The sequence below is a fragment of the Oncorhynchus mykiss genome, chromosome 3 (genome assembly GCF_013265735.2).
Source record: "Oncorhynchus mykiss isolate Arlee chromosome 3, USDA_OmykA_1.1, whole genome shotgun sequence".
In the NCBI taxonomy this organism is placed as follows: Eukaryota; Metazoa; Chordata; class Actinopteri; order Salmoniformes; family Salmonidae; genus Oncorhynchus; species Oncorhynchus mykiss.
This window is the reverse complement of record NC_048567.1, coordinates 18,550,210-18,611,157: the sequence shown is the minus strand read 5'-3', so window position 1 is coordinate 18,611,157 and position 60,948 is coordinate 18,550,210. Positions and strand designations below refer to the sequence as shown.

Here is a 60,948-nt window from a genome sequence, read left to right as displayed (position 1 = left end):
TATTGCCCATGATTTAGGCTGGTCCCAGAGCTGTATGTGCGTTTTCATGACGATTACAGTCAGAGGAGTTGGCTAAAGCACACACAGATCTGAAAACAGGCAAATGAGGATTGTATCCTCGACTCAAAATATTTATTTGTTCTGCCCATGATCACTGTTCGTTGTTGGATTGCCTTTACAAACAACATCCTTTCTGATTAGGGTGCACTGAGAGATGTATGAAGTGTTGCTATGCGCGGAAGGATCCCAAAGATTTAAAGCACTTGCCTGTAATCTAACAGATGACCGAAGAGCAGAAGTCATATCACCAAGTTACTCGTACGTTATAGTTTAGTGTGTATAGAAAACTGTCATTATCCTGAATTATTACAACAGGACTGTGTTGAGTTGACATTTCTTTATTTTTAAGGTTGAGTTATATGACTTGTACATTTGATCTTATATCTGTGTTGTTTCGAATAAAGGAAAAAGTGGTGGTCTTGTTTTTTGAATTAAGTCAATGTAAGCAGACTGGGTGCAGTTATTGGCAAGCTGTTCCCCAGACGGGAGATGTCCTCTGAGGAATCCGTCACATTTAACCGTCTGCTGCTGCAGCATAAAAATACATAAGTTATATTTATTTGTCTATTAAAAACACATTTAATTGATGGACAGATCTTGTTTTATTTTGGATCCATAAGTATGCTGTGTGTTGTATTTACTGTGCATCTCATTTTAATGTTATACACTTGATCAGTTCTAGGTCAGGGGCTACGGTTCTGTTTTTCAAAAGGGCTTTGAGACAAATCCACTATAGTATAATTGTGTTACGTTACATCACTGCTGGTTAGGCCTATGAGATGAAAAGTCAAGGACTAAAAGGCCTCGTTTTTTCTTCGACTGGCACTAATTCTGTCTTCCTTACCTCATAAACCTGAATAATGGAAATTCTCTATGAAATGTGGAAACTATTTGGCCATCGACTTTAAAAGCGGTTAGGGCCATAACGTTGTAACATTGTAAGACAGGTAGTCTATTTCCAGGATGATTGACATACAGTAAGCCTATATACAGTACAATACTTCCATTAAGGCTTTCTTTGTGTTCTCCCCCTGTAAATACTATACTAGAGTTACAGTAAGCCTATATACAGTACAATACTTCCATTAAGGCTTTCTTTGTGTTCTCCCCTTGTAAATACTATACTAGAGTTACAGTAAGCCTATATACAGTACAATACTTCCATTAAGGCTGTCTTTGGGTTCTCCCCTTGTAAATACTATATTAGAGTTACAGTAAGCCTATATACAGTACAATACTTCCATTAAGGCTTTCTTTGGGTTCTTCCCCTGTAAATACTATATTAGAGTTACAGTAAGCCTATATACAGTACAATACTTCCATTAAGGCTTTCTTTGGGTTCTCCCCTTGTAAATACTATATTAGAGTTACAGTAAGCCTATATACAGTACAATACTTCCATTAAGGCTTTCTTTGGGTTCTCCCCTTGTAAATACTATATTAGAGTTACAGTAAGCCTATATACAGTACAATACTTCCATTAAGGCTTTCTTTGTGTTCTACCCTTGTAAATACTATATTAGAGTTACAGTAAGCCTATATGCAGTACAATACTTCCATTAAGGCTTTCTTTGTGTTCTCCCCCTGAGAGCCTGTGTAATTATCACATATAGTATGCCTGGCCTACTGTACCTCCAGTAATGCCTGTGTAATTATCACATATAGTATGCCTGGCCTACTGTACCTCCAGTAATGCCTGTGTAATTATCACATATAGTATGCCTGGCCTACTGTACCTCCAGTAATGCCTGTGTAATTATCACATATAGTATGCCTGGCCTACTGTACTCCAGTAATGCCTGTGTCTTTCCCCAGAGAGCCTGTGTAAAGGCAAGCCCCTGGATTTTGTGTTCATCATCGACAGCTCCCGCAGCGTGCGTCCCAGCGACTACGAAAAGGTCAAGATCTTCATCACCAACATCGAGGCCTTCCTGGACGTGGGGCCGGAGGCGACGCGCGTCGGGCTGCTGCAGTACGGCAGCGTGGTGCAGAACGAGTTCTCCCTCAACACCTACAGCAGCAAGGTAGTCTAGGCCCAAGGGAACAAGTTAACCCATAACAACTATCCCAGCAAGGTAGCCTGAGGAACAAGTTCTTTGTCTCTCTCTCTGTCTCTCTCTTTCTCTGTGTCTCTCTTTCTCGGTGTCTCTCTTTCTCTGTGTCTCTCTCTCTCTCTCTCTGTCTCTCTCTGTGTCTCTCTGTGTCTCTCTCTCTCTCTCTCTCTCTCTCTCTCTCTCATCTCCGTCTTCCAGTCCAATCTGTGTGGAGGTGTTTTCTCTCTGTTCATCTCTCAATACTCTCATGTGCTTTAATCATTATATTGATGGAGATTCTAAGGATGTATTATTTGTATGTATGTGTGTATATGTATGCTCTGTGATGGACCATCAGTGTGATCACCTCTGTGTGAGCACCCCAGCCTCCTACATGTGCCGGTGCAGAAGGGGTTACACCCTTAACTCTGATGGCAAGACCTGCCGCAGTGAGTGAACAGCAGCAGAAGCATAGGGGAAGGTTTAGGGTTCTAGTTAGGGTTAGGGTTCTGGTTAGGGTTAGGGTTAGGGTTCTGGTTAGGGTTCTGGTTAGGGTTAGGGTCAGGGTTAGGGTTAGGGTCAGCTACAGCAGTAGTATTCAATCCTGTCTTTGCCTATTTTGTGGTCATCCTGGTTCTGTAGTGGAAGACCCATGTGATGTGGTGGACCATGGCTGTGCCCACATCTGTGCCAACATGCCAGGGGTACTCGGCTACGAGTGTCGCTGCCGGCTTGGGTATGAACTCAACGAGGACGAGAGCACGTGCCGAAGTGAGATTCTAAGTTTTTCTTCTTTCGTTCTTTCTTTCTTTCTTTTTTGTGGTTATGACTAAAGTTAACATAGAACAAAAATAATGAATTTACCCTGAAAACAAGTAATTTATCTGCTTGTGAAGGTTAACCTGAATTCCAGATTTTCATATGTCCTTTCATTGCTCAAATCTGATGGTCTATTATACTGAAAACAATACTTCGTTTTTGGTTACATTTCAATCCATGGACTGGCTCAGTGATGCAACTATGCTTGACTATTGTAGTGTTCACAATCAGTTCTTTAAGCAGTTGAAGGGTGGAGGTGGAAGTCCAAGTCCACCCACATTTGGACGTGCCCCTAGTTCTCTAGTGGAACTTCAGACTTCAGAGTAGCATAGGGGAGATCTCCAAGAGGAAGTGTGCTTTTTGAATCATCTCACTGGCTGCTGAAATATGGGGGAGTGTGTCCATGGTATCAGAATACTAAGAAATCATAACAGACAGCCAGGGTTCCATCTGGTTTGATCTGTAGAAAGGGTTCTACATGGAACCAAAAGGGTTCTCCTATGGGGACAGCCGAACAAACCTTTTTGGCTCTAGATAGCACCTTTTTTCTAAGAGTGTATGTTCCGATGCAAATTGCACAATAAACATTTCAATTCAATTCAGAAAGCACACCTCTCGAGTGTATTACAATCCTCACACATTTGGAATATTGATTTCAGAGCCCAATGTGTTAATCATAATCTGTAAGTGCTTAAAAAAATAGGTAGAAACAACTGGTATCACAGGAAATAAAGAACATTTCAAATTAAAGGCACCTATTCTCTTTTTGACATCCTGAGAATAATGTATGAATTCAAGCCCATCTATGTGTGTCTCTACCTCCCCCCCCCCCCAGTGACCTGGGGAACCATGGCTGTCAGCATGACTGTGTCAGCTCTCCTGAGTCCTACGTCTGTAGATGCACGAGGGGCTATGTTCTCAACCGCGATGGCAAGACCTGCAGCAGTAAGTTCATCACTCCTCTGGTTGTATGAACTGTGTTACTGTGCTATTAACAACACTGTACTTAACTTCCCCCCCCCTCCTGAGATGGAAGTGCCAGTACACCTCTGAAAATGGTTTAAAATATATTTAATCTAACAAATAAAGCAATCAGAAACTGTTAATTCAAAATATCAGTCACTGGAGGACTCAGCAACAGAGTGCTGTGCTCACTGCGTGGGCAGTGTTGAGGAAAACATTTGTAATGTATTTATCTGTTGAATGTAGTGAATATGTGAGTCACTGTTATATTTCTATATAACAGTGTAGAAGTGTTACTTCCCTGAAAGAATATTAGCATGCGTTGTCCCTTTCTCTCTCCTGCCTTGTTTCTATCTCTGTACCCGATGTGACTAACACCTCTCAGAGATTGACCACTGTGCTCTTGGCGACCACAGGTGTGAACATGAGTGTGTGAACACTGAAAAATCATTTTTCTGTTTTTCTGTATCTCAGTCTCACCTAATACGCAGAAATATCATTTGTATTCAACATTTTACTTAGATTTCAACATACTAGCAAGTCTTGCTTATTGATTCATTTGTGTGTAGATGTCGAGAAGGCTACAAACTCAGACATGCTTCCATGTCTTACTATCAGCTGTGTGGTAACAGATCTTTTGGACATTGCACAGTAATAAGAGGATCTTCTCTATGCATCATGCTGTTTTGGCCCAATGGATTCACATCCCTTTGAATTGAAATGTTAGAATGAATGTGTTACGTATTAATGCTTATGTGACTGAGGTGAAGTTGGACTGCCTTCAAATATACACCTAACTTCCTCTTTTGTAATGGGTCTGACTGTGACTGAGTGTTTTTCCATCCTGGTTATATGTTACATAAATTGTGAGTTGTGATTATGAGGTCATGGTTAATCCTGATGCTCCCTCTAGTCCAGGGTGTTCTTTTCCTGGATTAAGAGGAATATTCCATACCGTTTGACAGTGACAGGCACATGTCATGAAGGAAGTAAGAGTAGTCCTCGATAGGTAGATAGATGGATATTCATGCACATTATTACCCAATGTTGCATTAAAATGACTATGTATTTGGTACCATGAAGCCTGGAGTAGAGTAGAGAACACACATTTACATTATTAATGAGAATGATCCTTATTACTATTTGAATTTGACCTGCACCAGGGGTGCAACTTTCACTGGGGACGGGGGACTTGTCCCCCCGCACATTCTGAAATTGCATTTTTGTCCCCCCCAGTTTTATCATTGGAATGTGATACAAAACGATGCAACGGTGTGCTTTAGGACCATGTGGACGCCTCTAAGCGGTCAGTAGGCTGTTTGGAGTGTTTATCTGACTGGATAAAAATAATAATATGTCCCCCCACTCTAAAACCAAAGTTGCGCCCCTGACCTGCACACAGGTAGGTCTTCATAATGTTGGGCCATTATTGTAAAATGAGCCAGTTATTAGCCTATCAGCGACATTGTTTAAGTAATGTAGGCTAGTACATTCTTCTGCTGTCTTGCCATGGTATAGTTGATTTGGGGTGTCGTGGCGACTCAACACTATTTGTCTCTAATACGGCAGTGTTCAGATGGAGTGATGGATCTGGTATTTGTAATTGATGGTTCTAAGAGCCTGGGGCCGGCCAACTTTGACCTTGCAAGCAGTTTGTGAACAGCATTGTGTACTCTCTGGACGTGTCCGGCACGGGCACCCACGTGGGGCTGCTGCAGTACTCCAGTAAGGTCCGCACAGAGTTCATCCTGGGTCAGTATACCTCAGGCCGGGACATCAACAGGGCCTGTGTCGCGGATGCAGTACATGGGCAGAGGATCCATGACGGGCGCTGCCCTGCGTCACATGTTTGAGTACAGCTTCTCTGCCAAGGAGGGGGCCAGGCCCGACATGCCACGGATCAGCATCGTGTTCACCGACGGACGATCCCAGGATGATGTGTCGAAATGGGCCACTAAGGCAAAGGATGCCGGTACGGTTTCTTACATCGTGTTTGCTGAACTTGTTCTGATTGCAGAGCCATTTAAAGAGCCTTTAATAGAGTACCATCTTCTCTTAAAGGAGTCATTCATCCACTTCCTTCTGAACTGCTTCCCCGCCCCCAGGTATCACGATATATGCACTTGGTGTTGGTAAAGCCATCGAAGAGGAGCTCAGGGAAATTGCTTCCGAGCCAGATGATAAGCATTTGTACTATGCTGAAGATTTTAGCAACATGGGAGAAATTACAGACAAATTGAAGTCACGGATATGTAAAGGTACCCAATGAATAAAACACACTCTAAAATAACTTTCTTATTAAAGATCCATCACAGCTACACATTATTCATTATTTCTCACACTTTTCCTGCAGTGCACAAATCGTCTCATCTTGAATAAATTATCAAATCTATAAATACAAATACTAAATCAAAAAATGCCCCTGACCCCATCTAAAGTCTTAAAACTAATCCGATTGTTTATGGTGGTGCTTATAGACTTCCATATAATTTTTTATACTTAAGCAATAATCCCTGAAGGGGTGTGGTATATGGCCAATATACCACGGCTAAGGGCGGTTCCTATGCACTCCGCATTGCGTCGTGCATAAGAACAGCCCTTAGCCGTGATATAACGACCATATACCACAAACCCCCGAGGTGACTTATTGCTATTATAAACTGGTTACCAATGTAATTAGAGGATTACATACAAATGTTTTGTTGTACCCGTGGTATACCTCTGATATACCACGGCTGTCAGCCAATCGGCATTCAGGGCTCGAACCACCCAGTTTAAAATGTGTGTTAGATCGATTTTCTCTCATGCACTGCATTTCAGTAAATATTTATTGAGGAGCCGGTAAGTACTTTATGTTCAGGGGAAAAATGCTGTACATCTCTGCCACCTGCAGGTGATTTTATGAAGTACAACAGCAACCATACAATTGGAGGCCTATCATTGTACAGTATATTGTGCGGCTCTGGGAATTAATAATTGTATTGCACTTGATCTGTGTCAGTCTGTTCCTAAAATACAATCCATACGGTGTCTGTCTGTGAACAGAGAAACCCTCCCCTCAAGATATGTGTAAGTGTGAGAACATGATGCTCTTCCAGAGGCAGGTCAGCGAACAGTTTAGGAGACTGACCCAGAATAATATCCTTTACAGCTCTGTGGTGGTGTGCATACTTTAGATAAGAGCTTTAATATTGCCATGACATTGAATGCTTTACAAATGGTACCCTATTTACTGTATGGTGTGCTACTTTTGACCAGAGTCCTATCAGCCCTGGTCAAAAGTAGTGCACTATAAAGGAAATAGTCTGCCATTTAGGATGCAATCATTATGTTTAAAAATGTGTTTAGTTAAAAATCAATAACTTCCTTAATGTCTTACTTGATGTTGTGTCAAAAAGGATGGAGACCCTTGAGAATCAGCTTGGACACAAATGAAGGAAGGACAAAGACATTGCTTTCATCTGTTCGTCCTCAACGGATTCTTCTCAACTGGCCTGCGGTGCAAGGGCTTCACTAAACTTCAAGGGATAACTTTAAGCTATTTCAACATGCTACACTGAAACATTATATGGTATATTTTCTACTGTAACTGCTATTTATATTCTGAACAAAACTACGCATTTATGCATGTGGCTGTGGACTGGAGTGAAGCCAAAAATACTGTATATCTTTGCTACATTCAGGTATCAAAATGTACTTATTTTTAAAAGTAAAATGTTATTTGGCAGATAACTGATCCAAATATAACTCATATAAGATACAGTACAACATTTTATGACAAATCAAAGTAAAATGTAAACTTTGTATTTCAAGCAAAATGCTTTCTATTGCTGTTGATGTGAATAAAATCCCTGTTGATCTTGCTTGTATTGTACTTTGTGGAACACCACAATATGTCACAATGTTTTCAAAGATTGGAAGATCAGATCATCTGTTAGATTTGGATTGAACCTGACAAGGTTTTTGTATAAAACAGAAACACACATAGTGGTCTTACTGCTACAATTTTCAATGCATGTGAATCCTGAATAATCTAACAATGAAACATTGTTTGCCTTGCTGCATAGATCTAGGTTAGAGTCAGCCGCTCCTTTTCCCTCCCTGATAGATCAAGCTTCACTATGTTGTGAACCCGGCTGTCAGGTCTCTGGATAACACACCGCTAGGGGCATGTCCCAAATGGCACCATATTCCCTAGATAGTGGGCCCTGGTCAAGGGTAGTGCACTAAATAGGGAATAGAGTGCTATTTTGGATACACACCGCCAGGCCTTTTGTCTTCCTCTCCGTCCCTTTACAAAGGCCATGTGTTTCCTGGCCAAACACCAGGCTTTGGTGTTGCTTACAGATACGTGATCAGAATATCAAACCAGGGTGTGAGATGAATTCAGAGGGTTGGAACCTGTTGAAGTAGGTACGCTACACTGCACCAAGTGGACCTGTGCAGGGCAGGAGCATGATATTAGCAAGTGGTGAGGTACACAACATGTTCCACCTGCTCGTCCAAAATCATGGGCATTAATATGGTGTTGGTCCCCCCTTTGCTGCTGTAACAGCCTCCACTCCTCTGGGAAGGCTTTCACTAGATGTTGGAACATTGCTGCAGGACTTACTTCCGTTCAGCCACAAGAGCATTAGTGAGGTTGGGCGAATTGCCTTGGCTCACAGTCAGCATTCCAATTCCTCCCACAGGTGTTTGATGGAGTTGAGGTCAGGGCTCTGTGCAGGCCAGTCAAGTTCTTTCACACCGATCTCGACAAACCATTTCTGTATGGACTTTAGTTTGTCATACTGAAACAGGAAGTAGGCCTTTGTGTCGCTGCTCAGCCATAGAAACCCATTTAATGAAGCTCCCAACAGTTAGTGCTGACATTGCGTCCAGCGGTAGTTTAGAACTCGTTAGTGAGTGCTGCAACCTAGGACAGAATTTTTACACACTTCAGGTGTCCTGTTTCGTGAGCTTGTGTGGCCTACCACTTTGTGGCTGAGCCGTTGTTGCTCCTATATGTTTCCACTTCACAATAACAGCACTTACTGTTTACCGAGGCAGCTCTAGCAGGGTAGACATTTGACCAACTGACAGTTGGACAGTTGGCACCCTATGACAGTCCCACATTGAAAGTCACTAAGCTCTTCAGTAAGGCAATTCTAATGACAATGTTTGTCTATGGAGAACACATGGCTGTGTGCTCGATTTTAGACACCTGTCAGCAGGTGTCCAGATACTTGTATATATAGTGTAGAGTTGTCACATGAGAAATATCAGGAAAAAATGCATTGTGACCAGATTTGATTCAAGAGAGCTTATTTCTTGCATGTCGCTAGTCGTGTTGGTATGTGACCAGCTTGTCTTTTGCTTCCATTCAACAAAAACAATACTTCCCATATCAACCTTTTGGGTTGATGAATACACACATTTTATTTAAAATTACAAACCATGTAACAAAAGATTACAAAGCAAAAATAGTTACATAAAGGTTCTTAATGACAGTAAAATTGAGCTGACCAGATGACAATTGACAGTAAGCTGGTAAGAAATAAACACATTTAAAACTTCAAATGGTTTTGCTGGAGACAGCCAGCAAACCACTTAGCAACCGTTGCTCTTTTCTTACCATCATAGTAATCACACAATAGAATTTACAACCAGAGGGAAAAACAGTTAATCAAACTAAAATCTAAAACACCAGTCCTCCTCCTCACCAGTAGTGTTTAAGAAACCAACCCCTCTCTTAAAACACATGCACACATTATGAAACAGACTAGCATTTCAGATGAATAATCAGCAACTTAAATTAAAATGTTGTCTGACTTTGATCAGAGAGGTCATGGAGCATGGTGTTAATCATTTTGGAGCAGCCTAGAGCGCAACACACCAAGCTGCCGCAGAGAGAAAAACAACCACTGATCCGATCAAAACAACTGTTGACTAGCTGGTAAATTCAGCTAAATGCATTTTTAATTTAACCTTTATTTAACTAGGCAAGTCAGTTAAGAATTTGTTCTTATTGTCAATGACTGCCCAGGAACAGTGGGCAGTGAACCTGCCTTGTTCAGGGGCAGAACGACAGATTTGTACCTTGGCAGCTCTGGGATTCGATCTTGCAACCTTCCGGTTACTGTTCCAATGCTCTAACCACTAGGCTACCTGCCACCCCATGTCTCTTAAAATAAGAAGTCTCCTACTTTCAACACGGCTGCATCACAAACATACTGTCTGGAGACAAGGGACCGTTCAAACAACTTACATGAAACAACTCAACGCTCAATTAACAAGTTGTATGGGGAAAGACTTTGCTCCCAAGGCCCACCAGTAAATGTAGATTATCACTAATTTTCAGGGGGGTAATTTTCATCTTTAAAGTCTAATATAATGAGCATCTCCTTGCCTTGAGACAGTTATATGCAGGGTTGGTTTGAGTCGGTTTCAGAGTCCTATATTAACTGAGAATGTTAGCTACAGTGCAGAGGTTCAAGATGAGTTGAGCTCACACTTCAGTACACTGGCCGTCAGGCCTTCGCGACCTCACACTACTGCTGCTGGAGGCCTCAGCCCCAGGGGGGGACCTGTCCTCTGGGCTCTCCCCCAAACGCAGTCTCTGCTCCCGGGGATCCACTGCCTCCCCATCCCCCTCGTCGTCGCTCCAGTCCCCAGAACCATCCACAGAGGTGTTAGGACCAGATGACATGGAGGGTGTAGCAGTGGCCTCTTCTTCCCCCTCCTCTCCCTCCCCAACCTCAGCCCTCTCCGGCGCATCTGTGGGACTGATGTGGAGCAGGGCCAGGGTGTCCTCCAGGGAGGGGCTGGTCGGGCTGCCAGGCTGGCCCCCCAGAGAGGTGGGAGGCCTGGCAGGAGCAGACAGGACTGTGGAGGTAGCTGGAGATGCTGCAGCCTGCTGCACTGCGGCTGCTGAAGTATCAGCCCCGTCTGCAGAGTTCCCTCTCCCTGGCGCAGCGGAACCCTGCGCACCAACCTCGGTGTCCAGACGGAGGCCCGCCACCCCTTTCTTGGGGATGTCCACAACGTCCCGTTTTATCTTGCGGCGGCGGCCGTGCTCATTGCGCCGGTACTGCACCATGTTCTCCAGGTCGGCCACGTACAGGAACCCGGCTATCAGCATCTCAGCCGTCTTCTTGCCCTTGGAGAAAGCGTCCTCCAGCTCACGACTGGTCCTTTCGTCATACTGCCACCAGCCATTCCTCCCCTCATAGTACCAGGCATTGTCCCCTGTGGCACCCCACCCTCCGGTCTTAAGCTCTTCGGGGGACAGCAGAGTGGGGTGCTCTAGGAAGTCCTCGGGAACCTCCTGTCTACAGAGAGCACAGCGCTTGCTCTGCCAGGACGCCCCTTTCACACACAGGAAGCAGAAGACATGGCGGCAGGGTAGCTGGACAGGGTGAACACAGCTCTGCAGGCAAATGGCACATTCTGGGACAGGCAGGGCAGGTGATGAGCCACTGGAAACAGAGCAGGCAGAGTCACCACTCCCCTTCTTACTGGATGGGAGCGAGCTCAAAGTGTGGTCAACCTCACCACAGCTAGCCATCCTTAGGAAGTACTTTGGGGGGGGCAAAGAGACAGAAAATGATGTTAATGTGAACTACGAGCATCATAGTTGTCAAATTAAATCAACCAATACACTGAACAAGTTAAAGCAGTTTATTTAGCTACACACAGGACAGGCAGAGATTCTGTAGTAGCTACTTACTGTAATATCTGCTAATGTTGCCGCTGTAGCATTAGGCTTATTGGTGGTTGTTCAAATGTCTCACTGCCAAAAGGAAACCAAGGTTATAGCACAGACTTTTTTTAATCAATAGATGAAGTTACGATTCTGGGAAAATAAACAATATATGGGAATGACAATAAGTCAATTGTTTTCAGATAATTGAAAAACTATTTATATTTGATTATTTTAAACTAAATGAAAAATCGGTCACCATGAAATGACCGATACACTAGCTAGTTAACCTGTTTGGGCTAGGAGGCAGCATTTTCAAGTTTGGATGAAAAGTGTGTCCAGAGTAAACTGCCTGCTACCCAGTCCCAGTTGCTAATATATGCATATTATTAGTAGATTTGGATAAAAAAAACTCAGAAGTTTCTAAAACTGTTTGAATGATGTGAGTGCTGTTATACTCAGACATGGTAGGAAAAAACCTGAGGAAAATCCAACCAGGAAGTGGGAAATCTAAGGTTTGTAGTTTTTCAACTCTTGGCCTATTGAATACACAGTGTCTATGGGTCATATTGCACTTCCTAAGGCTTCCACTAGATGTCATTAGTCTTTAGAACTTTGTTTGATGCTTCTACTGTGAAGTGGGGGTGAATGAGAGGGGATTGAGTCAGAGGTCTGCCAGAGACGAGCTGGTGACACGTGTTCATGTGAAAGGTAGCTTGCGTTCCATTGCATTTCTGAAGACAAAGGAATTCTCCGGTTGGAACACTATTGAAGATTTGTTAAAAACATCCTAAAGATGGATTCTATACTTCGTTTTACATGTTTCTACGGACTGTAACGGAACTTTTTGACTTTGTCTGCTCCTAGTAATCGCGTGTCATGCATTTGGAATACCGGGCTAAACGTGCTAACAAAAAGGAGATATTTGGACATATATTAACTATCGAACAAATCAAACATTTGTGGAACTGGGATTCCTGGGAGTGCATTCTGATGAAGATCAAAGGTAAGTGAATATTTATAATGCTATTTCTGACTTCTTGTTGTTCTTGTTGACTTCAACACGGCGGATGTCTTTTTGGGTTGTGTTGGTCTCTGAGCGCCGTACTCAGATTATTGCATGGTTTGCTTTTTCCATAAAGTTTTTTTTTAATCTGACACAGCGGTTGCATTAAGTAGAAGTATATCTTTACTTCTGTGAATAACTTGTATCTTTTATCAATGTTTATTATGAGTATTTCTGTAAATTGATGTGGCTCTGTGCAAATTCACGGGATGTTTTGGAGGCAAAGCCAAATGTAAACTGAGGTTTTCGGATATAAATATGAACTTGATTGAACAAAACATACATGTATTGTGTAACATGTTGTCCCAGGAGTGTCATCTGATAAAGAATATCAAAGGTTAGTGATTAATTTTCTCTCTATTTCTGCTTTTTGTGACTCCTCTCTTTGGTTGGGTAATAGCTGTTTCTGTGACTAGTTGCCGACCTAACAATGATATGTTCTGCTTTCGCCGAAAAGCCTTTTTGAAATCGGACTACCGAGAATTTTATCTTTAAAATGGTGTCTAATATTTGTATGTTTGAGAAATTTTAATTATGACATTTCTGTTGATTGAATTTGCGCCCTGCAATTTCATTGGCTGTTGGCGAGCTAGCGGAACCCTGTTCCTAGACAGGTTAACAATTACATTTTGGCCCTTATATGGCAGTTGGCAACCAACTTGAGGTGCATTACTGCAACCGACTGAAGTTTGGACTTAAGTTCATCTTCAATTCACCCAAATAGGACCAATTATACTATTTTAGCGTCTGGTCACGCAGGTGCACCCAAGCAGTGTGGGTGCAATGATTGAATAACGTGTACATGTATTTTGCAAAGCTCGCGTACACAACTGGTTTGATCAGCATGTAAGTTCTATTTTATCGCCTGGCTACGCAGAAACTCATTGACCTGTGCAAGCAGTGTGGATGCAATGATTTATTAACAGATGCTTTTGTTACCATTTTTCCTCCCCAATTTCGTGGTAAGCAATTGGTAGTTATAATCTCTTCTCGTCGCTGAAACTCCCGTACGAACTTGTGAAAGTCGAGAGCCGTGCATCCTCCGAAACACAACCCAACCAAGCCACACTGATTCCTTGAAACTGTACACCTGGCGACCATGTCACCGTGCACTGCTCCCAGCTCACCACAAGAGTCACTAGTGTGCAATGGGACAAGTACATCGCTGCCTCTAACGACGCTGGGCACATTGTTCACCGCCCCATGGGTCTCCGGTCGCAGCCTGCTGCGACAGAGCCTGGACTTAAACCCAGAATCTCTAGTGGCACAGCTAACACTGCTTTAGACCACTGCACCACTCAAGAGGCCCTTAACATGCATGTCTGAATTTATTTTGCACGCAAGCGATGTGAGCAGTATGGTCAGTATGTGAGCTAGCTAACTGACAGGACCTGTATCGCGATACTCGTAAGTATCGTGGCAAGGAAACAAAACATTAAGCAGATTTAACTTATTTTGGAAAACAGCCCTAATGTTACAAACAAAACATGTCATCCAGTGTCACTTATTACCCATTGTCATATTTTTTTTCCCAAGTTATAGCTAACTATTTTACATACAGCAGGTCATTAAAAGGACCAAAGAGTCGAGTCTGCTTCGTTAAAATTTGCGTCATGGAAAAAAATATCGTGATACAGTCCTACCAAAAACGGAAGACAGCAAACGTAAGCGAGAACAGCAGTTTTTTTCCCCTTCTTCCTTCGAGGATAAACCACATTTAGCCATTTAACGTTATCTAACTAACGTTGGCTAATCTCCGAGCTAGCAAACTCGACAGCATTCTCATTTTACATAACATTATCGTAGCGAACTACGGCCACAATATTTTGATATTTTCGGTGACGGTGTTATTCGCATTGAAAAGGCGACAAACTGACGTTAGTTAGTCTGCTAACTTTGATTTGAACTAACGTTACCCACCCCCAGGAGGATAAAAACAACGAGACATGTATCCAAGTATCTAGGACTGACAACGTAGCTAGCTGACGTTAGCTTGCCGTCTCGGTCGACAAAGAAAGCCAGAGCTCGTCACGTCTCTTAGCCGAGACTGTAAATTCGCATGTTAGATTTATCGGTCATTGTGCGCCTCTTGTATTGTTAAATATTACATTGACCTTAAATCATACACATTTATCTAAATTAGCTGCATAGCGAGAAATGTTAAGTTAAACTCACCCGTCTGTTTTCCTCCTTCACAAAAAGCAGCGTAGTAAGTCTAGCGCATTTAGCCTGTTAACGTGATGACTACCTTAATTGTACGTAATCACGCACAGCACACGCACATTACAATTTTCTCGAATCAGCGGAGAAGTGCAATATGAAGTAATTGCAGACCGCAATTCGGGGCGTTTCTTAGGGTGGGCATTCCTTGATATTAGAAAACGCCCATTTGTGTATACCATTGGTCAGTCCATAGATGTTTAGTTTTTTTTAACCTTTATTTAACTAGGCAAGCCAGTTAAGAACACATTCTTATTTACAATGACACCCTACACCAGCCAAAATGGTGGTCACACCAGATACTTTCTCTCCCAAGATGGCATAGCAGTTCAGACGTATTTTTGTCCTCGTCCTGTCGTGTCCCGTGTATATATATATATATATATATATATATATATATATATATATATATATATATATATATATATATATATATATATATATATATATATTTACAACTTTTTTTTCACATACATTTTTAATTTTCCAAAAACTCATCTTCAGAACACTCTCCTGCAATCCGTTTCACCAATTTATATTTATATAAAAAAGTATTATTTACCTCAGATCTGTGATCCTCCGAGAGGCTAGCCAGAAATTAGCCAGAAGCTAGCCGGAAGCTAGCCAGAAGCTGGTCCAGAAGCTACTCTGAAGCTGCTTCAGGGGCTAGTTCAGAAGCTAGTTAGCTTATTTACTGGCTAATCGTTGGTACTCAGCTGACCACGGTTTGTGGTCATCGGCTGTCCTTTGGCTCGAGAATCTATCGCCAGTTTTGTACGGCGCGGTGCAGCGCAGCGCGGCTCGGAGCGGAACATATTGGACCAATTTTTCTCTCCATGTCCCTGGATTTCGGCCGCTGGCTCTGGACGTCCATGCCTGGATCTCGCAGCTAGCTAGCTGCTATCCGTGTGACTATCGGCTTTCGTCGATTCCGGAGCTAACATCAATTGTTCCGGAGCTAGCCAGCTGAAGAGTTCCATCAATCACTCCTGGGCTGCAGTCACCTATCCGGACCCGTTTTGCTGCCTACGCGGAGCCCCACCGGGCCTTCACGGCTAGACTGCCGACGTTGTCTACCCGAGGGAACTGTCCGGCTGGCTCCTCCGGCGCAACGTTGCCTGGGCGCTCATCTGCGGCCTGCTAGCCGTTGGCTATCTTATCGGCTGCTATCTGAATAGACAATCGGACAATTTTTATTTTTTTTATTTATTGATTTATTTTTCTTCTTGGGCCTCTATAACTATATCTATTGTTTTTATTTTTGTTGTTGTTGTGTGATTTGGATTCATCCCCTCTACCACACGGAAACCCACTAATCTACTGACGGAACGCAAGAGTTGGCTAATAACAGACCTCCATCTTATGCTAGCTTGCTCCTATGCTAGCTTGCTACCGATTTAGCTGTCTAAATCGCCGTGACCCCCAACCAACCTTTCCACTCACTGGACCCTTTTGATCACTTGACTGAGCATGCCTCTCCTTCATGTCAATATGCCTTGTCCATTGCTGTTCTGGTTAGTGTTTATTGGCTTATTTCACTGTAGAGCCTCTAGTCCTGCTCATTATACCTTATCCAACCTATTAGTTCCACCACCCACACATGCAATGACATCTCCTGGTTTCAATGATGTTTCTAGAGACAATATCTCTCTCTTCATCACTCAATAGCTAGGTTTACCTCCACTGTATTCACATCCTACCTTACCTTTGTCTGTACATTATACCTTGATGCTATTGTATTGCCCCCAGAAACCTCCTTTTACTCTCTGTTCCAGACGTTCTAAACGACCAATTCTTATTGCTTTTAGCCGCACCCTTATTCTACTACTACTCTGTTCATCTGGCGATGTAGAGGTGAATCCAGGCCCTGCAGTGCCTAGCTCCACTCCTATTCCCCAGGCGCTCTCTTTTGACGACTTCTGTAACCGTAATAGCCTTGGTTTCATGCATGTTAACATTAGAAGCCTCCTCCCTAAGTTTGTTCTATTCACTGCTTTAGCACACTCTGCCAACCCGGATGTTCTAGCTGTGTCTGAATCCTGGCTTAGGAAGACCACCAAAAATTCAGACATTTTAATTCCAAACTACAACATTTTCAGACAAGATAGAACTGCCAAAGGGGGCGGTGTTGCAATCTACTGCAAAGATAGCCTGCAGAGTTCTGTCCTACTATCCAGGTCTGTACCCAAACAATTTGAACTTCTACTTTTAAAAATCCACCTCTCTAAAAACAAGTCTCTCACCGTTGCCGCCTGCTATAGACCACCCTCTGCCCCCAGCTGTGCTCTGGACACCATATGTGAACTGATTGCCCCCCATCTATCTTCAGAGCTTGTGCTGCTAGGCGACCTAAATTGGAACATGCTTAACACCCCAGCCATCCTACAATCTAAACTTGATGCCCTCAACCTCACACAAATTATCAATGAACCTACCAGGTACCTCCCCAAAGCCTTAAACACGGGCACCCTCATAGATATCATCCTAACCAACTTGCCCTCTAAATACACCTCTGCTGTTTTCAACCAAGATCTCAGCGATCACTGCCTCATTGCCTGCATCCGTAATGGGTCAGCGGTCAAACGACCTCCACTCATCACTGTAAAACGCTCCCTGAAACACTTCAGCGAGCAGGCCTTTCTAATCGACCTGGCCGGGGTATCCTGGAAGGATATTGATCTCATCCCGTCAGTAGAGGATGCCTGGATATTTTTTTTAAATGCCTTCCTAACCATCTTAAATAAACATGCCCCATTCAAGAAATTTAGAACCAGGAATAGATATAGCCGGTTGGTTCTCCCCAGACCTGACTGCCCTTAACCAACAAAAAAACATCCTATGGCGTTCTGCATTAGCATCGAACAGCCCCCGTGATATGCAGCTGTTCAGGGAAGCTAGAAACCATTATACACAGGCAGTTAGAAAAGCCAAGGCTAGCTTTTTCAAGCAGAAATTTGCTTCCTGCAACACTAACTCAAAAAAGTTCTGGGACACTGTAAAGTCCATGGAGAATAAGAACCCCTCCTCCCAGCTGCCCACTGCACTGAAGATAGGAAACACTGTCACCACTGATAAATCCACCATAATTGAGAATTTCAATAAGCATTTTTCTACGGCTGGCCATGCTTTCCACCTGGCTACTCCTACCCCGGTCAACAGCACTGCACCCCCCACAACAACTCGCCCAAGCCTTCCCCATTTCTCCTTCTCCCAAATCCATTCAGCTGATGTTGTGAATGAGCTGCAAAATCTGGACCCCTACAAATCAGCCGGGCTAGACAATCTGGACCCTTTCTTTCTAAAATTATCTGCCAAAATTGTTGCCACCCCTATTACTAGCCTGTTCAACCTCTCTTTCGTGTCGTCTGAGATTCCCAAAGATTGGAAAGCAGCTGCGGTCATCCCCCTCTTCAAAGAGGGTGACACTCTTGACCCAAACTGCTACAGACCTATATCTATCCTACCATGCCTTTCTAAGGTCTTCGAAAGCCAAGTCAACAAACAGATTACCGACCATTTCGAATCTCACCATACCTTCTCTGCTATGCAATCTGGTTTCAGAGCTGGTCATGGGTGCACCTCAGCCACGCTCAAGGTCCTAAATGATATCTTAACCGCCATCGATAAGAAACATTACTGTGCAGCCGTATTCATTGATCTGGCCAAGGCTTTCGACTCTGTCAATCACCACATCCTCATTGGCAGACTCAACAGCCTTGGTTTCTCAAATGATTGCCTCGCCTGGTTCACCAACTACTTCTCTGATAGAGTTCAGTGTGTCAAATCGGAGGGTCTGCTGTCAGGACCTCTGGCAGTCTCTATGGGGGTGCCACAGGGTTCAATTCTTGGACCGACTCTCTTCTCTGTATACATCAATGAGGTCGCTCTTGCTGCTGGTGAGTCTCTGATCCACCTCTATGCAGACGACACCATTCTGTATACTTCTGGCCCTTCTTTGGATACTGTGTTAACAACCCTCCAGGCAAGCTTCAATGCCATACAACTCTCCTTCCGTGGCCTCCAATTGATCTTAAATACAAGTAAAACTAAATTCATGCTCTTCAACCGATCGCTACCTGTACCTACCCGCCTGTCCAACATTACTACTCTGGACGGCTCCGACTTAGAATACGTGGACAACTACAAATACTTAGGTGTCTGGTTAGACTGTAAACTCTCCTTCCAGACCCATATCAAACATCTCCAATCCAAAGTTAAATCTAGAATTGGCTTCCTATTTCGCAACAAAGCATCCTTCACTCATGCTGCCAAACATACCTTTGTAAAACTGACCATCCTACCAATCCTCGACTTTGGCGATGTCATTTACAAAATAGCCTCCAATACCCTACTCAACAAATTGGATGCAGTCTATCACAGTGCAATACGTTTTGTCACCAAAGCCCCATATACTACCCACCATTGCGACCTGTACGCTCTCGTTGGCTGGCCCTCGCTTCATACTCGTCGCCAAACCCACTGGCTCCATGTCATCTACAAGACCCTGCTAGGTAAAGTCCCCCCTTATCTCAGCTCGCTGGTCACCATTGCATCTCCCACCTGTAGCACACGCTCCAGCAGGTATATCTCTCTAGTCACCCCCAAAACCAATTATTTCTTTGGCCGCCTCTCCTTCCAGTTCTCTGCTGCCAATGACTGGAACGAACTACAAAAATCTCTGAAACTGGAAACACTTATCTCCCTCACTAGCTTTAAGCACCAACTGTCAGAGCAGCTCACAGATTACTGCACCTGTACATAGCCCACCTCTAATTTAGCCCAAACAACTACCTCTTTCCCTACTGTATTTTATTTATTTATTTATTTTGCTCTTTTGCACCCCCATTATTTTTATTTCTACTTTGCACATTCTCCCATTGCAAATCTACCATTCCAGTGTTTTACTTGCTATATTATATCTACTTTGCCACCATGGCCTTTTTGCCTTTACCTCCCTTATCTCACCTCATTTGCTCACATCGTATATAGACTTGTTTATACTGTATTATTGACTGTATGTTTGTTTTACTCCATGTGTAACTCTGTGTCGTTGTATGTGTCGAACTGCTTTGCTTTATCTTGGCCAGGTCGCAATTGTAAATGAGAACTTGTTCTCAACTTGCCTACCTGGTTAAATAAAGGTGAAATAAAATAAAAATAAATAAATACGGGCTGTTTTTCTGATCCACACCCCAATTTTACATTTTTTGTTAAAGTTATGTGATCAGATCTGTATTTCCAGTGAAAACAATGGTCTGTCTACGGGCCACTAAAGATGCACATCAACACCGCGTGTGATGCCTGGATGAGGAACAATCCTGGGAAGACAATGTCAATTTATGACATTCCAGGCCTCCCGGGTGGTGCAGTGGTTAAGGGCGCTGCGCCAGCTGTGCCACCAGAGACTCTGGGTTCGCGCCCAGGCTCTGTCGTAACCATCGCGACGCACAATTGGCATAGCGTCGTTAGGGAGGGTTTGGCCAGTAGGGATATTGTCTCATCGCACACCAGTGACTCCTGTGGCGGGCCGGGCACAGTGCTCGCTAACCAAGATTACCAGGTGCACGGTGTTTCCTCCGACACATTGGTGCGGCTGGCTTCCGGGTTGGATGCGCGCTGTGTGCGGCTTGGTTGGGTTGTGTATCGGAGAGTTGTAGCGATGAGACAAGATAGTAGCTACTAACAATTGTTGTAATTGCCTACTCTCTGGCTGCAAGCCCCTTGAACATTCAGGCTGGCCGGGGTACAACCTTTCAGATCGCCCCATTCACAACCCAACATTCCAGCCAGGCCCCAGCACCATTCCAGCCCTGCCAGGCCCCAGCACCCTGCCTATTGCGAGCTCAGAGCCCAGTTCTTATGCCACACCATTCCACTATTGCTGATAGCGGACTAACAACTCCTGAGCAGATCCAGCTATATCAAAAAGCTGGCCCCTGAAAACCAGCTTGCAAAGGAAGCAGGTACTAGAAATGCAAAAGAATAGGCACAATCTAGAAAAAGGCTGTTTCTGAAGAAAGGGAAGCAGGACCTGAACAAGGCAGCTAAAAAAAGAAAAATGGTAGAAGAGTCATCATCAGATGAAGATTCTGCCTCGTTTGTGTGGAGCCATTTCCAAACAGCCTTCCAAAGGAGACTTGGGTGAAGTGTGTGAGATGCAACAAATGGGCCCATGATGTTTGCACCTCAGGCCAGGCAATTTATGTTTTGCCAGAACTGTGACTCTGAAGATGAGTCTGATTAGTCAGATACGGATGTACTCGTATAGACTGTCACAAAACTGTGCATTAGTGTGTTCAAACACCTCGTCTGATTTGTTAAGACTTGTGGCAGACCTTTACACAGATCAGACACGGACAGAGTAGGATTAGCTCAGTTTCAAAGGTGTTTATTCTAATAATAGTTCAAAAGAAAAGAATAGGTCTCCCCCAAGAGACCCTCTCGGGGATACCGTCTTCTTGGCTCCTGGTCTTGCTGTATCCTTTGGGGATCAAAAACTGAACTCACTCCTGTTACCTCCGCAACCGTCCCCAACTATACGAGAGTCATTTCTTCCCCCACTCTCTCCCTGTGTGCTGCCCATCTGGCAGCTTTATGGGACTTGCACAGCAGGTGAGCAATCAGTCCCAATTTGTCAAACAATTAATTATTTGTGTTCTTATTTGTTGATAATCCAATGTGACAACTTACCCGACGTAATGTGACAATTTACCTGCTTATGGGGTAAATTGTCACAAGTGCACACTCTCTATTTAACGGTCTACAACTCCATACTGAAATAAGATAAGAAGATGTAATGAATACAACATAAGTGCCCAAGACTTACTTCTTTCATTTGGTATGACATTTATACCATTGTGATGTATTGTTCCCAGTAAATGTTAGACAGCGTGACAAGTGTGACAACATACCTCACTCTCCCCTACATTAGACATTAACATGCACAATGCAATCATGTATGTCAACATGTGTCCAATATGTTATTGACACAGACGTGGTGGCAGAGCAGGAAGATTGGTATGCTGTGAACCAAGAGGTTGTGATTTTGCACAATGTAATCAGGTGTCAAATATGTAAGTTGAAAACATTGGATGTTAAAAGCACTGTGTGTGTAACTGTTTCTACAGCCTTTTTCTGTTGGTAAAATAATACTTTTCTAGTTTAATTAACATATGAGACAAAATTGAGAAAACACATTTTAAGACCCACTGAATTTTTGCCTACCTTTCCTCATGTTGAAAAACTAAAAATGAAAAGTTGAGTAAACCAAAAAAAAGTCTGTGGAACCAGTTACTTAATTATTCATATTTAGTTACAGTGTACCCAGCCCTTGAGTTCTCAATTGAATGTATGGACAACAGCTGGATCAACGACTACAATCCCAACACTCGGTTTTAATGTTAAGAAACGTTATTAATCCTTCTAGCAATACGGTTTTATAAACCTTTGGAACTTAACTTTCATGTAAGCGAGAAAGATTATTTCAATGGTATTATTATTAAATAAAAAAAGATACACTTACAGTGAGCAGTTTTGCAAAGTTGCACCTGGATGTTTTCACACACCACCTCGGATAGCACACTTCCTCTCATCTTGCGCTCTCATTTCTATTGGTCCATTCTATTGGTCTATTTCATTCCACATTTCCGACTGGATCGCATGTATTTCTCAAAATACAACTGGGTGCAACTGTCCTAAACTGCGTACAGTAAGTGTACCTTTTGGATGTAATAGAATATTTCTCGATTATATGAAAGTTAAATTCCAAATGTTACCGAAAGTGTATTTGCATTTAGACAGCATTTGGCCAGCGTTGGGCCATTCCCCTCACAAGGCTAAACGGGACATACTAATGGCTCAATGTTATGTAATGGAATTGGAGTCATGAATAAGGGCAAGTAAGGTTGTGGTGGGTTTGATTCAGCATGTCACTGACAGTTCTTTGACTATCTATGACCATCTATTTAATGCAATTTATGTGAAGGCCTATATAAACGTACAAACAACTGTGTTGAGGATGGATATATTTTCTAAATACTTGCAAAAACGAAGCAAACGCAGTCAATCTGAAATTAGAAAGGCAGGTCTCCAGAGAGTGTTTATTGATGTAGTTGACAAATAATAAAGGGCCGATTCCATACTAGCGTGTCCCAAAAATATTTAGGTTATCTCAGAATGTTCTAGCTATTTTCCCATAGAAACTTCATATGGGAGTAAGGATGTTTGATATGTTTTTTAGATTTGTACCACAAACTATTTTTGTGGGATGAGAGTGGCCAATTCGTCCCTTTCAGACCTATAGATGTCCCCTGTAAAATGATCCATGAACTGTACATGATAAAGACAACATCGTGGTGTCATTATACTCCTTATCGAGAGCTCTAAAATATGGAGTGTCTTGTTTCTGAAATATATATATATATATATTTCAGAAATTGTCCACTTTTATCATGATTTTTCCCCAAATGGTTTGTGATACAAATTGAAAAAGCATGCCAAACATCCTTCCCATGAATTAAGGTTTCATGTGACAGTTGCCAGAACAATCTGAGATACCAAAAATATTTTCAGGCATAGAATTACCCAAAGATAACAAATGAAAAACAAAGACAAGTACAAACCCATTATAGTTTATTTGACATACAGATGCTTTTGATTTCTGCTCAGGTGGCTTTAGTGAAAGCACAGATCCTGCTTACACAGACAGGCAAACTAGCACTTTGTCCAGGACGCTTCTGAACAAACATGACCAATAATAAGTTGGGTGGAAAACACTGGGGTCCGTCCTCATTCTTTCACAAAATCAATTCAGTCGGTTTGTCTCATATGTTTACTATACATCTGGATGCAGTAACCACATCTGACTGTCTGTCTGTCTTTCTGTTAGTGATATCCCATGATAATTTACTCAGCAAAAAACAACAAACAAAAACATAAAGACAACAACAACAACAATTCTACATAATGTCACAAATTAAACCTACATCGAAACCAAGACGCAAAGTTTGTTTTTAACTGGGCGGGAGCCTTTTAAATAACCGATTCAACAAGCATTTACATTGTCCCGACTCCCAATGACAAACACATCATCCCCATACTGTCACATTTCAATGTCTCACTCCTCTCCTCTCTGTCCATCCAATCACAAGAGCAGTTTTGTTCATTCCCGTCCAATCAACAGCATTCTTGGGTCTCTCTGGTCTGGTGAAACTAGAGGACAGGACGGGAAGGGGGAGGCGGCCTCTCAGTGGTGTGTGGTGGAGGGGGGCAGATAGGTAGGTATGTAGGGGAGAAGTCCTTAGAGTCTGTAGTGGCCCGATCGAGTGACCCCATCTCTCTTGTGCATATACAGTATATATTTAAATAATACAGGTAGCAGCAGCACCCCTTCAGCAAGGAGTTGAGGGGGCGAGGGGGACAAAGAGGGGGTGGAGTGAGAGGGCTCCTCCAGGCTCTGTTACTGTGTAGGACCTCCTCCCTCAGGTGAGACAACAGGGTCTCTGTTTTGGCCTCTCCGGCGTCTTTGCTCTGTCTTGTTCCTGTTCTCAGAGTCCTCCCGGTCACCTGCCTCCCCCCTCTCCCTCTCTCTGTCCTTCTTCCTCTCCCGCCGGCCTTCCCCCTGGCTGTCCTTGTCCCGGCGGTTGTCCCGATTTCTCCTTTCGCCCCGCCGCTCACCCTTCCTCCCCTTGCCTTGCCCTAGAGATGGAAAAAACATTGAACAGAAAACACTTGTTAGTCAACTGCTGGCATCTGGTTAAAAGGTGCCTTTTGAGTTTACCAAGGAAAGAAAACAATTCTGTTTCTATACACAGCCTGTCCAATGTATCAATTTTAACGTCTCTTTATAATGATTTATGTTGTAGATTACACTCTGATATTTTCAAGTGATCTACATGACTTTACACAGAGAGCTGGTTGAGGGTCATGGCAGGAGCTGCACTTTCAGATGAGGATATACAGAATAAGATGAATATGAAGAGAGAATGGGTGTGATGATGGCTGTCCAGGGAGTAACTCTGTAGTATGGCAAAGCACAAACATGTTCCCCCTATTCACCACTAGATGTCAGCCTTGCATCACAGACAGTGGCCACACCCTGTGAGCAAGGTTTATTTCAGCTGTTGCAATTCTCCACTGAAAGGCTTTGTCAAAAATAGAATGCCTTTAAATAGTTGATCTGCTCAGTTGATCTGCTCTTTCGCCATCTCATGAACAAATCAATTTCATGGAATGTTGTAGAGGTTACCACTGAAAGCTGAAAAGCCCCACATCATTAATATAAAACACCCCGAAAGAGAGAGAGAGAGAGAGAGAGAGAGAGAGAGAGAGAGAGAGAGAGAGAGAGAGAGAGATCGACAAAATGAAAAGCAGCAGGATTGCGAAACTGCTGAGGTAGGCATGGAGCCCCTCTCTCCCCCTGGCCCCCCTTCAGCCTGTGTCCATTAATCAGCCCAGCCGTGCTCTGAGCTCCGCTCCATCCTGACCAGGCAGAGAAGGGCTCGCAGCGCACGCCAGCCCAACGCTGACCCACACATTCCTGGGGTCCAGCCAGTGCGATATAGGGCCCTGCCATACAACTCTGTTTAGTCTTCCCTGGCTCTGGTCGGCAGGAATAATGAAAGCACACCAGCCTCAAAGGTGAGACAAAACTGGTGCTGGCACTGGTGCTAGCTCTCCCCAGCTGTAATCTGTATCTGAGCTCAGGGCAGGAGAGGAGGAGAGGCCCCCATACATCCCACAAGGCCAGGAAGATTGTAGGGTGTGTGTGTGTGTCCAGTGTGTGTTTATGGCATATGTGTGTGTGTGTGTGTGTGTGTGTGTATAGTGCAGTGTGAAAGAGGCATTATTGAAAGGGCTTTGGTGGGTTGCTCTTGCAGCAGGAGTGTAGGGTCCAAACAATGTTTGGGGGTGTAGAGAGGGATAGAGAGAAAGTGAGAGCAAGAGAGAGTGAGATAACTAGATAATGAGAGAGAGAGAGAGAGAGAGAGAGAGAGACTGGAACAGAGACACAGCGAGAGAGAGCAAGAGAATGATAGCGAGAAAAAGAATGATGGAGACAGAGAGAGAGAGGGGGAGACAGAGAGATACACACAGAGAGACAGGGAGATAGAGAGAGAGACAAGGAGAAAGAGAGAGACAGGGAGACAGAGAGAGACACTCAGAGAGATGGAGATAGAGAGAGAGACACACAGAGCGACAGGGAGATATAGACAGGGAGACAGACAGAGACACTCAGAGAGACAGGGAGATAGAGACACACAGGTAGATAAACAGAGAGGGAGATGGAGAGAGACAGAAAGAGACAGGGAGATAGTGAGAGAGACACACACGGAGACAGGGAGACAGAGAGAGAGACACTCAGAGAGACATGGTGATAGAGAGAGACAGAGAGACAGGGAGACAGAGAGAGACACTCTGAGAGACAGGAAGATAGAGAGAGAGAGACATGGATAGAGAGAGAGTCGCACAGAGAGACTGGGAGACAGAGAGAGAGGGAGACAGAGAGTCTCAGAGAGACAGGGAGATAGAGAGAGACACACAGAGGGAGACAATGAGATAGACATGGAGACAGAGAGAGACACTCAGAGAGACAGGAAGATAGAGAGAATCACACAGAGAAAGACGGGGAGATAGAGAGAGACAATGGGATAGAGAGAGACAGTGAAATAGAGAGACAGGGATATATGAATATATACAGTGCCTTGCGAAAGTATTCGGCCCCCTTGAACTTTGCGAACTTTTGCCACATTTCAGGCTTCAAACATAAAGATATAAAACTGTATTTTTTTGTGAAGAATCAACAACAAGTGGGACACAATCATGAAGTGGAACAACATTTATTGGATATTTCAAACTTTTTTAACAAATCAAAAACTGAAAAATTGGGCGTGCAAAATTATTCAGCCCCTTTACTTTCAGTGCAGCAAACTCTCTCCAGAAGTTCAGTGAGGATCTCTGAATGATCCAATGTTGACCTAAATGACTAATGATGATAAATACAATCCACCTGTGTGTAATCAAGTCTCCATATAAATGCACCTGCACTGTGATAGTCTCAGAGGTCCGTTAAAAGCGCAGAGAGCATCATGAAGAACAAGGAACACACCAGGCAGGTCCGAGATACTGTTGTGAAGAAGTTTAAAGCCGGATTTGGATACAAAACGATTTCCCAAGCTTTAAACATCCCAAGGAGCACTGTGCAAGCGATAATATTGAAATGGAAGGAGTATCAGACCACTGCAAATCTACCAAGACCTGGCCGTCCCTCTAAACTTTCAGCTCATACAAGGAGAAGACTGATCAGAGATGCAGCCAAGAGGCCCATGATCACTCTGGATGAACTGCAGAGATCTACAGCTGAGGTGGGAGACTCTGTCCATAGGACAACAATCAGTCGTATATTGCACAAATCTGGCCTTTATGGAAGAGTGGCAAGAAGAAAGCCATTTCTTAAAGATATCCATAAAAAGTGTCGTTTAAAGTTTTCCACAAGCCACCTGGGAGACACACCAAACATGTGGAAGGAGGTGCTCTGGTCAGATGAAACCAAAATTGAACTTTTTGGCAACAATGCAAAACGTTATGTTTGGCGTAAAAGCAACACAGCTGAACACACCATCCCCACTGTCAAACATGGTGGTGGCAGCATCATGGTTTGGGCCTGCTTTTCTTCAGCAGGGACAGGGAAGATGGTTAAAATTGATGGGAAGATGGATGGAGCCAAATACAGGACCATTCTGGAAGAAAACCTGATGGAGTCTGCAAAAGACCTGAGACTGGGACGGAGATTTGTCTTCCAACAAGACAATGATCCAAAACATAAAGCAAAATCTACAATGGAATGGTTCAAAAATAAACATATCCAGGTGTTAGAATGGCCAAGTCAAAGTCCAGACCTGAATCCAATCGAGAATCTGTGGAAAGAACTGAAAACTGCTGTTCACAAATGCTCTCCATCCAACCTCACTGAGCTCGAGCTGTTTTGCAAGGAGGAATGGGAAAAATGTCAGTCTCTCGATGTGCAAAACTGATAGAGACATACCCCAAGCGACTTACAGCTGTAATCACAGCAAAAGGTGGCCCTACAAAGTATTAACTTAAGGGGGCTGAATAATTTTGCACGCCCAAGTTTTCAGTTTTTGATTTGTTAAAAAAGTTTGAAATATCCAATAAATGTCGTTCCACTTCATGATTGTGTCCCACTTGTTGTTGATTCTTCACAAAAAAATACAGTTTTATATCTTTATGTTTGAAGCCTGAAATGTGGAAAAAGGTCGCAAAGTTCAAGGGGGCCGAATACTTTCGCAAGGCACTGTGTATATTTATAAAGAGAGAGAGACAGGGATATATGTATATATATATTTATAGAGGGAGAGAGAGAGAGAGAGACAGGGATATATGTATATATATATATTTATATAGAGAGAGAAAGAGAGAGAGACACATAGAGAGAGCGACAGGGAGATAGCGTGAGAGACAGGAAGATAGAGAGAGACACACAAAGAGAGAATGATAAAGAGAATGAGAGAGAATGATAGAGAGAAAAAGAGAATGAGAGAGAATGATAGAGAGAAAAAGAGAATGAGAAAGAATGATAGAGAGAGTGATAGAGAGAGAATGAGGGAGAGAGAGAATGATAGAGAGAGAGAATGAGAGCGATAGAGAGAGAATGATAGAGAGAGAAAGAGATGAGCAGCATTCTGAATCTGACTCCGCCCCCCCATCCCACCCCACCTCTGGCTCTTTCAACACAGGAAGTCCCCTCTACACACATTGTTTTGTTTGTCATAACCATTTAAAGATAAGCGGCTTAGTCATAATCTCTGGGTTTCCTAAAACCCAAGGCACAACTTCATCTGGGCTCGTGTTGAGGTGATTACTGGGTATGTTTATCAGAGAAGGCTTTTGTCTGTCTGAACTGTGTCTATGGATTCTATAAACTGTCCAGCGATGCAGTGGACCCGAAGGAGACACTTGAATTAAAACATTTTCAACAGAGATTTAGCACATTCTTACCAGCATGGTCATCACCGCTACACTGCAGTGGATGACTGGCAGTGTTTTTTGGGATGGTTTGTGTGTGTGTGTGTGGGGGAGGGCAGCTATTATAAAACAAACATTTTGATGTGACGTGTGTCCACGTAAAGTATGATCAGGTTCAGGCATGTGGTTTATATAAACTGTAAAATAGAACTGTGAAAAATGACTATAAAAGTAATATCAACAGAGCTGGATTATAAGATTACTGTAACTAAGGACAGCTTTCAAAAGTATTGCAACTTCACAAGAGTTTATGCAAGTGCTTGGCTTTCACATTGCTTAGCCCTAGCTAGATATCTCAGCTGAATTGATACTTTCATTGAACTGTCATCTGGCATTGATTATTTACCATTTTTATCATAGAGTTGGGGTGAAAAGGGGAGATATAGAGAGAGAAAGTGAAAGAGAGAGCAGTGAGTGTAAGAAAACTGCTGAAATTGTTTCTCGGGATCACCCTCCAACACACACTCCTATGCAGTGCAATTACACTGATATCCCTACAGTGCATTGGTTGCACAAAGTACTAGACATCATGCTGCTCAGTGCTCACTGGTGTGCAGACCGTTTGTGTGTTAGGGTGCCTGTGTGTGCAGACCGTTTGTGTGTTAGGGTGCCTGTGTGTGCATGCGGGGAAACAGTCTGGCCCGCAGTCAGAGAGGGGATGTGCAGGAGCATAATTAGTCTAATGACGCATAGGGGGCAACATCCTCCATGGCAGGCACACTGTCGTCCAGGGGGCTTTTGGTGGGAGCCAGGCTGGGATTAAAGGCTCTGGGCTGTCCCACAGGAGAAATGCCCGGAGCTTTGAAGGCTACGGGACGCCTGTCCCGCTCCCCCTCGCTGGGGGACGGGAGGGGGCTACCTTCTAGCTGGGTTAGATAGATAGGGGAACGGTGGTTTGGAGGACAAATTAGCTGCAGTTGTTAACACAAAGGAGACAGCAGGCAGGCAGGCGAGGACATGTATGTTAACAATTACGACAACCAAGCATGTTGAAGGAGGGGGAGAAGGACACTGTACACTGAAAAGATATGACACCTCTGGCTACTGTAGCTCAACAGAGCTTACTAGAGATGAAACGACCAAATCAGAGTTGTGTTAAAGAGGAAGAGTGAAAGTGAGGGTTCTTGCCCTGTGATTCATTCTGTGACATTCCATATTTCTCTAAGTACTGGACCTGTTTAAAGTCCAGCTCCTGTTGTCATTTTTGTGGATAAGGAGCGTAAAACCTCCTTGATTCATATTGAGAGTTCCTGCTCTCTGATTCATAAGGAGGGGGAGGACTGGGGGTGACATGGAGGTTACAACGTTCTGTTTAAAAACAGAAAAGACCGATGGAGAGAGCCAAAAGAGAAGAAGTTAGAAAACAACAGCCATTAGGGAGAGCTGGAGGGAGACAGCAAGAGAGACGGGGAGAAAAGAGACAGGGAGAGAAAAGGGGGAGAAAAGACACGGAGAGAGAAAAGAGACAGGGAGAGAAAAGAGACAGGGAGAGAAAAGGGGGAGAAAAGAGACAGGGATTGAAAAGAGACGGGAAGAGAAAAGAGACAGGGAGAGAAAAAGGAGAGAAAAGAGACAGGGAGAGAAAAGAGACAGGGAGAGAAAAGGGGGAGAAAAGAGACAGGGAGAGAAAAGGGGGAGAAAAGAGACAGGGAGGGAAAAGGGGGAGAAAAGAGACAGGGGGAGAAAAGAGACAGGGAGAAAAGAAGAGAGAGAAAAAGAGAGAGCTCTTTCTAGAGAAAGACAAAACTTGGCTGGAGAAATAACAAATAAACCTGGTCTGGGGATGGACGGAGGCCCTTGGGGAGCAATGGAGGGAAGATGGAGGGGTGAAGGGATAGAGGGAGGAGGATGTATCAGTGTCTGAGGGGCTGGTGGGGATTAGAGCGAGCTGGCGGAGGTCGGACCAGTGACCCCGTGGCGTATGCGGAACGTAAACACGGAGCGGAGGGGACGCGCCAGAGCAGATAATTAGCTCTGCTCACTGGATGTTCCAGGAGCCGGCCGGCCGACCCGGGGGAAGCAGCTGGGTAATCACACGCAGGGGCAAGGTCGATAACCGTGTGTGTGTATGTGTGTGTGTGTGTGTGTGTGTGTGTGTGTGTGTGTGTGTGTGTGTGTGTGTGTGTGTGTGTGTGTGTGTGTGTGTGTGTGTGTGATAACCAGGCCTCGGCCTACAGTGTGTAACCGGCACCCACCCACACACCTACCCACCCACAGCTCTGGCCTGCCTCCACCCCGCTCAGGCCGATCAGCACAGCACCGACTCCACACTAAGTCCCCCACTCCACCACGAGACAGGGGAACAGGAGCCCCATTCAGGAGGAAGGAGGGGTGGTGTGTTTTTTTGGGGTGTGCAAAAGAGAGTATCAGCAGGGTGGAGAAAAAGGGGAGAAAGAGAGAAAGACGACAGACTGGGGGAGGAGCAGAGGCCACATTTCACAGCCTAAATGACAGATTCAACCCAACCAGGACTCTTTACAAATTACCGCCTATGGTTTTTAAAGGGACCAGTTGATGTGGGTGTGTATTCAGATCTGTATGTGTGTTGGCAGCTGCTGTTATTAGTCTAAACTAATGCTGATTCCCCCCATCGCCTCATGGCTCCCCAAGGGAGGATGTTTGAGGAGTCTGTGTGTTTCTGCTTCACAGTAAACTTTTCTGCTGAATCGCTACTGAGGGGTTGTGTTTGTGCTGTAAGTAAGGCTGCCTAGAAGCCCTGGTGGGCTGGGGGCCTGGGGGGCTCGAGGGCTGAGGGCCTGTTGTCTGACCCTTAACACTACAGTCAGGGCCGGCTGAAGGATCAGTCTCCCCTCAGCCACCAATGACAAACAAACCACATACAAATATAATAAGCAACAAGCAAATATATTTTTATGACCCCAAACTCCTTCTTACAAACACTCTTTCTGTTTGGCTTCGGTTGAAAACATATTTTTGGTAATTCATTAGAAATCATCAGATCAATGTTTACGAGGAAAAATCGAGTGTTTTGACATATTTTTATAATCTGTAAAGTCTGGATTCGAAGAGTTAGAGCAACAACACACAGGCATTTCACCATTATCCACTAACCACAATGCATATCCTTAAAGTCAACAATTCAGGTCCCTTAAGGAGAGGAGAGGAGTGGCAGATGACTGACCAGTCATTTCAGATTATAGTCTAGAGACAAAGTTGGTTCCGGAACTCTAGCCTGCAACTGTACTAACAATGGAGATAGTGACCTGTCCTACTACTGATGATCCCCGGTATAGTTATTATAGTATTTACCTGGACATCGCCTCCTCTTGAGGACACACTCTTTCTTTTCCCAGATGGGGGGACAGGGTTTTCCGTAGGCGGTAGGGAACTGGACAACTTCCCGGGTCCTCGTCTCCTCACCCCATTTAAATCCACAGGTTTTCCCTGACCGGGAGCAGGGGCTCCACTCTCCCCACTCACCCACTGCGCAGTGCACTGCACAAATAATTAAGAAAGAGGAGGAGACACATACTGTATGTTACAAGAGGCATAGACCAAAGATATTAACAACCAAAATTCACATATAGAAGGGCAAAGACACTGTAAAGCATTTGAAGTAAACACCAGTGGAGTCTAGTGCCACTTTAAATCGGAGGTTGGGCTTATTGTTTTGGCTGGATACTAAACACACCATGTGTTTGATGTGTTTCATACCTTTCCATTCCGGCCCAATGAGCCCATCCTCAGATTTCCCCACCAGCCTCCACTGGTAAACACTCTCTCCTCCTTGTTCTGGAGCTCACCTTGAAGGGAACACTCCATGAGTTTGTCGTTTGGTTCAAACTCATCTGGACAGACGTGGTGACACTTCCCCAGCAGCAGGTACAGGCCTGGTCTGCACCTCGTACATGTGTCATTGATCAGACAGGCATCACAGTCCGCAGGACACTCTGAAACACCAACACATACATAATATTACACCTGCATTGGAATCAAATCACATCAATACACACAACAAAGACCTTTACAATTACATTTAACTGCATTCTTCCATTCTAAGAAAACCAAATGCAATACGATATGCTATTTTAACTCCACATTTTACATCATGTGACTGAGACATAGAAACAAACATGTAACGCTGATACACTACACTAGCCCTCTCTTTGTAACGTGTCTAACACCAACACCATCAGGACTTGACAATAACGTAACAGTCTAATATTCTACTCACTGGGAACACATTCCCTTTGTGTGTCGCTGCAGACCAGGCTCTCTGGGCAGCTCTCCTGGCACTTGCCCAGGTGGAGATAGTACCCCGCTCGGCACCGCATGCAAAGGTTCTTATTGAAGCAAGAATCACACTCCGGCCTGCACTCTGAAACACCCAGTCAGTCAGTCAACAGCCTGCAAGATTATGTTGCTCTTGAAGTGATTTGTTGAACATGCAGTATGTTAGAATGAGCAGCACTCTAAAACAGGACAATTGGCTGCACATCGTTGCACATCTCGTTATGAGATTTTAGTGTACAAAATAATAGAAGATCATGCATTTGGAGTGACTGGCATGCAGTGATACCAAATAGACTTAATACATACACTAAAACACAGATTAAGCCTAGTCCTGGACTAAAAAGCATGCAGATTCTCAGTTGAAATAGCTTTTTAGTCTAGGACTAGGCTTAATCTGTCTATGTAAACCGTCCCTTAGTGTAAAAGTAGAGGTAGGTTACGTCTTTGGTAATAGCCATGCAACTTACTTGTGCATGTGTTTCTGTCTGGTGAGCGGGTGCCGTAGAAACCACTGGGGCAGGAGGGCAGACACACCCCCATCTGCCTCATCCCATTTCTCTCCAGGAAGATAAAGAGGCGGGGCTTACAGGACAGACAGCCATTATAATCAGAGCAGGTCAGACAGCCTCCCTGGCACCCTGAGCTTACCCCTGGGTTCTCTGCAGGTAAGACGGAGGGAGATGATGTGGCACAGAAGGACAAAAGTCAGTTTAGACATTTTACTTTGTATGTGTCTCAAATGGCACAACATTGACTTTATAGTGCACTGCAGAAGTAGTGCACTATAGGAATAGGTTGCCATTTGGGAAGCAACCATACAATCAGTAGGCACAGGGTTTCTCAAACTTTTTGGGATACTGTACCCCCCCCAAATCACATTTTGATCTGCCTGAAGTACCCCACTCCTCCTGTACAACTGATCGTTTGGCATATGGGTCCTTTCCAAGTACCCTGTGTACAGGCCAGGTTGGCAGGTACCCTCACAGGGTACTGCTACCCAAAGATGAGAAGCACTGATTAAGCAGAGACTCTTATCCAGAGTGCTTTATAATAACATAAGTGTATTCAACTAAAGTAATTGAGACAACGACATGATCATTGCAAAAAGGCATTGTCTTATGTCAGGTGGCGTCACTCCTACGTGATGATCGTCCCTAAACTGACACGGTACTGTATCTGACTTTAACAATATGCAAAAGGTGCATCAACACCCAGCCACACTAAACCAACCAACAACGGTGGAACAGAGGAACATCCCTCAACATGTTGTTACACTATCATTTACATTCAATAGAACTAATGTGGAAATGGAGATATCCTACGTTTTTAAAAGAATCGACAATGCCAATCCAAGTTATAGTTTTAATATATTACTGCGGCTGTGAGACAGATGGTGTTAACCAACACTGCAACTCAACACATCACACGTCAACATATCACAAATCAACTACGCCTCTCTCTCTCTCTCGCTCTCTCTCTCTCTCTCTCTCTCTCTCTCTCTCTCTCTCTCTCTCTCTCTCTCTCTCTCTCTCTCTCAATTAAATAAAGAGGGACTACTGCTTACATTTAAACAAATATAGCTCTTCAGACTATATGAACTGTTTGTAGTCTATGACTTCTATCCAACTACCGCAACGAGGATACCAAATAGCCAACAAAGCGTTTGGATGGTGACAAAATGCTACAGATTTACAGATTTTTCTGGGAACAATGACCATAGAACAACTCAATACTAAACATGACAGGCAACAAGCAGGCCTGTGGACTCTCTTGGAGGGAAAAATAATCAAATGAGACGTCAAGCATGCCAAGGTTCGCACGGGACGCCAGAAGCCGCGCGCTTCTTCTTCTCGCTCTCTCCACAGAAGGAGTACAGTTTATTCGTTGTACTATGACTAAAAGGACCAAACAATTTGGCAACATTATCAATATTCAGACAGACCTCCAGCTGACTGTCTGGCCATGACACTGCGAACACAGCCAAATGAGTAAGATGAGTAATCGGCACTGGCACTGATAACTTTGCAACATGTCTCAAATTCATCTTCATTATGCTTTGTGTTGAAGATAAGCCTATCTGTCGACCCACATCGTTCACAGGGTCGACCGTGTTAGAAACAGGGAAAGGCTGAGCTTTCATTATGACTGATGGTAGGATTAGAAAGGGATTGCAAAACTGCCTGTCTGTAGGCCTATACATTCTACTCAGATAGCAAGTCTTGTGTCAGAGATATTTCCATAGGCTCAGAAAAAAGCCCTGCCAGAATGTGAATAACATCATATTTCTCTGTTGGTTGGTGTGGAGGTTGGCACCTGCTCAGGTTGAAATTATTAACATTTTATGTATGCAAAATGTTCACAGGAAAGTGTTATTACTCAGACTTTGGAGTTGGTCTCCAGGTTAAAGTCCTGCATAAATGTGTCCAGTCTCTACTATAATAAGGAGGCTATAAAATGCCCAGGGTAGGACAGTGTCTTTGAAAGAGGGATAGTGTCATCACAGTATGTGAGAAGTCTACAGTCAAATGGGGAACTGAGCAGAGGCTCCATTACCACAAACTGTCATCTTGGACTGGGCATAAGTGAAAACTCATGCGTCCTGACTGCCGCTGCTGATTTAAGCTATGTGTGACTGATTTGTAGGGCAGGATGTCAAATGGCTTAACTCTCAACTCTTGTTGAATTACAGAGCTTGACCTCAGAGGACGGTGGAGATGAAGACAGACTGGTTGAGAGGAGAAGAGGTTGGGTATGTACTAGGACTACCAGCAGGAACTGCAAGTGAGTACCTGACTGAGGATATATATTGCTATTTCACACTACTGATCCAAGCTGAACTGAGCTGTATTGGTCCTGGTTATGCATCTACTGTTCCTTAGTTGCTGGAACCATGCAGGAAAGGACATGTGAAAAGATCATATCTGAGCCTGCACATTATAGTTTGGGTTGGCACAATGTGAAAAGGGTACTAGCAGGTGGCTCTGGGTTACTTTAAACCAGGAGTGCTCAAACTTTTGGGATTGGTGGGACAAAATATAATCTGAGTGGTGGGCCGCGGGCCAAACAATTGTACATGATTTATTTAAAAACAAGGTAAACAATACCCTTTTAGGGTCGTGAAATAATAGCTTTTTTGAAGGTAATCATAAAATGTCACTTCAAACATGAATCAAATCATAGCCATATAACTTGACACACATTCTGATTACCACCCACTGGGCAAAAACTACTTGAATCAACATTGTTACCACGTCAAATTGAATGTGATGACTTTGAATTAACGTGGAAAATCGATTGCAAAAAAGTTACCAACGCAAGTGAATTTTGACTTTATTTTACACACATGTTTACCGAAATCCAACTATGTGGTGATTTTTGTTGTTGTGGTTGATTTCACGTTGAATTCATGTTAGCTGGCAACTCAAGCAAATGTAAATCAAAACTAGACGTTGAAATGACTTCTGTGCCCAGTGGGCAGATGTATTACATTTTTTACCATTGTAGCATAGAAACTGCAATCAAGTTTCTATGTTCATAAGGCTAATGACTTTAATGTGTGCAGGTTTTGGGGGGGGGGCTAAGCCCCCCACTTCGCACGCAAAACATTTTAGTGTCCCCCTCTTGGCCGCGGAGAGAAATATTTGCAGCTTTAAAGTTAATGGGGGGGGGGGGGGGGGGGGGGGGGGGGGGGGGGGGGGTGTTGCAGTTTAAATCAGATTTTCCGCAATTCTACAAACGTTTCCATGGGGCAGAGAGGAAATGTTGCAGTTTTTTTCTATGCTACAATGGTAAAAAAATGCAATACATCTGTCCACTCAAGAGCTGGGTTATTGGCCAGAGAATGGCATGCATGGTACCTGATGCAATGACAGGGAGCACCTCACTGAGTCAGATATTTTGAGCTCATTTAGTAGATGTCCCTTGAGCTCATTTAGTAGATGTCCCTTGATGGTTAAGGTAAGGGTTTGGGGAATGTACGCAGATCCTATATCAGTTCTTAGGGGGAACATCTCAGGGGCAACTTCTGGGATTGCGACACATGGTAAGAGCTAGTCTCAGTATTCACCACTGCAGAGCTACGCAAGGAGCATATCAGTGTGTGCAGTAGGTGTTTTTATCCTCCTAGTTCTCTGGCATATCGTGCCGTGGGTGAGTTGTTGGCCTTTTCTCCCTCCTTCACTTCAGGGTTAGCTGCCAGATTGCCATAGATCACAGAGATTGTGTTTGAAATATTTTAGCAATCTTTACAACTGCTGTCCATTTGCCCTCATGTGTTCCTGCCAAGGCCCCCTAATTCACAGAACCCTTAACACAGAGGAATTTTGCCTGCCCTTGCCTAGCTCGCACTGACACAACAGGGCAATCCCATGGTAACAGAATTATGCTAAGACTCTGATTTTTCACTTTAAAATGAATGCCAAACAAAAACCATTGATTTCAAAGTTTAACAAACGATAGAACTCTATGCATAATGACTTCTTTGAACAATTTACATAGGACATTTTTTGAAATCTACATTTTCTGGAAAATCGGTGCAGATGCAAAGTTCTTCCTGGAAATGGGTTATTGTAACATTGTCAGTGGAAATTGTTAAAAGTAGTCCTTGTGTATATAGTTTGTTAAACTTTGAAATCAATGTTTTTTTGTTTGGTATACATTTTAAAGTAAGAAATCAGAGTCTCAGCATAATTCTGTTACCATGGAATTGCCCAACATCAATTAGGCGGCTTGCATACAAACAACAAAATTGTTCTTGCATGAGGTCTGTCCTGTGAGGTCTGTCTTGTGAGGTCTGTCCTGTGAGGTTTGTCCTGTGAGGTCTGTACTGTGAGGTCTGTACTGTGACGTCTGTACTGTGAGGGTTCAATTGCCTGAACTGCTTGAACCACTTGTAAAATGAAAATCATTGACCACAAGATGAAAACAACCATGATTATTTTGAGCATCATGTGTAGATATAAACAAAACGGCTAACAGCAGAATGATGAAGGCAAACACGCAAGTCATAGGGCACAGACCTAAAAAAAAATAAGTTTGCCTTTCCAAGATGTTTTCTTAATCAAACTCTGTAGTGTTGAACCTCTGCATATCTCCCCCTCCTTCAATTTCATTATCTGTCCTTCTTTCCCTTTATTAGGAATCCAATCTGTTATTCACACCTAGTGTCTATTTTAGACCCACTAGAAATCATTCTGGCCTCTATTCTAGAACACACAGAAATCATTCTGGCCTCTATTCTAGAACACACAGAAATCATCTGGCATCTATATTCTAGACCACATAGAAATCATTCTGGCCTCTATTCTAGAAATCATTATGCTATCTTGTGTTTTCTCGCAGGCATTCATATCTCTCATTTGTGGATACATCAAGGGCAGAAGGAAGTGGACTGTTTTTGGCCAGTTGACTGCATGGTCAGGTCCCTGACTGAGAGCTCATTCACCCTGCTCTCTCTGTCTGACTATCACAGATAGTCATATGTCAGGTCGGCCTCCTTCAATTAGCGCCAGCTAAGTAGGCTGCGATGCGCTAGGGGAGGCCCACAGTTTGTCTATCTGGAATGCACCCACAAACCAATGTGGACCCACAATTTCTACGCAGGCATGTAGGGTTTAGATAAGAAGATGATATATCAAGTTGAAGAAGTGGTTCTTAAGACGTTAAACACTTCTTCAGGCAATGCGTATGGGACGCACCCCAAAACACCGCTATTGTTTGTTACCAGCCTATCTTTCCAGATAACAATCCACCTGGCATCAGGTGATGCATGCAATACTCAACCATTCTACTAAGGCAGAAGAGCACATCTGGAAGCTCATCTGGAACTTCAATATAGTGCAGAGAGAGAATAATAAAGCAAGCTCCATGGTACTACTGACAAGATACAGGGTGAGACCTGTGGAGTTACTTGACACAGAACATGATATCTATTAGGCTTAAAGAAAGATGCTGAACGGATACCTTCATGCAGAGTTCTCCAACTCTGGTCCTGGAGAACTACTGGAAGTGCTGGCTTTTGTTCCAGCCCAGCACTAACACACAGAACTGGGGTTGGAGAACCCTGCCATGGTCAATGTTGCTGATACTCTGAACATCTAGGAAGCAAAACAAAAAATGAGTAAAGTGTCTACTGATTTACCTGAGCTTCTTTGTTGTGTTTTGGATATGATGATAGTTTTGCTTCAGAGCTTTGAAATACTGTAAATAATTTCATAGAAGATACTAACCCCTCTGAATTTCTAACTGAAAAATTGTTGTATTCTGAATTGCCAAATAAATATGAACATATGAGTTCCCTCTTCCATTTTTTCAACACCACAAAAAATGATCACCACAGAAAGTCACAGTTATGGTAAACAAAAAAAATGTGTTACAGCTTTGGCAATTCTACACAGAACGCCCTTTAAAGATGAACATGGCCAGGCTTTCATGTATTTTCACATTAGATGCACAATCTTATATTCTACATGTATTACAATCAAGAAGATAACTGTATCAGCATCCTCTAACAGCGGTTAGATGGCACGCGCTGCCACATGCTCAAAGCTCCTACTCAGTGTTGCAGAGGAAGCACAAGCACTGAAGACATTCCATAACATCAGTGAAATGCAAATATAATACACTTCAGATGAACTTTCTATGTAATGAATCATTTAGATCAGAAAGTTATAACATACTTGTCGGCAGACATGCCGCGTAAAAAGTGCTCTGCCACTGGCCGCTAGAGAGCGATGGGAACTAGGGGATGCAGCGCGCACTGCGGACGGAGCTTTGTGGAATAAACTTCTAAGAAAACTGTCAGGGAACAGTGACTGGTTGAATTTTATCAGTAAAAAATGACAAACCCGAGGGTCATGTAATGTTGAACGCCATGCAGTCCAATGATTGACTGCGGTGTGGTTGAGGACGAAATGTGCGTAAAATTGGCCGCTGCAGAGAGTAAAGTACGCATATTGCTTTTGTAGACACCATATAGTGAGTTCCACAGAGGCATGTTGCCTAGTGATTAAAATGAAAGTTTATTGATCTGAAAACACATTTTTTAGATTGGTCGAGTTGCCTTTGATTATAACTAAATGCGGGCTGTACTTAAAAAACGGTATCATATTATAAATTATAAGCTACCCACCCTATCAACATTGTTTGGACACATTCATTTATGGGAAGTTTCATATGTTGTAATAGAGATTGAACCACAGGACTATGTTATTACATCTCACCTCAACCAAAAAACATTCCAACCCAATTAGGCATATTTCCTAAAGCCATGCTATGATCTTTCATTGTAAATGTCATTGTCAAGTATGAGATGTTCAAATCATATCGGTTAACCTTGATACAGTACTCATATTGTTATGTTATTTATACATCTACATGAAAAGATGTATGTCATATGGTATGATAGGCACTACAACACTACAGTAGGGTTCAATGGAACAGAGACCAGGAGCATGTGTGTGCGCGCGAGCAACTCACTGCATGCGCGGGCGCTCTTTACTCACGTTTATGTTGCCGATACCTAGAGGGTTGCTGCTGACAATCAGTGTATTCCATGCAGTGCAAGATCAAAACAAAGGAGATCAGTTGTAATTGCATAGTAACCCGGAGATGATGACTTGAATAGCCAATGTCAATGTCCTCCAGAAAAGTGCAGCTTTGATTCCACTTTTTTGAGAGGGAATGTGTTGTCTTATTCCTGGAAAGAGCAGAATCCCCTGCTCTGCGCAGAGAGTGATGTCTGATTTACGATGGCCCAATGACACCTGGGCCGTTTAGACAGTAACATCCTTGATAGAATCCTCATGTGTGCCACAAAGCGAGACCAAATCAGGTATCCGTAGTGAGCATATTCCCACAACCAAACCGTTAGATTATCATCCACCGCGGGAAAAATAAGATACTCAAAGAAAGAAAGCGTAGATCATATAATCGAGGCTGGCATATTGATACAGTTTCAGTTGTCTTCCTGTATCCTCCACTGATACTCTCTCGAATTTCCCCGCACGTCCAGGTGTGAGGGCTACTTTATTGTGCCCTGCGTGTAGGAGGTCATCGCGTCATCCCCATCATCTAACAGAGTAGACAAAAACTGGGAGCCGCGCGCGTCACTGGCTGCAGCAGCACCTAACTGTAATAAAGTACCAAGATTCGACGAGGTGAGAACCAACTTGATTGTCGCGCACTTCTCGTTGTTCGACAGTTAAAGCAAAAATAATCTGCGCAGTTTCAGCTCTTTTCAGTTTTGCGTGCAATACTCATTTCCCCACTCCAACTCGCTCTCTTATGACTTCAGCCCTCTGCGGTCTCCCGCTACACGCTCGAAAGTTTATTTAGAGGGCAAGCACCCCCACGTTAGATTTCCTTCGCGTTTGACCCCTCCGTTGAGAAGACTTTTACTTGGCATGGTGTTGATAATGTGTCTTTGGGAAATTGCGCTGTTTTACGCACGTAGTATTTCTATGGAATTTCAGATATTCACTGTTTATGGCCAAATAGTCCTTTTAATTTCGATTTTATGATGCACTTTTATTATGTTTGATTACTGTTATTTTTGGCTACAGAGAAACACACTTTAAAAGTTTTAATTGTTTGTAGATGGCACTAATTGCAATCATCAAGAACACAAAAAAGAAGTGCACTTGTGCTAGAAAGCCTTATTGCATGACGTGCTGTTTATTTTGTGTCGTTTTTGATGTACAATCACTTGAAACTTCAAGAGACAAGTCTCCCATTCTCTGCTTGTATATAACACGCGAGCTTGGTCTAGTGTGCAGCGAGCGGAACCTCTGATGGGACCTGCGGTCGCGTAACTCTCACAGAGAGAGAGAGAGAGAGAGAGAGAGAGAGTGAGAGGGAGAGAGTGAGAGGGAGAGGGAGACATTTCCTAGTATAGCCTAATCTGGTTTGAGGGGGCCTGTCGAGTAAAGTGTGGTATACAATTAACCCAAAGCCAGGCTCCTCCTTAACTCGCGTCTTTTGAAGCTACTGAATCTATTCCATTTTAGACTGACGTAATTCTCCACGGCAATTATGGCTCTTGAGTTTGTTTATGAATTTGTGCACTTTAGAGATAAAATACGAGAAGACGATCAGTGAGCTGCTCGAGGGACTCAACATGGGACCCTCTCTAAAGGAGTCTCTGTATTGCATATATATGCTGTCATTACACGCCGTAACCAGTTGGGTATGCCGTACGGAGCGCGCATGTTTATGTAACAAAGCACTTTGGACAATGGCATCATTTTTCTTTAACCTATTTGTTATTGTATGGTGTTCTTGTTAAAGAAGGCATCTAGCAAGGGGAGCTTAACTGAACATCTGTAGGTAGACAATAGACATACCATGAGAGGAGAGAAGCAGTTTGTCCCATCACCTCTAGAGGGAGTCAGTGCCATAAAAGCGTCTGTCTGTAGTGATTCATATAAACGACACAGGTTTTGAGGGCAGCGTTGTTTAGGAAAACCTTGAGAGATCCACTTCCATTCTGTGTGAGGATGGTCACACTAACACAAAAATAATGTACTTGTATGTTCTATCCCAACAACAACACCAGCGATGGGAGGGATGATATAGGGAGAGAGAGTTATATATATTTACCCTTTTGTAATGGAACTATTTTCACATCATTATAACACTGTATATAGCTATAACATGAAATTTGAAATGTCTCTATTCCCTTTAAACTTTTATGAGTGTAATGTTTACTGTTAATGTCTGATCATTTATTCCACTTTTGTTTAATATCTACAGTATTTCACTTCCACACTGACGTGGAATATAATGTAAGCGTTGTGTTGGTTGTTTTTACTGTAGGAAGGTGAATTAAAGTCTCTATTGTCAACTGCACCTACACAGAACCAGGCCAAGCAGTAGTATTGCAGATGGATTTGTTTTATAGTGATATAATGTCAAATACTTTAACCACAGCTAAGATGCAAAGGACCGACCTCAACCATGATATGTTCACATCTCCAATTGTATTTGTCACTGATAGTGTGCGGACATTGTGCTCAAAATCCATGGAATGAAGATGATAGCTAGGTCCCCAAGATGTTGAACATAAGGGAGGGTTAGAAACAAGCCCCTCTTTGTACCCCCCCAGCCCCCCTCATAGTGTTGTCCCATACAGAGGGGTACTGCCTGGGAGGGCAGGAGAGGGGGTGTGAGGGGGAAGGTCGCTTGGTCACTCCCTGTGACCGTCTGCGAGGGGATCCATCAACACCCTTAAATGAAGTCTGCCAGGTGCGCGAATCAACCACAGAACAGTGAGCTCCAGCTGACAATGGGGCAGTAGGGCAAATCAAACTCAGAGCCAGGGAACTGGGAGGAATTATCATGTTTTATTGGATACTTCTATTTGTCTGCCACAGTCTGCCCATGTCTGTTGAAATCCCATCCATTGTGATCTTTGCTTGAATTATTATTTGGACAATAACTGAGGTTGTGTCCCAAATGGCAGCCTATGGGCCCTGGTCAAAAGTAGTGCACTACATAGGGAATAGGGTGCCTTTTAGGAGGCAGACACTGACATTCTCCCCAATGATGATTCCCATGTGCAGTAGTTCATCTTCATTGTCTTACCATTACGATTCAGTTACCCTGGATGGCAATGGAGATGGAGATTCAAAGTGGGCCGTGTTGGTGAGCTGTGGAGAGCCTGTGAAAACACACAGCACCCACCCTGTCCTTATAAGCATGTTTTTTAAGGTGGCAGCAGCTTTCCATTTTAGCAGCCTCTGTCCTGATGATAATCCCAGGTCCACAATGATCCAGGACATTCTCCGAACATGAAGCAACCAGAGTGTGCATGGATGGGATGAGGAGAGGGAGAGGAGTGGGTATGGTGTCAGCCATATTGAATGTGCCCACGAGGGCACTGTGAAGCGCTGTGCCCACATTCTTATCTTGGTACAGTCAGATTACCTTGGTCTGAAGGGCTTTGTCTGTTCTTGTAATTATATTTCTATGATGTCACCCTCACAGTCAGAGCCTCCTAATAAATGGACGTTACTTCATGAGATTGTCCTATCTGGAGGCAGAGGGCTTAGATCAAACCACTGCGGCATGCATGAGACAGATGCTTGTATCGAGGTTGGTGGTGGGATCATGTCTGAGTAAGGGGGATTCAGGAGTTGGCTAAGGACAGATAATCAAGGATCAGTTCAGCTGCCTACCATGCAGAGTGAAAACACGGCTAGGTGAGGAGAGGACAGAGAGAGCCACGTCATGTGTCATAGATAGAGACACGCATGCATGTACACACACACACACACACACACACACACACACACACACACACACACACACACACACACACACACACACACACACACACACACACACACAGAGAGAGAGGCGTCCGGCCCTGGGTTGAGCCTCCCTGCACCTGCTGCTCCTCCGAAAAAAACCTGTTGCGGCATTGGGATCGTTTCACAAGCGTTCCCCAGACGTTGGTCAGACGTTTTTACAGGCACTGAGCTCCGGTCGTTTTCATGATGAAATCAACCCCGGAGCAATCCCTCGGCAGGCCTAACTAATTTGAGCGTGATTGTGACATTAAGTACGCATTCCTTCCAAGGCGCGCCTCTTGTCGGTTGGACCAAAATGTTTAAATAAATTGAACCTAAGATGAAAAGAAACCAGGATCTGTGGCTGGCAGGACCTCAATTTATGTATTTCCTCCGTTTCCTCTCAGTGCATGACTGCTGCCTGTGTGACTGTCTGTCAGTTTAGACACATCATGAAATCAACCCCCCCCCCCCCCCCCCCCCCCCCCCCCTACAAAAAAAGTATTCTGAGAAATCTGGGAAACAAAGCCAGCTACAACTGAGACGAGTTTCCACCTAATAAATTCTTCAATCTCATCATGGTTTTTCTGGAGGGATAACAACGACAACACTCCGGCACCGAGGGGTCAAACCCCCTGACCCCAGGAGATTTAATCATAAGAGTTCCAACACCTTATTCTCATCAGTTGTTGCCAGGCTACGTGTGCAGCAGCCCCATGCAGGCGTTCTGGAGGGAGCGGAGGGATCTGAGTCTGTAAAGAACCATGGGTTTATATTCATCTGCATGGGGGTCATGGAGATTCCTTCACTTTGATTAAGCTTTTTTTTTCTTTCTTAACAGGTGGCCTGTGCTGTCTGCCCCAACCTTTGTCCCACAGTAACCACTCTGCTCTACAGAGACAGGAGTCAGGGAGCAGGGAGGGAATAGCTCTTCAGTTTGTGTGCATGTGTGTGAGAGAGAGAGAGAAAGTGAGAGTCTGTGTGTCTGCGTGTTTGTATGTGTACTGTACTGTATGTGTATTCTTGTGAGTTGGATGGCAGTTTCTCTACTACTGTTGTTAAAAGGTAAACATTGTGTCTTGTGATTGTTTATTTGCACCTGTTCACTAATTACAGCAGGTATTTTATGAAGTCACACATCATTTTATTCCCACTCTTGGAAGGTTGGAGTGAGGGTGACAAGGGACACATGGAGACACTTAAATTCTGGCAGTTCAACTTCAATGACAAGATAAATAGTTTAATTTAGACTGACGGACCGGTAGAATGTTTCAGTAGAACACTTGGGCGCCGTTTCTGACCCGCATAGACGTTTTAAATCCTCCCTAAGTTAGGCGATAGATACTCTGTGCTTGAAAGTCAAACTGTAGGTCAAGCTGAGGGTCCCGTTGGTGCAGTAAAGATATCATTATTTTACAACTGAAAATTACAGCGTCAGTTTGGTGAGAAACTATCAAGGGATGGACGTGCTAGAACAGAGAGCACCTGGCTGGTGGGATTAGATAATGCTGGATGGCCAGTCAGCATTTTTCCGATGAAGTCACAATATCATCTCTCAGGATGAGATGTCATGCAGATTTTAACAGTGCACAAGAATCTATGACCCTCTTGCTCATGTTGTCTCATACAATACTTATTCCCCAAACAACTCTTTCTTTGTTTGCACACTAATTTAAATGATGCATACAGCTAAATAAAAAGCCTATACTCTTTGCACAGTATTACAGGAGAGTCTGAGATGGTTCTTCTACTCACTATCAAACCAAGATGGGAGTGCTTGAAGTAAATTCAACACAAGGCAGATGTAGGGAGCTTTATTTTTCTACTGAACAATTTCCTTTCAATCTAGGGGCTTCTAATGGAAAGTTCTTGAATTGAAACACTTGTGAAAGCACAATTTACCTTTTGGCTTCTGTTGAGGCAGTACTACTTCGGGTGCACCGCGATGAAGTGAAAAATAACCATTATAACCCAAATTAATTCAGACTTTTTCCATTCTATAAAACTAGCCCCTTGCCCCCTCCAAACATGGCTGGTGTAAGGCACATCTGTTCTTCTGAAGTTAGTGGTGGATAACGCACCCCTCTGCATGAAGACTGTTGAACTCTAACATATTCAGACAGACATAACCACTCTGATCAAACCTGATTATCCTCAACACTTCATTTTTTTTATTCAAAAGTCTACATTTAAATCCTGAGTGTGGAACATCTCTTCAGGAAGCCAACCAGTGATTATCAACAAATTCCAATGGAAGCATTAGCCTATGTCGTCCAAACACTGAGCTTTGGTGAATGCTTGGCATGTTCAATTAGATTCCATTGCTTTAACGTTAGTCCACTATAGCTACTTATTAAAAAAACACATCTAACTCACAGCAGTGAGATGAAAACTTGAATGGGTTTCATTTTAGCCAAGTTGTCATATCTAACAAAGAACTGGAATTCTGCCATCGCCACTGAGAGGCACCACTAAAACTAACTGGTGTTGATTAGACTACAAACATCCATTTAACGTTGTTTAAAAAAACCCAGTCACATAAAAAATACTCAGGACCCATAAAACAGTATGATTCAGGTGTGCGTTTAGTTTAAAGCCAAAGCTTTTCCCTGCTAATGACCACTGAAGTGGTCTCGTTGGTTGGTGTGGACCCATCTATAACAGCAAGCCAGTCTGGGCCAGAGCAGAGCTGATCGTCACAAAATAAATAGCACATGTGTTTAGCGTGTGTTTAGCACATGAAGCCTGTAAAACATACATGATTCTGCGTCGGATCTGACTGAGAGCGTGGGGCGACTCTTGGCTGTTTATAGCGAGTGATAATGGCCCCTCTATAAAACCAACCTTGGTCTAATTGTGCCTATGGTTTTGTGACACTGTTTTAGCAGCCTGCAGTTCTACTAGACTAGAAGGCTGTAGCTGAGTAGCCCCAGAAAAATGATATAGTGATGGCTAACACTGTGCCACTCAAGAGTGTGACCTACGTCAGATTAATGGCAAGAAAAAAAAGCCTCTATAGTCCTCACCGGATTCATACTAACATTGATTGAGACTGAGGGGAACTGATAAAGAACGGTTTCCATCTCAGTCTCCATCAAAAATCCCCCTTCCTTTTGCACCCTAGCCAGTTGGCCCTGAGCATGTCTGTCCTGTCCACATTTTAGACACGCTCCGCCATTAGAGCTTATTGGGTTTCCTTTGTTTTCATTGTTCTAATTAGAGGTAGGACAAGACGGAGCAGAAGCACGCTATCCTGTGGATCCTACATTCATCCATCCCAGCAATACAGGCTCTCTCTCTGGTTTTCTAAACCCTAGCCAGGTCCCCAATCTGTTTGTGCTGTCTTGCCAACTCCTATGCTCCTACAGAGTTAGGATCTTAATTTGATCATCTTGTTGCAGGATAACTTTCCAGGAAATGTAAAACTTGTAGTGTATTTGAGGTTAAAAAAGGGCGTCTGAAGTTTGTAATTTCCACTTTGAAATTTCAGACTTGATTTTCCCTTATGAAAAATGTATCAACCCCTACACAAATATTCATGAATTATAATAATTATTATAACTTATGCAAAAGAGTACATAGTGCAAAAAGGTGCCTCAGTTTTGGATCTTTCCTATTTTTCACATGTGCTGGTTCCCTTCTTTCTAAGTGTTCGTATTGTTGATACCTATGCACCTGGAGCTGACACTATTTGTTAAAAAGGACCTTTAAAGAGCACATACAGCCTCTCATCATTTCATTCATTATAATCCACATAATAATTCACATTTCCTGCTGCTCTAGGATTATTTTCCTGTTGTAGCAAACTGACTCAAATTAAGATCCTACATCTGTATGGTCATAATGACCATAGGAGTCAGCAAGGCAGCAGAAGTAGATCTGGCACCAGGCTGCAAGGCTAAACCCTTAACTGGCCCTGGTCGCAAACAGCCATGAACCCAGTCAGACCCCGGAAACATACATCCATGGTTGTAGTTGTAGTGGGTTGTGAAGAAAAGGCTAATGAAGGGTTGTAGTTGGAGTGGGTTGTTTAGGGAAGGCTAATGCAGGGTTGTAGTTGGAGTGGGTTGTGAAGGAAAGGCAAATGCAGTGTTGTAGTTGGAGTGGGTTGTGAAGGAAAGGCTAATGCAGGGTTGTAGTTGGAGTGGGTTGTGAAGGAAAGGCTAATGCAGTGTTGTAGTAGGAGTGGGTTGTGAAGGAAAGGCTAATGCAGGGTTGTAGTTGGAGTGGGTTGTGAAGGAAAGGCTAATGCAGGGTTGTAGTTGGAGTGGGTTGTGAAGGAAAGGCTAATGCAGGGTTGTAGTTGGAGTGGGTTGTGAAGGAAAGGCTAATGCAGGGTTGTAGTTGGAGTGGGTTGTGAAGGAAAGGCTAATGCAGGGTTGGAGTGGGTTGTGAAGGGAAGGCTAATGCAGGGTTGTAGTGGGTTGTTTAGGGAAGGCTAATGCAGGGTTGTAGTTGGAGTGGGTTGTGAAGGGAAGGCTAATGCAGGGTGGTAGTTGGAGTGGGTTGTTTAGGGAAGGCTAATGCAGGGTTGTAGTTGGAGTGGGTTGTTTAGGGAAGGCTAATGCAGGGTTGGAGTTGGAGTGGGTTGTGAAGGGAAGGCTAATGCAGGGTTGTAGTGCGTTGTTTAGGGAAGGCTAATGCAGGGTTGTAGTTGGAGTGGGTTGTGAAGGGAAGGCTAATGCAGGGTTGTAGTTGGAGTGGGTTGTTTAGGGAAGGCTAATGCAGGGTTGGAGTTGGAGTGGGTTGTGAAGGGAAGGCTAATGCAGGGTTGTAGTTGGAGTGGGTTGTGAAGGGAAGGCTAATGCAGGGTTGTAGTTGGAGTGGGTTGTGAAGGAAAGGCTAATGCAGGGTTGTAGTTGGAGTGGGTTGTGAAGGAAAGGCTAATGCAGGGTTGTAGTTGGAGTGGGTTGTGAAGGAAAGGCTAATGCAGGGTTGTAGTTGGAGTGGGTTGTGAAGGAAAGGCTAATGCAGGGTTGTAGTTGGAGTGGGTTGTGAAGGGAAGGCTAATGCAGGGTTGGAGTTGGAGTGGGTTGTGAAGGGAAGGCTAATGCAGGGTTGGAGTTGGAGTGGGTTGTTTAGGGAAGGCTAATGCAGGGTTGTAGTTGGAGTGGGTTGTGAAGGGAAGGCTAATGCAGGGTTGTAGTTGGAGTGGGTTGTGAAGGAAAGGCTAATGCAGGGTTGTAGTTGGAGTGGGTTGTGAAGGAAAGGCTAATGCAGTGTTGTAGTAGGAGTGGGTTGTGAAGGAAAGGCTAATGCAGGGTTGTAGTTGGAGTGGGTTGTGAAGGAAAGGCTAATGCAGGGTTGTAGTTGGAGTGGGTTGTTTAGGGAAGGCTAATGCAGGGTTGTAGTTGGAGTGGGTTGTTTAGGGAAGGCTAATGCAGGGTTGTAGTTGGAGTGGGTTGTGAAGGGAAGGCTAATGCAGGGTTGTAGTTGGAGTGGGTTGTGAAGGAAAGGCTAATGCAGGGTTGTAGTTGGAGTGGGTTGTGAAGGAAAGGCTAATGCAGGGTTGTAGTTGGAGTGGGTTGTGAAGGGAAGGCTAATGCAGGGTTGTAGTTGGAGTGGGTTGTGAAGGGAAGGCTAATGCAGGGTTGTAGTTGGAGTGGGTTGTGAAGGGAAGGCTAATGCAGGGTTGTAGTTGGAGTGGGTTGTTTAGGGAAGGCTAATGCAGGGTTGTAGTTGGAGTGGGTTGTTTAGGGAAGGCTGATGCAGGGTTGTAGTTGGAGTGGGTTGTGAAGGGAAGGCTAATGCAGGGTTGTAGTTGGAGTGGGTTGTGAAGGAAAGGCTAATGCAGGGTTGTAGTTGGAGTGGGTTGTGAAGGAAAGGCTAATGCAGGGTTGTAGTTGGAGTGGGTTGTGAAGGGAAGGCTAATGCAGGGTTGTAGTTGGAGTGGGTTGTGAAGGAAAGGCTAATGCAGGGTTGTAGTTGGAGTGGGTTGTGAAGGAAAGGCTAATGCAGGGTTGTAGTTGGAGTGGGTTGTGAAGGGAAGGCTAATGCAGGGTTGTAGTTGGAGTGGGTTGTGAAGGGAAGGCTAATGCAGGGTTGTAGTTGGAGTGGGTTGTGAAGGGAAGGCTAATGCAGGGTTGTAGTTGGAGTGGGTTGTGAAGGGAAGGCTAATGCAGGGTTGTAGTTGGAGTGGGTTGTGAAGGGAAGGCTAATGCAGGGTTGGAGTTGGAGTGGGTTGTGAAGGAAAGGCTAATGCAGGGTTGTAGTTGGAGTGGGCTGTGAAGGGAAGGCTAATGCAGGGTTGTAGTTGGAGTGGGTTGTGAAGGAAAGGCTAATGCAGGGTTGTAGTTGGAGTGGGTTGTTTAGGGAAGGCTAATGCAGGGTTGTAGTTGGAGTGGGTTGTGAAGGGAAGGCTAATGCAGGGTTGTAGTTGGAGTGGGTTGTGAAGGAAAGGCTAATGCAGTGTTGTAGTAGGAGTGGGTTGTGAAGGAAAGGCTAATGCAGGGTTGTAGTTGGAGTGGGTTGTGAAGGGAAGGCTAATGCAGGGTTGTAGTTGGAGTGGGTTGTGAAGGAAAGGCTAATGCAGGGTTGTAGTTGTAGTGGGTTGTTTAGGGAAGGCTAATGCAGGGTTGTAGTTGGAGTGGGTTGTGAAGGAAAGGCTAATGCAGGGTTGTAGTTGGAGTGGGTTGTGAAGGGAAGGCTAATGCAGGGTTGTAGTTGGAGTGGGTTGTTTAGGGAAGGCTAATGCAGGGTTGTAGTTGGAGTGGGTTGTTTAGGGAAGGCTAATGCAGGGTTGTAGTTGGAGTGGGTTGTGAAGGGAAGGCTAATGCAGGGTTGTAGTTGGAGTGGACTCCCTTGGCCTTGTTACTCACCTGGTATACAATCCTACTGATACTCTTAGCACAGCTGCAATATTACACTTAACCACAAATCTCTTGTACACTTCCGGGACTTCCAAACACAAAATGTAGTAGGCACACGGAATAAACGGAATATAATACAGTGTTATTTGACAGTGGAAAAAATTGAACTGGTGTATCGGACTGAACAGAAAGGCCACCAGGGAGGAAGCACTTCAGATGATTGGGAGGGAGGGAGGGAGGGAGGGAGGGAGGGAGGGAGGGAGGGAGGGAGGGAGGGAGGGAGAGAGAGAGAGAGAGAGAGAGAGAGAGAGAGAGAGAGAGAGAGAGAGAGAGAGAGAGAGAGAGAGAGAGAGAGAGAGAGAGAGAGAGAGAGAGAGAGAGAGAGAGAGAGAGAGAGAGAGAGAGAGAGAGAGAGAGAGAGAGAGAGAGAGAGAGAGAGAGAGAGAGAGAGAGAATAAGCCGGGAAATCAGCCACCTCCATAATAGATGAGTAGTATTTCTCTTATTCCTGGAACTTTACTGGAATTTTCTAATCACCGGCAAGTGGCAAACAGAGAGAAAGATGAACCAAAAGACTCAGCAGCAAAATGTCAGAAAACACAAATGTGGTAACACTCTACCCTCATGGTAAACATTCTCCATGATTGCACGTGTGTGTGTTTGTGCGTGTGTTTGTGGTGTGTGTGTGTTTGTGGTGTGTGTTTAGGGATTCTGTCTCCAGGGCATTTCCTTTGTGGCTTGGGCGAGCCCTCTGAACCCTGCTATGATTGGAAACACTGCGACCCCCAAAACACAGATCACTCTCCCCACACACGCTGTGGCGGCTGGAAACCACACGGCTAACGCTCACACGCCACTATAACATAACAGACAGACAAAACAGTTTGTGATAACATATCATAAGATGACAACATAACATAGACCTAACATAACCCAGCGGGTAACTACCAACATCAAACCAGTGGGCAAACAAACAAACCCCAAAAGTAGATCTATCTCGACAATTGAGCACATCAAACCAGCTTACACTTCACATATGAGATGCTTCACAGTGCAGTTTTGCAACCTTGTACTAGTAGTTTCTCCATAGCCAATAACAGCTCCCTCACTCCCAGGGTCTCTGGTCACTGTAGTTTAACTACTGTAGTGTTCTGTCAACAAATGATAGGTCGTTTCCCCCTCTCCACCTATCAGCCTAACACTGGAACAATAAGTGCTAAGCCCAGCCTGTACAAGTCTTCCAATCCTGACAGAGTGATACTTTGCTGTGTAACTATTTATCACTTTACAAAAACAAATTGCTGAAGTAGGCTACTAGGCCTACCAAAGGATTCTTGCGGAAAGTGTATTGGTTGACTCATGTGTTTGTTATTAGAGTTAAGTCAAAGTTATTACACTATAATCATTTTACAAGTCAGGGCAGAATAGCTGTTTCACTCTACTGACTCAAGTCTGATTTCTAACTGAGGGAGTTTATGGTCTCTGCATCGCAGGTTATTCATATTGTTTGAGTTTTTATATCGTTACTCCTACACACAGGAAGGGTTTACAGACTGGTATTTTAAAACACACCAACTGTTCTGTTCATAAGTGCGATCCAGCCAATGTATCATCATTGAATTCACTTTACACTGTCAAACAACTGGATGTACACTAGACAACTTGTAGCAGCTGAATAACCTTCATTCTGTGGGACATTCTCACCAAGCTCTCTGTAGTGGAGAAGAGAGGACCCATGACTGAGTGGCCTGCCTTCCATCACACAGGCTATAGAATAAAACCAGCAACAAAATACCCACAATATCCTTAACGTAAGATCAACGTAAGTAGGTGACAACAGACAAAAGGGAAATACTGTGTCTTTATACCAATATACTATAAATTAAGTCATACATTTCCAATAGGTTGGACAATTAAAAGCACGGAATCAAATGTTAATTTCTTAAAAACATCCCAGCAAGGCGATGAGAAGGAAATGTTCTTCATTTGGTGTTAGGTCACCTTTTTCGAATGTGAAGCCCCAGAAAGCCTTCACAGATCTCACTAACACCCCAGAAAGCCTTCACAGATCTCACTAACACCCCAGAAAGCCTTCACAGATCTCACTAACACCCCAGATAAAATCTGGACCGGCCACATTCTAACATCAATCATGTAGTCATCTTCCGACTATTTAAACTGGGACATTTTAATGTAGGTAGTTATAGGGTAGATTTACAGTTGTATAGTGAAGTGTTGCATGAGGACGGAAAAACACAGACTCACTGAACCCCTCACTGTCTCCCTGTCCTCCTCAAACTGACCAATGGTCTCCCCTCGCTCTCTCTTCTGTCACTTCCTTCTTTAATTCTCTACTTAGCCTCTCTCTCTCTCTCTCTCTCTCTCTCTCTCTCTCTCTCTCTCTCTCCCTCTCTCTCTCTCGCCCTCACTCCCCCCTCTCTCTTTCTATCTCTCTCACGCTCACTCTCTCTCTCCCCCCTCTCCCCCCCCCCACCACTCGCCCCCTCTCTCTCTCCACTCTTTTTACTGCAGCACCAAACTACTCTAAGGATGAATATTAGCCCATCCATCCACCTATCCCAAGGAAACCCGTCAGCCCCTTTAGATGGCCCTCATAAGCAGCTTCACCCTAGCTGACTGACACAGCTCTGCTTTGGAAAAACCAGGGCCATAAATATGTCTGAGGGCGTTCTATAATGACATGACCGCTCACTGTTTATATCAGCAACAGAGTAAACAAATACGCAATCTATTTCACTGGGAACGGGTGCTCCCCTAACAAAACACCACAGGGCATTCACAAACACACACAAACTACATCTGCACACACACACACACACACACTGACACATGTTGTCTTTGAAACCCAACCCGGTAAACAGTATGTATAGGCTATAAACAAAGCCAAATATTTGACGGTGCTGTTGTCACTACCACTGCCGAGCCTGGTGATGACAGTTGTTATACATGGATACCTCTGTAGTGATGGTGTGTGTTCTGTAGTGATGGTGTGTGTTCTGTAATGATGGTGTGTGTTCTGTAATGATGGTGTGTGTTCTGTAATGATGGTGTGTGTTCTGTAGTGATGGTGTGTGTTCTGTAAGGATTGTACGTGTTCTGCAGGGATTGTGTGTGTGTTCTGTAGGGATTGTGTGTGTGTTCTGTAGGGATTGTGTGTGTGTTCTGTAAGGATTGTGTGTGTTCTGTAAGGATTGTGTGTGTTCTGTAGGGATTGTGTGTGTGTTCTGTAGGGATTGTGTGTGTGTTCTGTAAGGATTGTGTGTGTTCTGTAAGGATTGTGTGTGTTCTGTAGGGATTGTGTGTGTGTTCTGTAGTATTTAATGTGTTTTCAGATTGAAACCAAGAGTCGCTCCAGGTCGATTTCCCCCTAAATACCGTCCCCTAAATCCTAACCTTAAATATTTACGTGAAACATGTCAAACGGGCCTTCCGTCAGTGTCTAGGGGCAACTTGGGCCAACTGTCTATGTGAAGTGGAAAGTGAGACATCATGTCTCTGTGTGGTTGGAGTGAGGTTTGTGCTTCATAGGCATGCTTGGCTTGGGGGGTGGAGGAGGTGGTGGTCTGTGTACTTTTGGGCACGCTCGTTTGTGTGTTTGCGTGTGGGTCCACTTGTGTGTGTGTGTGTGTGTGTGTGTGGTGGAATGCCCCTGGGGTGCAATGGGAAGCTCCCCACACAGGGACCCATAAACACCTCAGCATGTGAGGAGTGTTGTGAGCAGCCAAGCCCAGCAGACTCTGTTTACACACCAGCAGCACAGGCCAGGGACTCCCTCCCCTCCTCCTGTGTGTCTGTCTGTGTCTGTCTGCCTCACGGCTGTTGCAGGGATTTTACTCACACACTTTAAGAGCTTTCTCTGAAAATAAATAAACAAACACCACAATCCCGCAGAGCATTCATTCAACACACTCATGAGCGTGTGTACACAGACATACACCCACACGCGCACACACATGTTGCAGTGCCACAAGGACAATTACAGTGTCTGAGTGACAAATGAGTGGGGTTGTAAAATGCAGAAAAAAAAGAGAAAGAATGAATGAGAGTAAAAGAAAGTGAGACATTTAAAGAGAGGTGTGATAAAGAGAGAGAAAGAGGGAGAGAGACTTGTTGTTGATGATGATGATCGTAGAGATGATATCATTCTAATGATTCTATTTATTATGTGATGATGATGATGATGATAATTAGGCTGATTATCATCATGACAACAATATTTGACCATAATGTCATAGACATCCATGTTGACGTCAATGTTGACGGTGACGATGGCTCTGTTATAAGTCGATGACGACTGACTGAGACACCAGACAGATCTCGACAGTGAAAAGCCCCTTCTCTTCTTTCCCTTCAGACGGGACAGGGGCTGCACGCTGCAACTAACAGGCAGGTTAGGTTCTCCATGGTGACTAAACATAGTGTACATTTCTCCTTGCTGGAGAGGGAGGTGAGGTCGGGCACACCTGGCTTCAAATACTATTCGAAATCTTTCAAATACTCTGAGTTTTTACTCTAGCCTGCCTGGAGTGCTAGGTAGGAGGGGTTTGCCCTTTTGAGACTTCTCTATTGGTTCCTTGCAATAGGCAAGCTCAATCAAGCACAGATTTAAAAATCCGAGCAAGGGTAGCATTCCAGAGGGACATCAGAGACTGTAACGTTCTTTGCTTCACGGAAACGTGGCTCACTGGAGAGACTCTATCCGAAGCGGTGCAGCCAACGGGTTTCTCCACACATCGCGCAGACAGAAACAAACAACTTTCTGGTAAGAAGAGGGGCGGCGGCGTATGCCTTATGACTAACGTGACATGGTGTGATGAAAGAAACATACAGGAACTCAAATCCTTCTGTTCACCTGATTTAGAATTCCTCACAATCAAATGTAGACCGCATTATCTACCAAGAGAATTCTCTTCGATTATAATCACAGCCGTATACATCCCCCCCCAAGCAGACACATCGATGGCTCTGAACGAACTTTATTTAACTCTTTGCAAACTGGAAAACATTCATCCGGAGGCTGCATTCATTGTAGCTGGGGATTTTAACAAGGCTAATCTGAAAACAAGACTCCCTAAATTGTATCAGCATATCGATTGCGCAACCAGGGGTGGAAAGACCTTGGATCATTGTTACTCTAACTTCCGCGACGCATATAAGGCCCTGCCCCGCCCCCCTTTCGGAAAAGCTGACCACGACTCCATTTTGTTGATCCCTGCCTACAGACAGAAACTAAAACAAGAGGCTCCCACGCTGAGGTCTGTCCAACGCTGGTCCGACCAAGCTGACTCCACACTCCAAGACTGCTTCCACCACGTGGACTGGGACATGTTTCGTATTGCGTCAGACAACAACATTGACGAATACGCTGATTCGGTGTGTGAGTTCATTAGAACGTGCGTTGAAGATGTCGTTCCCATAGCAACGATTAAAACATTCCCTAACCAGAAACCGTGGATTGATGGCAGCATTCGCGTGAAACTGAAAGCGCGAACCACTGCTTTTAATCAGGGCAAGGTGTCTGGTAACATGACCGAATACAAACAGTGCAGCTATTCCCTCCGCAAGGCTATCAAACAAGCTAAGCGTCAGTACAGAGACAAAGTAGAATCTCAATTCAACGGCTCAGACACAAGAGGCATGTGGCAGGGTCTACAGTCAATCACGGACTACAGGAAGAAATCCAGCCCAGTCACGGACCAGGATGTCCTGCTCCCAGGCAGACTAAACAACTTTTTTGCCCGCTTTGAGGACAATACAGTGCCACTGACACGGCCGGCAACGAAAACATGCGGTCTCTCCTTCACTGCAGCCGAGGTGAGTAAGACATTTAAACGTGTTAACCCTCGCAAGGCTGCAGGCCCAGACGGCATCCCCAGCCGCGCCCTCAGAGCATGCGCAGACCAGCTGGCCGGTGTGTTTACGGACATATTCAATCAATCCCTATACCAGTCTGCTGTTCCCACATGCTTCAAGAGGGCCACCATTGTTCCTGTTCCCAAGAAAGCTAAGGTAACTGAGCTAAACGACTACCGCCCCGTAGCACTCACTTCCGTCATCATGAAGTGCTTTGAGAGACTAGTCAAGGACCATATCACCTCCACCCTACCTGACACCCTAGACCCACTCCAATTTGCTTACCGCCCAAATAGGTCCACAGACGATGCAATCTCAACCACACTGCACACTGCCCTAACCCATCTGGACAAGAGGAATACCTATGTGAGAATGCTGTTCATTGACTACAGCTCGGCATTCAACACCATAGTACCCTCCAAGCTCGTCATCAAGCTCGAGACCCTGGGTCTCGACCCCGCCCTGTGCAACTGGGTACTGGACTTCCTGACGGGCCGCCCCCAGGTGGTGAGGGTAGGCAACAACATCTCCTCCCCGCTGATCCTCAACACTGGGGCCCCACAAGGGTGCGTTCTGAGCCCTCTCCTGTACTCCCTGTTCACCCACGACTGCGTGGCCACGCACGCCTCCAACTCAATCATCAAGTTTGCGGACGACACAACAGTGGTAGGCTTGATTACCAACAACGACGAGACGGCCTACAGGGAGGAGGTGAGGGCCCTCGGAGTGTGGTGTCAGGAAAATAACCTCACACTCAACGTCAACAAAACTAAGGAGATGATTGTGGACTTCAGGAAACAGCAGAGGGAACACCCCCCTATCCACATCGATGGAACAGTAGTGGAGAGGGTAGCAAGTTTTAAGTTCCTCGGCATACACATCACAGACAAACTGAATTGGTCCACTCACACAGACAGCATTGTGAAGAAGGCGCAGCAGCGCCTCTTCAACCTCAGGAGGCTGAAGAAATTTGGCTTGTCACCAAAAGCACTCACAAACTTCTACAGATGCACAATCGAGAGCATCCTGGCGGGCTGTATCACCGCCTGGTACGGCAACTGCTCCGCCCTCAACCGTAAGGCTCTCCAGAGGGTGGTGAGGTCTGCACAACGCATCACCGGGGTCAAACTACCTGCCCTCCAGGACACCTACACCACCCGATGTCACAGGAAGGCCATAAAGATCATCAAGGACATCAACCACCCGAGCCACTGCCTGTTCACCCCGCTATCATCCAGAAGGCGAGGTCAGTACAGGTGCATCAAAGCTGGGACCGAGAGACTGAAAAACAGCTTCTATCTCAAGGCCATCAGACTGTTAAACAGCCACCACTAACATTGAGTGGCTGCTGCCAACACACTGACACTGACTCAACTCCAGCCACTTTAATAATGGGAATTGATGGGAAATGATGTAAATATATCACTAGCCACTTTAAACAATGCTACCTTATATAATGTTACTTACCCTACATTATTCATCTCATATGCATACGTATATACTGTACTCTATATCATCGACTGTATCCTTATGTAATACATGTATCACTAGCCACTTTAAACTATGCCACTTTGTTTACATACTCATCTCATTTGTACATACTGTACTCGATACCATCTACTGTATCTTGCCTATGCTGCCCTGTACCATCACTCATTCATATATCCTTATGTACATATTCTTATCCCCTTACACTGTGTACAAGACAGTAGTTTTGGAATTGTTAGTTAGATTACTTGTTGGTTATTACTGCATTGTCGGAACCAGAAGCACAAGCATTTCGCTACACTCGCATTAACATCTGCTAACCATGTGTATGTGACAAATAAAATTTGATTTGATTTGATTTGATTTGATTAACACAGCATTTAAAAATGATTTCAAATAGCATTTGAACTCAGGTTTGAGGCTGGGCTGTTGCTCTGTGATTTAACTCTGCGGCCGATAAGAGCGGAGCGAGAGACGGAACAATGACATCGATTGTGTACTTAAGGCATGTGGGCTGAGTGAGGAGTCGTGCAGGTATGCACACAGCCGTCAAAACTATGAAAACAAACAACTTTTGGATGTGGTTTGGTTTTGCTCTCTCTCATGGAGCTCTTTGACTTGACAACCTGAGAGCTTCTCTAAAGACATCAAGATGCCCACAGTTCTGTTCTGGATAGCCTCCTCTCTCTGCTTTTACTGCTCACCACACTAAGTCCATACTAACATCTCAGACCAAACAACACAGAGAAATACATTTCAGTCTAGAGAAGAATGTTGTATATTATTTGATGTATTTTATAACTGTCAATTGTAATTGACAGTGATTGTTGCCTCAGTCGAGTTAAAACAATTAAAACACGTTTTCATCTACCTGCAGAGGGAGATGGACCCCTGTGGTTGTGTTAAGAAGACGTCTATTTGACTATTGTACTGTACACTCCCCATGTACACATTCCACAGAGAGACAGCAATCTCTGAGGACCTTATCGGTCCAACCACTTAACCTAGGGGATGGGAGAACAGTCTGTCTCTGTGTAAATCTTCAAGAGATAAACCTCAACAGCTTCCCTTTGTTTGAAGACGAGACACCTCACCATGAGGGAGATTGAGATGAAAGATTCCCTTTCAACACAAAACGGCAACAAACAGACAGATGGCTTCCAGTTCCACAATCCTGCTACGTGCTCTCTGGGTTTCGCCATGAGGGACTCCTCTAAACTTTGAGTCAACCATTGATTGACTTGCTCTTTGGGGTTTAGGGGTGGGGTAAGTGTAAAGCATTATGTGATAACTGCTGATGAAAAAAAGGACAATGATTTTGAATTTGATTCATTGATTGAACCATGCTTCAGTTCAGACCAGAGATGGGCAGGTACCTGGGCATCAAAATAGCATCTGCTAAATCAGTGGTGATGCGTCATGTGGGGCAGGTGGGGCCGAGCCCTCCAATATCCAGGAGATTTGCATGCAATTATGTTATTTCATGTCACAACAATATAGCACATCAGTTAGCGAAATTGTTAAACAAAATGTTAACTGCTTGATCAAATAAAGCAGATGTGGTTGCTTTCCCATTGTATTGTTGTTTTGTTCAATTTTCCTTGAGTATGGCAGCTCCAAAATGCAGCTGTTTTAGCCTCACTGCTTTCTGTGATGGAGGGGCAGACAGAAAAAGTACAGAGCATAGGTGTTGTTGATCTTCTCTGGTTGCATGTGATTGGCTCAGGGTGCTGTCACTCATGGGGACACTACGTCACAGCAGCACCTGCTTGGAGAGCTAGCCTGCAAAAGCCTGCAAAAGCCCCTATTCTGTGCTCCATTGATTTACAGTAGAAGAGCCTGCCCAAGAAGGCACATTGTCTTTGGCCACAGATAAACCAACGTCTTATGCTATGATTGAACTGATGTGTCAACTTCATAGCTAGCTAGTTGTTTACCACACGCTGTTACCACATCTTCAAACTAGGTGACTAGCTTAGCTATCTCAGAGCAAATAATTGTCAAACTTAGAATTATGAAGGAAATGTAGCGATAAAACGTATTGGTGCTCATTAGCCACCTAAACTTTAAAATATGGCCAACCCTTAAAATAAAGCAAGCTGTAAACAAAGATTAAAGTCGAGTGGTGGATCATGGAGCAGTGGCTAGCATCTATTTTGAGGTAAGCTAGCATCTATTTTGAGGTAGGCTAGCATCTATTTTGAGGTAGGCTAGCATCTATTTTGAGGTAGGCTAGCATCTATTTTGAGGTAGGCTAGCTACAATATCCTATAGGCTATGTGTCTTATTTTTGATGGCAGACTGTAATGCCCATGGAACCACATGCAGAAGAAGGGTTAGTTATAAAAAC

The 60,948-nt window shown here is 44.1% G+C and overlaps 2 protein-coding genes and 1 pseudogene across 3 annotated transcripts; 1 reads left to right on the top strand and 2 right to left on the bottom strand.

Moving 5' to 3' along the window:
* The first annotated feature begins 281 nt into the window (after window positions 1–281).
* On the top strand, window positions 282–6,399 carry LOC110503735 (annotated as a pseudogene).
* A 2,853-nt stretch (window positions 6,400–9,252) lies between these two features.
* Window positions 9,253–22,459, bottom strand: LOC110511568 (E3 ubiquitin-protein ligase rnf146). Of its 2 annotated transcripts, none has more exons than XM_021592445.2 (3): window positions 22,365–22,459; window positions 11,584–11,646; window positions 9,253–11,433 (listed from the first exon to the last, which is right to left on the bottom strand). In XM_021592445.2, the coding sequence occupies exon 3, from the start codon at window positions 11,419–11,421 to the stop codon at window positions 10,363–10,365; it is 1,059 nt and encodes a 352-aa protein (XP_021448120.2). In that variant the 5' UTR covers window positions 11,422–11,433; window positions 11,584–11,646; window positions 22,365–22,459; the 3' UTR covers window positions 9,253–10,362. The 2 variants fall into 2 exon arrangements, with proteins under 2 accessions (XP_021448120.2, XP_021448119.2); XM_021592444.2 differs by lacking the exon at window positions 22,365–22,459 and adding an exon at window positions 14,798–14,899.
* A 450-nt stretch (window positions 22,460–22,909) lies between these two features.
* LOC110511593 (R-spondin-3) lies at window positions 22,910–41,460 on the bottom strand. Its single transcript, XM_021592448.2, has 6 exons — window positions 40,642–41,460; window positions 33,607–33,798; window positions 33,081–33,224; window positions 32,650–32,796; window positions 32,156–32,341; window positions 22,910–24,538 (listed from the first exon to the last, which is right to left on the bottom strand). Exons 1-6 carry the CDS (start codon window positions 40,733–40,735, stop codon window positions 24,300–24,302), a joined length of 1,002 nt encoding a protein of 333 aa, XP_021448123.1. The 5' UTR covers window positions 40,736–41,460; the 3' UTR covers window positions 22,910–24,299.
* Between the last annotated feature and the right edge of the window lie 19,488 nt (window positions 41,461–60,948).

Coding starts and splice junctions, on each gene's coding strand:
- LOC110511568 (XM_021592445.2), bottom strand. CDS start 11,421: ATGGCTAGCTGTGGTGAGGTTGACCACACTTTGAGCTCGCTCCCATCC.
- LOC110511593 (XM_021592448.2), bottom strand. CDS start 40,735: ATGCAATTACAACTGATCTCCTTTGTTTTGATCTTGCACTGCATGGAA. Junction 32,797..33,080: donor ACAAAGGGAATGTGTTCCCA/GTGAGTAGAATA, acceptor TTGGTGTTTCAG/AGTGTCCTGCGGACTGTGAT. Junction 32,342..32,649: donor CATGGAGTGTTCCCTTCAAG/GTGAGCTCCAGA, acceptor TTATTTGTGCAG/TGCACTGCGCAGTGGGTGAG.